At 64.4% G+C, this 68400-nt stretch overlaps 2 protein-coding genes across 2 annotated transcripts; one reads left to right on the top strand and one right to left on the bottom strand.

The window, feature by feature from the left end:
• Positions 1-20292: 20292 nt before the first annotated feature.
• C1QTNF8 (C1q and TNF related 8) lies at positions 20293-23109 on the top strand. The gene is made up of 3 exons (XM_035266400.3): positions 20293-20351; positions 21529-21732; positions 22427-23109. The coding sequence occupies exons 2-3, from the start codon at positions 21540-21542 to the stop codon at positions 22975-22977; spliced, it is 744 nt and encodes a 247-aa protein (XP_035122291.2). The 5' UTR covers positions 20293-20351; positions 21529-21539; the 3' UTR covers positions 22978-23109.
• An 8314-nt stretch (positions 23110-31423) lies between these two features.
• Positions 31424-39291, bottom strand: SSTR5 (somatostatin receptor 5). Its single transcript, XM_035266398.3, has 2 exons — positions 39234-39291; positions 31424-33892 (listed from the first exon to the last, which is right to left on the bottom strand). Exon 2 carries the CDS (start codon positions 33864-33866, stop codon positions 32793-32795), a length of 1074 nt encoding a protein of 357 aa, XP_035122289.1. The 5' UTR covers positions 33867-33892; positions 39234-39291; the 3' UTR covers positions 31424-32792.
• Between the last annotated feature and the right edge of the window lie 29109 nt (positions 39292-68400).

The following is a 68400-nucleotide window of genomic DNA, read 5'->3' as shown; positions in this document are numbered from 1 at the left end:
CTCAGAACCCAAGATGGGGGCTCCCAAGGCCTCCCCACAGACTCGGCTCCTGGCCCCAGTGTCTAGACGCTGCTCTGTCCTTTCCCCACCCAACCCGGGGGAGGTGGGGCCTCACCAGGACTTGTGCTGGGAAGGACATCTGCACGCAGGCGCTACGGTCACACCTGAGCCCACTCAGAGGTACCTAAGCAGGAGCATGGACAGCACCTGGGACAGCTGACCTTTCAGATTGAAAACAAGGCCAGCCTGGGGCAGGAGCGGAGCCTCCATCCTTCCGCCTCTCTTAGGCTCCAGGCCCCCCAGCCAGCCATGCCTTCCCGGCCCTCCCCTGCGGCCCCACACTTGCCCTGACCTGAACCCCTGGCAGGAGCCCATCTGACCCCTCCTGGTCCCCTCCCGACAGACCCACGTGGATCTGTGGAGCTGGGCACGTGGCCTGGCCAGCTCTGGGGGTCTGGGTGCAGGTCAGGGGGCGCAGCTGAGTCCACAGCCCTGGCCCGAGGCCCTCCCGACCCTGCAGCCCCAGCCCCGGGGTCTCGACACCCTTCCATGTCTCTGCACTGGCCCCTGCCCAGCTGGAAGACCCTCCCCGGCTTCCCTGGGTGGTGGCCGTGTGCAGCGTGTCGGGGCTGCTCCACCGGGTCATCTGAGACACCCCGGGCTCCCTTCCTCCCTTCCTCTTGGCCTTGGGAACAACTTGACCTGATTCTCAAAAGTAGTCATCAGACTGTCCCGTCCGTGTTTTTATTACCAAGTAATATATGAACGGGGGAATATGGTTGCCGACACTCCCGGCTCCGGAGCTGGGGGCGCTTCTCCAGATTCCAGCTTTGGTGTTTTCATCTGTGGGGGCCGATGGTGACCACATGGAGCTGTAGGGGGTGGGGGACAGGGCCTCAGCTGTCCCGGGCCTGTGGGGATGGGGTGAGGGGTTACCCAGCCCCCCGGCAGGGGAGAGGTGAGGGTGTGGGCGCTCCCTGTCAAGGCCACCCCTGTGGAAAGGAAGGTGGGGGCAGGGAGGGCCCCCTGGACCACAGGTCATGGGCTGAAGGTTGGGGAGGGCATCCTGGGGGCTGAGGACCCTGAGTCGGGAAGGGTGGGAGGGGGAGTGAATGGGAGGCAGACGAGGGCCCCACTTGGCTCTGGCCGGTCGCAGTGACCTTGCTCCCACAGTACCCCGGGCACAGCTCTCAATGCCCCTTCCATTAGCTAAGTGGCTGCAGGCTGCGTCCTGCTCCCGGGAGGACCTCTGGGGCCTGGAGTGGTGCGGCCAGGTTGCTCTGCATCTATTTTCAGGGCACTTTGGTGTAAGTGCTGGGTGGAGCCCGGCCCCTCCATTTCCAGGCTGGCGCCGGGCACATGAGGGCCTGGCCAGGCTCTCCGCCTCCCGCCCACAGACCCTCGGGGCTTCGGAGCACAGGGAGTGCCCGGTTCCAGGGAGCACAGGCCCCTTGTGGCTGTTTCCTCAGGGTTTCCAGCAGGAAAGGGGCCTGCCCCTGGGGTGGCATCCCCGCCTTGGCCCTGTGGTGCTGGGCTGCTCACCCCTGCTGTGGGGGTCCTGGGCCCGGGGGCAGCTGAGCAGCGTGACCTGCTCCTACACACCAGGCACCAGGAGCGCCTCTTCCCCGCCCGCATCGTGACAACAGAGATCCTCTGCTGACCTCCCCACGTGTCCCTTGGTGGGGCAGTCACCCCCAGTTGTAGGGAGAAGGATGAGGTGTGGGTGGCCCCTGGGGCTTGGGAAACCAGAGACTACGGGGTGGGATGTGTTTGGGGCGTAGGGACCCCTGCCTGGTCACGCTGCACAGGGGATGACAGTGCTTCCTTTTTTTTTTTTTTTTTTTGAGGTGGAGTCTCACTCTGCTGCAGCCTGGAGTGCAGTGGTGCACTCTCTGCTCACTGCAGCCTTAACCTCCTGGGCTCAAGTCATCCTCCCGCCTCAGCCTCCAGAGTAGCTGGGACCCCAGTTGTGCGCCACCATGTCAGGCTAAATTTTTTAATTTAAAAAACTTTTCTGTAGAGATGGGGTCTCCCTATGTTGCCCAGGCAGGTCTCAAAGAAAAAGTCATGGGATCAAGCCTCGGCCTCCTATCCTCTTGCCCAGCCCTGTGGGCGTCAGGCCCCCCAGCACCCCAAGAGAAGAAAGAACCCCTCATGCATCCCCGGTACCCTGGGGCCCCGCCCCCACCACCAGCCTGTGGGGAAGAGCGTGTCTCCTCCCCAGTTCTGCTGGGCAAGTCTCATGCGTCCCTAGAACAAGAGGCCAGTGGCAGGAGGACAGGAGCCACGTAGGCTCCGCATGGCCACAGCCTGCGACGTGGCATGGGGCTCCTGGCGTGCAGTCCAGGCGCAGAGGGACCCAGCGTGTGTTGGAAGTCACACAGCGTGTAGGGGGAGGGGCTCGCCGAGGCACTGGCTCCAGCTCTGCACCATTGACCACCGGCTTCCCTCCCGTGTACGTGTGCGGGGTGGTTGGGGACCTGGCGGTGGGGTGGGGAGAACACTCAGTCTCCCGCTCCTCGGTGCCTGCTCTGCAAACCCCCCCCCCGCCCGCAGGCCTTATCTCTCGAAGCAGCTGATGGGCTCTGCCTGCCCGGAGCATCTTCAGAAGCTGAGCTGGAGCCTCTTAACCCCAGGAGCGCTAGAGCTCTGAGGCGGCCCCCCCGCCCCACGCCTTCACCCACCCAGCCCACAGGTGCCTGGGCCACCCACAAGCCAGGGAGTGCCAGAGAACAGGGACCAGGGAAAGTGGCCGCCCCCAGAGGCCGCCTTGCAGACCCGCTGCCTGCTGGAGCCTCAGGGAGGAAGCCCTGGCCTCCTGGAGCCGAGGGGAGGGGCACATCTCGGAGCCTGGGGACCCCCGTGTATGGGCTGCCTGCCTAGTGCCTGGGCACCTGGGGGTCGTCCTTGCTGCTGGCCTCTGAGACTCTGGGACTGGGTGGGGCTGGGGCCGACGGCGCCTCTGCCACAGCAGTTTGTCCCCGGCCCTGCTGCGGCAGGCGACAAATCTCTGCTAAATCCTCTCTAATTTTGTTCTCTGGAAAATGGTAGGAGGTTTTGGAGATAAAGCCGAGCTGATAAATCGGGGATTTGACTGTTTTCCTAAAAACTCCTCAACCAGGAGGGAGGCCAAGCCGGGCCTCAGAGCCCCCGAAACAGTGTACCCCACCCCGCCCGGTGTGAGGGTCAGTGTCCCCTGCCAGCCAGGACAGCATCCGCCACTGCTGCCAGCACACGTGGCCTTTCTGGCCAGTAGCAGCAGCATGGACGGGAAAGTGAGATCCTCGAAAGGGGCTTGGACCCCACGGGCACCCCGAGACCCATCGAAGGCGGGTCCAGGCACGGCACACGCTTGCCGGGCTGGACGGCATGGGTTGTTGCCTGAGGCTCAGCTACCCTGGTCCCCCTTCCTGAGGCCCCCGAGGCCATTCTCGGAGCACGGTACATCCCTGCCCTTCTGGGGGGCTCCGCCCTGGGGCGACCCCTCTGCAGCGTCCTCCTCCCGTTCCTCGGGGTCTCCCAGGCACTGGCCTGAGGGTCACACCCTGGGCGGCTCCAGTGTCCTCTGCAGGTTCTAGAGGCTGCGCGTCTAAGATGGCGGTCCGGCTGATTCTGTCTGCAGTCTCTGCCCTCCTGACCTCATGTCACCCCCATCTCCTCCCTGAGCCCCGCCTCCAAGTCCCCTAATACCGGGGTTAGGGCTGCAACAGAGGCATTGGGGGACGCAGCTCCATCCACAGCCTGGGACCACCCTCCACCCCCCCCGGAAGCACAGACCCTCCTTCCACACCCTGGATCGCCCGGGTCTGTGGTTCAGGACCTGCTGGCCGACGCCAGGGTTCTGAGGATGCCCCGTGGGAGGGGAGTTCTCTCCCCACCTGCTCACCGAGCTGGGTTTGTCCCCAATGCAGGAGCTTGCACCCAGCCCCGCCTCCCTCATCCCAGCTTTGCTGCCTGCGGCCGGGTAGGCAGTGGACACCTGGGGCCAGCCGGGGGGTGACACTGTCTCAGGATCCCCACCAGCCCTGGGCCTTGGGCCCCCGTCTCTGAGGAAGACCCAGGCGGGACCTCCCCCAGCGCTGCTCCCTCCCCAGGACGACCAAGACTTTCCTGGCGGCCGGGCCTCTGGCCAGCGTCCGAGGGTCCAGTGAGGCCCGGCCTCGCTGCTGGTGGGTGCCGGCCTCCTCAGGCTCTCAGGCGTCCCTCCTCTCCCTGCAACCTGACGGCAGCTGCTTGAACTCTGCCAGCGTCGGAGGGCTCACTCCCTGCAGACACGCAGCCCTGAGCTGTGGCTGTGTGATTAGAGTGCCTGGCAGCCTCACACCCCACCTCCCGGCATAAGCCGCGTGGCCGGCAGGCCAGGCCTCTCTGCTCTCGGGTTCTAGTCCCCTCTGGCCTCTTTCCACTGTTTTCATGTGATGTTTTCACTGTGATGTAGCTTGGGACAAGAGGCCTTTTCCTTTTATTTAAAAAGCTTCCCCCTCATTTGCAATTTGCAGGCATTTCCTAGGGCTGTGTTTGAAGGCTGGCATTGCCCCCTCAGGTGTGGGAACGGCTTATGTCTCTGGAGAGGAGAGCACACTCCCGTTTTTCCTAAAAGCAGATCCGGCCAGGCGTGGAGGCTCACACCTGTCCTCACAGCACTTTGGGAGGCCGAGGCGGGTGGACCGCCTGAGGTCAGGAGTTCGAGACCAGCCCGACCAACTCGGTGAAATCCCGTCTCTACTAAAAATACAAAAATTAGCCAGGCGTGGCGGTGGCAGGTGCCGGTAATCCCAGCTACCCAGGAGGCTGAGGCAGGAGAATCGCTTGAACTCGGGAGGCGGAGGTTGCAGTGAGCAGAGATGACGCCATTGAACTCCACCCTGGGCCACAGAGCAAGACTCTGTCTCAGAAAATAAAATAAATAAATAAATAGGCCGGGCACGGTGGCTCACACCTGTAATCCCAGCACTTTGGGAGGCCGAGGCGGGTGGATCACGAGGTCAAGAGATCGAGACCATCCTGGTCAACATGGTGAAACCCCGTCTCTACTAAAGATACAAAAATTAGCTGGGCACGGTGGCGCGTGCCTGTAATCCCAGCTACTCAGGAGGCTGAGGCAGGAGAATTGCCTGAACCCAGGAGGCGGAGGTTGCGGTGAGCCGAGATCACGCCATTGCACCCCAGCCTGGGTAACAAGAGCGAAACTCTGTCTCAAAAAAAAAAAAAAAAATCAGCTGGGTGTGGTGGCGGCGCCTGTAGTTCCAGCTACTCGGGAGGCTGAGATGGGAGACTCACCTGAGCCTGCAAGTGTGAGGCTGCAGGGAGCCGCCATCTGGCCACAGAGTGAGACCCTGTCTCAAAAATAATAATCACGATGTGCCCACGTGGGCTGAAAACGGCTGTTCAGACAAAAACGAGCTCAGAAACGATCACCAGAGCACGGCCCAGTCCCCGCACGGCACACACGGCTCAGCCCCGAGAGGGGACGGGCCTTCAGTCACCACGTCAGGGGAGAGTCGGACACAGAGGACGTCGTGCTTGACACTCCGTTTCCGCGCTGTGCTCGGCCGGGCGACGCCAGAGAGGCGGGAGGCAGTGGCAGTTCCCAGTGTCCCGGGAGGCGGGAGATGGGGGTGACCACACATGGCCGAGGGCCTGCTTTTGGGATGACGAAAGATTCTGGAAGCAGATGACAGCGGTGGCTGCACAGTGCTATGAATGTGCCGAACGCCACCAAACTGGACACTTCACAGCAGCTGATGACGTTTTCCTGTTCTGTGATTTACAATAAAAACACAGTGACAGCTGGCCCCGGGGGGCTCACGCCTGAAACCCCAGCACTCTGGGAGGCCGAGGCCGGCGGATCACCTGAGGTCAGGAGTTCAAGACCAGCCTGACTAACATGGTGGAACCCCGTCTCCACTAAAAATACAAAAATAGCCGGGCGTGGTGGTGGCGCCTGTAATCCCAGCCACTCGGGAGGCCGAGGCAGGAGAACCGCTCGAACACGTGGGAGGCGGAGGCTGCAGTGAGCTGAGGTCGTGCCGCTGTATTCCAGCCGGGGTGACTACATCTCAAAAAAACCAAACCAGGGATGTCAGTGACCATGGTAAAGAATGCTTCTCCGGCACCTGCCGCCTGCCGTGTGTCCACCTTCCCTCCCGGTGATCCCCTCACTGTCACCGACTGATGCATGGAGGGCCTGGCACGGCCGGGTAGGGAGAGCTGGGCTTCCCTGCACCTGCCTGGCCCTCAGCCCGGACCCTTTCCTCTCTGCCCTGCTCCGTTCCACTGGGCAGAAGTTTCTCTGAGAAGCCGCTTTCCTATCTACGAGCCCATTCATCTTGCTCCGGACAATTCCTCCCAACCCTTCAACACTCGGGCGTTCATCTCCCCGCCGCGGCCGGGATGTACCGGCGACCTCGCCTCTCCCTGGAGTGTTAGGGCTTCTTTACCTCAGCCGTATCTGGAAGATACGGTTCCAGGGGTGGTGGAGGTCGATGGGACGGGGTCACGCTTGTCCCTGCTGCCTGGGACCTCCCTGGGTAGGGACCCGGCATGGCCCAGGGCGACCTCAGGCGGGGAGCCTGTGGGACCGTCACCCCGCCTGGCCCTGCGTGCCCAGCTTTTCTCCCTCCACCGGGCACGCTCAGGACTTTTCCCAGAGGGAGCTGCACGGCTTCCTGCTTTACCCGCAGACACCCAGGAGGGAGGCACTGTCCTGGCCTCCATGCTGCAGCGGGGAACTTAGGCACAGTCCGTGATGGCTCCAGGCCCTGCAGCCTGGGGTGCTGGGGTCCGGACCCCGCCCACACCTCGGACCTCAGACGCTTTACTCAGCAGCTCTAGGCCATGGTGGGTGGGGGCATCCTCGTACCCGGCCAGGCCACCAACTGCTGCTGAGGGCTGGCAGAGGCCCTGAATCCTGGAGCAGTGCCCAGCTGCCTGATGGCCCCCCCAGCCCCAGGCCTCCAGGCAGGTAAACTGAGTCACATGTGCCATGTTGGAGCCCTGCCTCCCTGGGCCAGGGGTAGATGGAAGACTGTCCCTGGTTGTGGGTCCCCACCTCCGCCCGCTGGCTGGGAGCAGAGGATGAGCTACGCAGGAGGGAGCCGTCAGCCTCTGTTGGCTGCTCTGCCTGCTTTGCCAAGTGCAGACACCCAGGCACGGTGCCCACCTCGGCCACAGGCCAGGACTTTGGGCCGCAGCCTCCCTGCCCGGCTGCCTGACCGCACTCACATGCTCGCCTCATCCACGCCACCGTGTCCCTGTCTCTGCGGGGCCCCACTCCTCCTCAGTAAGGGTGAGTTTCAGCTGTCTCTGTGGCCAGAAAGGCGCCACCCACTGAGCCCAGAGGGGCTCCCGCTCTGAGGCCGAAGCTCCTCAAGCTGTCATTCCAGGCAGGACCCAGCAAGGGGGTGCGGCTGGGGGTCAGAGGACGCTGGATGGTCCGAGTCTCAGCTCTGCCATCCCCCATGGCGTCCTGGGGACCTTGGCTCATTTTGGCTGCCTTGGCTGTGCTTGGCGGTGGCCGGAGGGTCGAGGCTGCACAGAAGTGACAGGTGCCAGCCTCCTCACTGGCCACTCCAAGGAAGGGGCCTCGGGCCACTGAGGTCGGGGGGCTGGACCCAGCATGAGGGGCTTCTCATCAGGCCCACCCTGTTCATGCTGCTTGCCGTGGGTCCTGGGGATGGGACGTGTCGTGGGTTACAGCCATTCCAGGGTGACCACTGGACCCGCCGTGCATGGGGAAGAACGCCAAGGGGGGGCCACACCATTTCCAGGGAGGAACCTAAGGTCCGGGCTGGGCCAGGCTCACCACTCTCCAAATTGGAATGGAGTTCAGGGGCCTCCTGGGGGCCACCCCATGTCTAAGGTGTCCTTTTGTGGCCTCCAGCTTGTCCCCCAGCCCTTTCCCAACCGTCCCAGACACAGGGATGCTTATCACACAGCTGTCCCCTGCCTCCTGGGCTAGCAACTGCCTGGCTGGCCTCAGCCCTGCCCTCCCCACCTCTGGGCCCCGACCATGGTGCTCTAATGCACACCCCGACCCTGGGGTCTGTAGGCTGAGGCCCTGCTCTCTGGCCGGCGGACGCAGAGGTGAGCACTCTGGGCTGCCTTGAGGTGGGACACCAGTTCCTCCAGCTGTCCTGACCCCACCCCAGGCTCTGAAGGCTACTGGGAGGAGGGCACTGGGGACGCCGCCCTGGGAGCCTCCATGTGTCCCTGGACTGAGTTTCCCTTTGCAAATGCATTTCAGAGACCAGCATATCCAGTGACGAGAAACCCGGCAGGCTCAGCCCTTCGCCCACCCGAGGGGATGAGGCCACCTCGTGCAGAAGCCACGAGGCGGGGCGGGGGCCTGTGGGGACTTCGGGGGGTTTCCACCACTCTCTGTCCTTCCCTCACAGGTGCTGCCTCATTCCCTACACGGGGAAACCGGCTGGGAGGGACTGCCTGTCCAGCCACACAGTGGACACGGGGGCGGCTCTGACCCAGGACCTCTTTCTGGGGCGTCTTCACTCTATGACCTGGCCGAGGGCTTCGGGGGTCTATGGCTGCAGGGGTCAAGGGCCCAGACCCCCGCTTCGGATAGGCGCTTGGTCAAGCCACAGGTGAGTCTGTGTCCTGTCAGCCTGGGAGCCCCACGTGGCAGCAGCCCCACTGCACCCCAGGGCCCCTGGAAGCAGAGGTAGAGAGGTCACCTGAGGTGGCAGAGCTGGGCTCTGGCCCAGATTCAGCCTCCTCCTCTGCCCAGGGGAGGGGGGCGGGGGGTCCCTGGGGTTCCCAGGTCTGCAGGTCCACAGACAAACATGGGCAACTCTAGTCTGCTCGGCCCAGGGGGAGGCGCCAAGTGACAGCAGGTTCAAGACCAAACGTTGAGCGGGTGTCCCCTCTGCATGGCTCAAGGCTGCAGCCATCTGGGGAAACCAAGTCTCAGCAAAGCTTGAGGACGGCCCTCAGGCTATGTCAGTCCCGGAAGGTTCCCTGACCTCCCACCCTGGAAGGGCAGTGAGGGGGGGCCCAGGCCACCCGCCGTGGGTTCTGGCTCAGCCTGGGCAAGGGGAAGTCCTGGGCCTGCTGTCCCCAAAGCCCACCTTTCACGACGAGCCTCCCCTGTGCCTGGAAGTGAGCCCGCAGGCCTTTCCTCTGGAAAGCTGCGCACGAGCCCCACTCCCTCACTCGGGGTACTCCCGGCTTCTGGATGTTCTGCCTGGTGGGTTGGAAGTGGGGCACTTCCCTTCTGGAGCTTCTCTGGGCACCGCCTCCACCTCGGCCATCGGGAGGCATCAGGCTGGCCACGCCATGGTCACTGCAGTGTGTGTGGGAGGTTCTGGCCACTCATCAGTCAGGGCAGGGGAGGGCACCCAGGGTTGGGGGGTCAGTCAGGGCAGGGGAGGGCACCCAGGGTTGGGGGGTCTGTCAGGGTGGGGGGAGGGCACCCAGGGTTACGGGGTCAGTCAGGGCGGGGGAGGGCACCCAGGGTTGGGGGGTCAGTCAGGGCCGGGGGAGGGCACCCAGGGTTGGGGGGTCAGTCAGGGCGGGGGGAGGGCACCCAGGGTTACGGGGTCAGTCAGGGCGGGGGAGGGCACCCAGGGTTGGGGGGTCAGGGCGGGGGGAGGGCACCCAGGGTTACGGGGTCAGTCAGGGCCGGGGGAGGGCACCCAGGGTTGGGGAGGTCAGTCAGGGCTGGGGGGAGGCACCGAAGGTACAGGGGGCAGGGCAGGGGAAAACAGGTGGGGAGGGGAGTGGCCCAAGGGGAGCCTGGACTCCTGTGGCCAGAGTGAGGACAGGAGAGGAGGTGGAGGTGGAGGGGTCCGGGGCCAAAGGGCCTGTGCTGGGGAGGGCCTGGACCTGGGCTGGGGGGTCCCCAGGATAGGGTGGGCCATGCCATCCAAGGGGAATCCGGGAGCTGCCGGCATCTCACGGCCAACACCGCCCTCTGCTGGCCATGGGGGGCATCCCGTCTGGGCTGCGCTCCCCTGGCCAGGGATGGGGTCCCATCATGTGAGGGGCACCCCCTGCCCACCAGCCTCTGCCAGGCAGCCTGGCACAGGGGTCGGGGACATTGGGGGCGGCCTCCACAGCATAGGACCTGCCTCCGCCCTGTGGGTCCGATTTGGGCGTTTGACTCAGTATACCTTCCCAGAGGCTGAATCGAATTCCCTTCGCACCGTCCTGGGGGAGTCTGGCTGGGACCTGGAGGGAGGAGGGGAGCAGCGGGGCCTGGCTCTCGGGTAGTGGTCCCAGGAGCAGAGTGGGCAGAGTCCCAGCAGGGACTGCCTCAAGGCTGGGTCCCCTGGGACTGTGTGAGGGGCCAGGCTGCCCCTCAGGGCTTGGCCAGCAGGTCCAGTGGCATCGGGCTGGTGTTGGGGCTCCAGGGGCGGGGAGAGGAGTCACTTACAGAGCAGTGGATATCGGGAATCACTGTCACCACCAGCAGCCCCAACACCCACCCCCAGTGGAGTCCCCCAAGGCCACAGCCCATCCTGGAGGTGGGCGGAGCCTCCCATTCACGCCGAGTCTGGAGCTCCTCACAGAATGGATCAAAGAACAGAATACCAGCAACAGTGGTGAACCAAGGGCGGGACAGCAGGCTGCCTGCCACCCGCTGCCTGTCCCCCAAGCCTGGGACACGGAGGCCGGGCACCAGCTAGCCCCAGGATCCTCTAGGTGACGGAACATTTGCCCACTGCTGCTCCAGCCGTGGCGGGGTGAGGGCTGGGCCTGCCTGGCCCTTTAAGAAGGCAGCTGTGGCCAGGCATGGTGGCTCATGCCTGTGATCTCAGCACTTTGGGAGGCCAAGGCAGGTGGGTCACAAGGTCAGGAGTTTGAGACCAGCCTGGCCAACATGGAGAAACCCCGTTTCTACTAAAAATACAGAAATTAGCTGGGTGTGGTGGTGCGTGCGTATAATCCCAGCTACTCTGGAAGCTGAGGCAGGAGAACTGCTTGAACCTGGGAGGTGGAGGTTGCAGTGAGCTAAGACCACGCCACTGCACTCCAGCCTGGGGGACAGAGTGAAACTCCGTCTCAAGAAAAAAAAAAAAGAGGGCAGCTCTGCCCATCCCAAATGCCACCTCCCCCAGGAACTCGGGGGGATCTCCGGTGCCCAGCCCTGGAGGCCGTCTGTGTGCACAGTGTTATGTGCACTGGGGGCTGAGTCCTGCTCTGGGACTGAGTGGCTGGAGCTTCCCTGCTGACCTCGCTGGGCTGACCCCGCCCCTCACTACCCCGGCCCTGGCGGGCAACGTGGCACAGATGGACTTGCTCCTGACCCAGCTGCCGGCCCCCCAGACAGTGCCCCCCATTGTATGCAATGTGGCCCGAAACATGGGTGCCTGCATACCCTCCAGCCTGGCTACCGCCGGCTCCCAATGGCCCAGGATCTGCGGGACAAGTGGCTCCAGAACTGGGACGCCTGCCACCACCACCTTTGAACCGCCGGCACCCAAGTCAGCAGCTGGCAGTGGAGGTGTTGACATTGGCACACACAGAGGGACTCCATGCAGATGCAGAGTCGGTGGGTGCGCAGCTGCAGGACACGCACAGCCGGAAGCTGGAGCTGGAGCACGAGGTGATGGCGCCGGCCACCAAGACCCGCCTGCTGCTGGCCCAGAAGCCACAGCTGCATTCCTCCCAGGACGCCACGCCCTGTCCTTCTCCATCACCACCGGTGGCCTGCAGTGTCAGGAGTGCTGACAGCACCCTGACCTCGGGCACAGAGAGGACCACTGAGTCCCAAAATCTCGCCCCTTAGCCTCAGGAGCCGGCTTTGCCCCAGGGGACCCCTGGCTTCCAAGCGGTTGTGTCTCTCTGGGACCGTCCCTCCTCCAGCCCCGAGTCCAGGCACATTCAGCCTTGAGCTCCCATGGCTGAACCAGAAGGCACATCCCCAAAGGCGACCTTTGCTGGGACGGTTGCTCCCGAGCTGGGGACCCATGCCAGTGCTGCTGGTGTGGACGGGCAGTGTGGGCCGGGAGCCACTGGCATTGCTCCTCCCGCAGGCAGCCCTGGTCTCAAGGATCTGCCCCCACCCAGGGCCCTTTCCTCCGGACGCCCCATGCCTTCCGAATCCAGCACAACCCATCCATGGGGCAGCCCCCACGGGGTGAGGCAGTTACCCAGCCTGGCCCCAGTGCTGGCTCTGGAGAACGCTGTCACCTCTCAGGGCCTGGGGCTTCCCTGTGAACACACTGTTAGGTTTGTGGACATGCGCGAAATATGTGGGTGGGGGCAGCTGGTCCAGGGGCCTCAGGGGGCCCCCTTCTGCACCCCCAACCTAAGGCCAGTCCCTCGCACCCCCCTTTCCTCCCCATGCCTTCCCATCCCCAGGACCCTTCTCTGCACCCCCTCAGTGGTTCAAGAACTTCCACTCCTATGCAAACCGCTCTGCCCTGAGCCCAGGGCCCGAGGTCCTCCCTGGCCAGGAATGAATGAAGTCAGACAGTGCAGGGACAGGGAGGCAAACCCGCGGTGAGCAGCGGTGATGACCTCGAATCCTGGGACGTGGAAACTGTCATTGGGCGTGGGAGCAGCCCAGGGAAGCCCCTGGAGGAAAGCACCCCACTTCCAACCCACCAAGAAGAACATCAGAAAACCCAAAAGAACCCAAGGGAGGGCGTGGGGCTCGTGTGCCACTTTCCAGGGGAAAGGCCTGAGGGCAAACAGGTGGGGCCTGGCCCTGCACACCCAGCCAGGAATCAGGCTGCACACTCTGCTCCTCCTGAGTGCGCTGGCGCTGACTGAGGCCTGCAGCCACTGGGCCTCCTGGGACCCTCAGCAGAGACCTCTGGTGCTCAGGACGCCTCCTCCCCCAGGAAGCCGAATGCATCCGGAGCTCCCGCCTCCGGAGTAGCTGGGATTACAGGCACGCGCCACCACGCCCGGCTAAGCTTTGTATGTTTAGTGGAGAAGGAGTTCCCTGTCGGCCAGGTTAGTCTTGAACTCCTGACCTCAGGTGTTCCGCCTGCCTCAGCCTCCTGAAGCGCTGGGATGACAGGCAAGAGAATCGCTTGAACCCAGGTGGAGGCTGCAGTGAGTCGAGATGGTGGCACTGCACTCCAGCCAGGGGAACAGAGGGAGACTCGATCAATCATCAATCAATCAATCAATCAATGTGCAGATATGCCATTTCTTGTAAGATCACGCCCTGAGACTCTGGGTGGATGGCCCCTGACCGTCACCCACGGCTGGACCCCGGGCAGGACACAGAAGGCAGGAGCCTGAGGTTCGGGGACAGCAGAGACAGCAGGAGCTGCTGCCCAGGTCACAGCAGAGTGCAGGGAGGGCTGGGGGGCGCAGGTTCGGCTAAGCCTGGGGTCCTGAGCGGCCCCAGCCCAGCCCCTACCCAGACCTGCAGCCTCCCAGCCTGGGCAGCGCTCCTGGGCGCTGCTAACAGGCAGGCCCGCCCGGGACAGGCTCAGAGCTGCCTACTGAAGCGGGCACTGGGGCCCAGCCTGTGGCGGGGAGAGGGTGCAGCACTGTCCCCAACCCCAGGCTGAACCTGCACGAGGAGACCTGAAGGCGGGGCTGGCCAGACAGGGTGGAGGCTGCAGCCTGGAGGAGCTCTGCGCGCGCCCACAGCCACAGCACGCGGCGCGGGCCCCACTCCACCGCCTTCCCGGAGACGTGGGCCCGCCCCGCCCCGCCCCGCCCTCCCCTCCCCGGGCAGCCCCGCCCCGCCCCGCCCCGCCCCGCCCCGCCCCGGGCTGTGGTCGCACCTTACCCGCTGGGCGTGCTCCGCAAAACTGCCTCCTCCAGCTCAGCCGGAGGCCCCGGACCTAGAGGCCACCAGTGCAGCTGTCTGCCGGGGACGGGCGGGCGAGCACCACCCGGAAGTGCCCAACACCCACACAGCCCACCTGCGGAGCTGCCCGGGGCGGGGCTGGGCGGGGCTGCCGGGGGAGAGGAGGGGCGGGGCGGTGCTGCCTGGGGCGGGGTGCTGCCCGGGGCGGGGCGGACGAGGAGGGGCGGGGCTCCCCGTGGAGGGGCGGGGCTGCCCGTGGCGGGGTGGGGCGGTGCTGCCCGGGGTGGGGCGGGCGAGGAGGGGCGGGGCTCCCCGTGGCGGGGCGGGGCTGCCCGTGGCGGGGTGGGGCAGGGCTGGGCGGGGCGGGCGAGGAGGGGCGGGGCTCCCCGTGGAGGGGCGGGGCTACCCGTGGCGGTGTGGGGCGGTGCTGCCAGGGGCGGGGCGGTGCTGCCAGGGGCGGGGCGGGCGAGGAGGGGCGGGGCTCCCCGTGGCGGGGCGGGGCTCCCCGTGGCGGGGCGGGGCTGCCCGTGGCGGGGTGGGGCTGCCCGTGGCGGGGTGGGGCAGTGCTGCCCGGGGCGGGGCGGGCGAGGAGAGGCGGTGCTGCTCGGGGGCGGGGCGGGCGAGGAGGGGCGGGACTCCCCGTGGCGGGGCGGGGTTGCCCAGGGCGGGGGGCTGCCCGGGGCGGGGCGGGCGAGGAGGGGCGGGGCTCCCCGTGGCGGGGCGGGGCTGCCCGGGGCGAGGCGGGGCTGCCCGTGGCGGGGCGGGGCTGCCCGTGGCGGGCGGGGCTGCCCGTTGCGGTGTGGGGCGGTGCTGCCCGGGGCGGGGCGGGCGAGGAGGGGCAGGGCTGCCCGGGGAGGGGCGGGCGAGGAGGGGCGGGGCTCCCCGTGGCGGGGCGGGGCTGCCCGGGGCGGGGCGGGGCTGCCCGTGGCGGTGCGGGGCGGTGCTGCCCGGGGCGGGGCGGGCGAGGAGGGGCAGGGCTGCCCGGGGCGGGGCGGGCGAGGAGGGGCAGGGCTCCCCGTGGCGGGGCGGGGCTGCCCGGGGCGAGGCGGGGCTGCCCGTGGCGGGGCGTGGCTGCCCGTGGCGGGGCGGGGCTGCCCGTGGCGGTGCGGGGCGGTGCTGCCCGGGGCGGGGCGGGCGAGGAGGGGCAGGGCTCCCCGTGGCGGGGCGGGGCTGCCCGCGGGGGGCGGTTGCCCGGGGCGGGGCGGGCGAGGAGGGGCGGGGCTCCCCGTGGCGGGGCGCGGCTGCCCGTGGCGGTGTGGGGCGGGGCTGCCCGTGGCGGTGTGGGGCGGGGCTGCCCGGGGCGGGGCGGGCGAGGAGGGGCTGCCCGGGGCGGGGCGGGGCTGCCGTGGCGGTGTGGGCGGTGCTGCCCGGGGCGGGGCGGGCGAGGAGGGGCGGGGCTCCCCGTGGCGGGGCGGGGCTGCCCGGGGAGGGGCGGGGCTGCCCGTGGCGGTGTGGGCGGTGCTGCCCGGGGCGGGGCGGGCGAGGAGGGGCAGGGCTGCCCGGGGCGGGGCGGGCGAGGAGGGGCGGGGCTCCCCGTGGCGGGGCGGGGCTGCCCGTGGCGGGGCGGGGCTGCCCGTGGCGGTGTGGGCGGTGCTGCCCGGGGCGGGGCGGGCGAGGAGGGGCGGGGCTCCCCGTGGCGGGGCGGGGCTGCCCGGGGAGGGGAGGGGTCAGCCCCAGGCGCCGCGAGACCGCATTTCCTCGCGTAGCCGGCAGAGGGCAGGCGACCATCGTCTAGGACAGGGCCGCAAACCGGGGCCGGAAGAAGGCCATGGCGGGGGTCTGGGGGGCGGCGCCGCTACCCCTCGGTCCTGTAGCTGCCTGGGTGCCAGTGAGTGGCTGGCACTGCGCTGACGCCGTCCTGCATTTTCTGTCCCTCGTCTCCCAAATAAAGAGCACGTTCGCTTTGCGCACGAGGGGTGTATCTGTCTGGGCTGGAGTCTGGGTCCTCTGTGCAGCGGGTCTACCCATGGACTCGTGCCAACCGTGGGAGACGGGATTGGGGTCAGAGCCCGGCAGCAGGAGCCCCTGTGCCTCAGAGGGCAGGACAAGCCCGGGCGAGGGCTGGGGGGGGGCTCCACCACACAGCCCAGCGTGTCCACGGACGGCATGTCCAGCCCACAGTCCGGCCATCTCGCTCCCCTCCCCGCGCCTCTCCCCGTGCCCCACCAGGGCCAGCTCCTCCATCCTTTCGCCAGGGTCCTGGGGCCTTGGGACATCCTTTGAGGCCACTGCATCTCCCCACCTTCTCCCCCTGCACCTGCAGGACCCCAGCCTCAACTCGCATACCCTTCTAGACGGGGCGCTCGCTCCGCCCAAAGCTCCTCCCACTGCTGGTGCACCAGCTGGGGTGAGTCTCCAGGTGGGCCCCACTGTCCCCAACATCCGAGCCCAGGACCCCCAGACTCAGCTGGGCAGATCTGCAGGGGTCCCTCCTGCACCCCCCCGCCCCCGGGCTGTGGCCCCCCCAGGGAGCATGTCGGTGGCGGTGCCGTCTCCAAGATCCAGGCCCACAGGGCTCTGGTCCCAGCCTGGAGGGGTGAGGGAGGTAACGGGTACAAGCCCCTCCACCCCAAACACCCACTTGGACAAAACCTGGGCAGCTCTGTGAGCTGGGTGGGGTCAGCAGGTGGAAGTTGCTGCTGGGGGTGCTGAGAGGAGAGTGGGGCTAAGACCTGTCTCCCCCACCTGCTGACACCTCCTGCAGAGGCCACTGCTGGAGAGGAAAAATACCTCCCAAGTGCCCTGCCGTTCTCGGTGGGGAGGGGACGGTGCTGACTGCAGGCATGGCCACCTGGTGGGCAGAGCCTGCAAGGAGAGAAATCTGGGTGAAGCTGTGAGCAGTCAGGGAGGGCTTCCTGGAGGAGGGGGGGGACGTGACTTCCACAGCATAGGCCAAGGCACAGGGTCTGGGAACAGGGCTGGAGGTGTCGGGGCTGGGTCCCTCGCCTCATCTGGAGCTCACTGAGGCCTCGCCCCTCAGGTCCCGGACACTCTCACCCTGGTGCCTGCCCAGGCAGCCCCTCTCCCTTGGCCCTGAGTCCTGTGGGAGGAAGAGGTGCATGTGGCAGGGCATGTCGGTGAGGGCACCCCTGGTGGGTGGATAGACTCAGGCAGTCCCTCCCTGCTTTCTGGTTTGGGGGGAGCTGTAGGCAGTGGCCAGGGCCTGGCCCATGCCAGTGACCCCTGGAGAGATGGTGCTGATCCCCATTTTGCAGATAGGACGCTGAGGCCCGGGAACACCTGGGCCCTGCCAGTGATTCACCCTGAAGCCTTGGCACAGCTGGGTCTTCCTGGCCTTTCTCCTGCGGCCCCGTGACCGCCGGGGAGCAGGCAGCCGCTCTGAAGTGGGAGGGCAGACCCTGGCCCTGCAAGGTGGGCCCAAAAGCTTCCAGGCCCTTCTCTCCAGCACAGCCTGTTCCAGAGAAAACATCCCGTCACCACGGCGACGACTGGGGCCCGGCTCTTATTCTTTGGGGTGCCATTACATTTCGCCCTGGGTCCTGTTGCCACTGGGTCCTGGCAGCCAGGAGCAGAGGAGAGGACCCAGCGTAAAGCCTCACCCGGGGGCAGCGGGCAACTCCTGTCCTGTGCACGAAGCTCCTCAAAGGCACCAGACGGGGCCTGGGGCAGTGACCAGCCAGGCAACAATGAGGAACGACCTGGAGCCAGTTAGATGCTGGTCCCTGGCACGGTGGGGTGGGGGGTGGCCTGGAGCTGGGCAGACACTGGTGAACTCAAAGACTCCTGAGGTGTCTTCACTCCCCGCTCCCTTGGACACCATGGCCAGGGAGGGGTGGGGTGTGGGTGGGCGTCGGTCTGCTGCAGGAGGGTTGGCCTGGCACTGCCCCATCCTGCGTCCGGGGCTATGGGCGGAACCCCGTGCCAGCCTCTGTGGGTGTGGGTGTGGGTGTGGGTGAGGTTCCCGCTGTGCCCGCTCCAGCCCCACCGGGAGCTGCCGGCTGTCATCCCCTCCGGATCGGCGGCTTCTCACGTGGACTCTCAGGAAGTGGCCATTCAGAGGCTTGGGAGATAATGGTCCCTCGGCGCCGGCCGACACTCAGGCTTCATTATCGCCCGTGCCCAGGCAGCGTTCCAGCCCTCAGGTCCTCATCAGGCTGAGGGCCCCCTCATCCCCTCCGGGAGGGGCTGGCGGAGAGAGAGCCAAGGGCGGGGGCACAGAGGAGGGGGTCTACAGGGAGTGCCAGGCAGCACCGAGCCAGCCACTGTTGTGAGCACGAGGTGGGTTTCAATGCCGTCAGGCCTCACACACACTTCACGGCTGGGGAAACGGAGCCCGGAGGCCCTGAACCCGCTGCGCTCCCATGCCAGGGCGGGGCGGATGCAGGGGAGGCTGATAGCTGCGGTGACGCAGGTGACGCCCCGGCTGAAGAGGGGCCGACACCCCCACCCTGTTTCCTGAGCCCCCACTCCGCCATGTGCAGACCAACCACCAGTCTAGTAGAATCCTGAACCCCATGGACCGAGTCCCCGCTGTTTGCTGGGTGCCCCCCAAACGCCTTACTTTAGAAAGATCGGCTACTCCTCTTGGGAGCATCCAGGAGCCCCCGTCTGCACCGCAGGTAGCTGAACTCTGGGGGGGTGAAGTTGGGGGTCTTGCCAAGGCCCCTTCCCCAGGGCCTGGCACCCCCGCCTGCCCCTCACTGGCACAGGCGCCCCTCAGCACGGGGAGGGGCAGCCCTCCTGGCCCCGCCTGGGTCACTGCTGGGTGTCCGTGGGGGCCGGCCCCAGGGCGCCCAGCAGTAGCGCTCCCCTGTCGCCACGGTGATGCAGTGGCTGTGTGTGGCCAGGGCTATTTCTGTCCAGGAGACACGCTGTCCTGCCCCACTGAGTCACCCTCCACGCTCCCCGCCCACCCCGCTCACGCCTGGCCTGCAGCTTCTGTGCCACAGAGGTTCGGGCATCCGTCCCACCAGCTGCCTGCCCAGGCGGACCCTCCCCAGGCCGGTCCCCTAGGGCCACCAAACCCCGGGGACCCGAAGGCAGTGTTCCGGGCTGTTCACCTACCCCTTGGCCTCCCTCCACCCTGCTCTGTGCTTGGGGAGGCTCTGGGACCTGCCCCACACATGGGGGACTGTCAGGAACACCCCTCTCTTTTTGGGGGCAGCTCTGCTGGCATTGGGGGCACTGAGGGGCACAGGAAGGGGACTTGGGTCCCCTGTGGTTGTGCCTTAGCAGCCCCCCACCCCGCCACAGGGGTGTTCTGGACACTTCTGAGCTCCAGGGAAGCCCATTTCACGGGCGAGGCTGAGGCTCAGACCCAGGGAGCAGTGGAGTGTGGGCGTCTGCCTGTCTTTCTCCACAAGCCCTGGGAGCCCCGGGGCTATGGGGGGTGGCCGCACGGGAGTCCCCACTCTGTCTCAGTGAGACACAAAATCTGCAGAGCTGTGTTCTCACTGCCCAGGTCAGAGCGGCTCAGAGCTGGCTGGGGCAGCTGCAGGCACCACAGTCCCAGGGCCCCCAGTCTTCACACCCCGTCTGTGCCTCCACAGCCAACAGGGTGAGGGTGGTTGTCCCCAGAGGGGCCTGCGGGGCTTGCTGGATGCTGCGGCCAAGGGTGAGCTGTCACCACCCAGGGCCAGCTGGAGTGGGGAGCCTGGAACCGGCTGCAGCTGGTGTGGCCCCTACCACAGCCCTCCCCAGCCCTGCTGCCTGCAGCCTGGCACGTGAAACCCCCACAGGTGGACCCCTTGGTCTCCCCTCACTCCGTGCTCCTCTCCTCTCACTCTTCGCATGGGGCGGGGAGGGGGCTGAGGGCCAGGCCTAGCTGAGGGGCTGGACGGAGCACAGGACCCCAGGTGGCACATGAATCAGCCGAGGGGACTGAGCCAGCCCGGGGCCTCTCCCCGCCCCCAGCCTGCTTTTGGGCAAGGCCACCACCATTCTCTTGCCAGCCCAGTGCCTCCGACAACAGGGACAGGGCCTGTGGGAATGGCCGCCTGTCTGTGTCCAGAGGCCCAGGGTTGGAGCCGGGCTCCGTCCAGTCCGGCTTCCCTGCCAGTGGCATGAGGGCATGACTCTCATGCTGAGAACAGCAGGGCACTTGGGAGGTATTTTTCCTCTCCAGCAGTGGCCTCTGCAGGAGGCGTCAGCAGGTGGGGGAGAGAGGTCTGTTAGCCCCACGTGAAAGGTGCCCCACTCTCCTCTCCGCACCCAGGACTCTGCATCCCTGGGTGGTGCAGCATGGCGGCCTTGGCCTCCAGCGTCCTCGCCAACCCACCCAGACACAGCTTCCTCCTTGGGGCACTGCGTCCCAGGCAGGCAGCAGGCTGGGTTTCCCCATGGAGGAGAGCAGTGCCCACCACGCCATCCCCACCCCAGCCGGCCGAGACGCCAGGCCCCCAGCCCTGCTCATGGATGTGGGGCTGCCAGGAGGACCTGGGGGCCTCAAAGCCGGCTGCGCGGTGGACTCGAGGGCCCTGCCAGCATCCTGTCCGGAGCCCAGCGGCGCTGGCCCTTGGCCTGTTGGTCTTGGCCGGCCCAGAGGAAGCCACAGGCGCCCGGGCAGGCATGAAAGGGCTCTTTGACGCTGGGCTGCCGGGACAGGAACACAGACGGCCGGCCAGGCAGGGAGGACGCAGGGAGCGTCCCTGAGACGGTAACGGGAGCGCGGAGCCTGGGGGTGGTTGTGGGGGTCCTCACAGCCGCCCTGGGCAGGCCGGGCTGAACCCCAGAGGAGCAGGATCCAGCCCCGACCATCTGCCAGGTGGGGCCGGGTCTGGGATGCTGGAGAACTCCGTGGGCACTCCTGGAGGCCTCCGTGTGGGGCGAGTGCTGCGGACACGCCCACTCCTCCCTCCGCCGGAGGAGTCCAAGGGGGTCTTCTGGTGTCCAGTGGGGCCAGGGGTTGAGTCAGGGTATGCTGAGCTGGTGAGGAGGCAGGCAGAGGGGGGGTCTCAACCGCCAGAGGCATTCCACCCATCTGGAATGACCCACTGCAAGAGGAAGGACCTTGCCCTGCGCTGCAATCCCAAAGGGCTTCCTGAAGGAGGCAGCCTAAATCTTTGTCCAGCAGAGCCGGTGTTCAGAGAAGATGGAGGACCCCGACCCCAAGCACTTGCCCTCGCAGGAGATACTCCTGGCCAAGCCTCCAGATGTGGCTGTGAGGGGAGTGGGGTAGGCAAGTCCTACCTGCCAGAGAGGGAAACTGAGACCAGGCTTGTCCGGGCAGGTGCTGGTTGAGCCAGGAGGGGGTCTATCTTGCTCAGGAGGACCCAGGCTGGCTCTGGCTCCCCCTGGGCACCAAGGCTGGGGGCAGCCTCCCGAGGCCCCTGTAGGCCCTGTCCCGGGGCGTCCAGCTATAAGCTCGCTGGGTCCGGTGAGGCAGGCCTGGGTGTGACGGGGCCTCCTTGCACTGTGCAGGGCCCCTTGCACCAGGCCAGCTTTGGGGGCCTTTCCCTGGAGCAGTGCAGCTGTCTGTGCCCAGGGCTCTGCCCAGCCACAGCAGGTGGGGCCTTGGGTGGCCACTGCTCCTGACTGTGGAAGGTGGTCTCGGACACCCCTGTGCCCATGACAGCTTCCCCTCCACCTGCCGGGTGCAGGGACCCGGACTTTGGGGACCAGGATTCCCCGACTCCAGGTGTCTAGGGTGCCTGGTGCAGCCCAAAACCTCAGCCTCGGCCTCACCCGCTGGGCCAGGACCGGCCATGCCCAGGCAGGAGCTCCCGCCCCCACTGCTGTCTCCCTGATGGGGGCACGGCCGGGCAGCTGCAGGGTCTGGGGGGCTCCAGCTGGGATACCTCCGCCTCAGTTCCTCCCTTTCCCCTCTCCCCCAGCCCTGGCCAAGATGGCAGCTCCCGCCCTGCTGCTCCTGGCACTGCTGCTGCCTGCGGGGGCCTGGCCTGGGCTGCCCAGGAGGCCCTGTGTGAGCTGCTGCCGCCCAGCCTGGCCCCCTGGCCCCTACACCAGGGCGAGTGACAGGGACCCGTGGTGGGGGCTGCCCCGAGTGCGGCCCACCATAGACATCGAAATCCTCAAAGGTGAGGCCTGTGGGGGTGCTGCCTGCGTGGCTCCCCACCAGGGCCCAGCGACCCAGAGGCAGCGGGGCGGGGACCTGGGGCTCAGGAGGAGGAGCCGGGAGGGGCTCACTGAGCATGGGTCTCTGCCCTGGCCATGCTCCCTGCCCAGGGACCCCCCCAGTTCCCCCCTGAAGCAGGAAGAAGCCTGGCTTGGGGAGGGACACATGAGCCAAAGTGGGGTGCTGAGGACCCTGAGGAAGGAGGCCAGGGTCCCTGAGATCCCCAAAGTGGCAGCAACTTGGGAAGGGAGAGTGGGTGACCCTGCTGGCCTGAGACCCCGCAACAGAGGCTGAACTGTCCTGAGGGCTGGACAGCAGGCTGTGCTGAGGTTAGACTTGGGTAAGAACTTCCCAGCTTCTCATTCTTTATTTAACACCCAACCCAGACCCTCTTCTGAAACTGGCCCCGAGCACCCACATCCCCGCCCTCCCCGTGGGGACAGCCCCGCGGCAGGCCTTGGTCCAGCCGCACCTTTAGAGCATGGCTTCCCGCTGTGTGTGTGACGGCACCCATTGTGCAGATGGGGACGTGGAGGTTGGGAGAGGGATTGTGTCCTTACAGTGACCCTGGAGGCCCAGCCCCTGGCCTGGGTGCCAGGAATGAGGGCGGCCGCCCAGCCCGGCCCTGACCCGTGGCTTCCCCTTGTCTCCTGCAGGTGAGAAGGGCGAGGCCGGGGTCCGAGGGCGTCCCGGCAGGAGCGGGAAAGAGGGACCGCCGGGCTCCCGGGGCCCGCAGGGCCGCAAAGGCCAGAAGGGGCAGCTGGGGCCACCGGGCACCCCGTGCCAGCGTGCCTACGCGGCTTTCTCCGTGGGCCGGCGCGAGGGCCTGCACAGCTCCGACACCTTCCAGGCGGTGCCCTTCGACACGGAGCTGGTGAACCTGGACGGCGCCTTCGACCTGGCCGCGGGCCGCTTCCTCTGCGCGGTGCCCGGCGTCTACTTCCTCAGCCTCAACGTGCACACCTGGAACCACAAGGAGACCTACCTGCACGTCATGCGGAACCGGCGGCCCGAGGCGGTGCTGTACGCGCAGCCCAGCGAGCGCAGCCTCATGCAGGCCCAGAGCCTGCTGCTGCCGCTGGCCGCGGGCGACGCCGTCTGGGTGCGCATGTTCCAGCGCAACCAGGACAACGCCGTGTACGGCGAGCGCGGGGACCTCTACATCACCTTCAGCGGCCACCTGGTCAAGCCGGCCGCCGAGCTGTAGCCGGGAGAGCGCCCGCGGCTCAGCACGCGCCCGTGTGCGGCGGAGGCAGCAGAGCTTAAGCGCCGACTGTGTGCAGGGATGGAGTGGTTGTGTGCCGACTGTGTGCAGGGATTGCTTGAGTGCCGACTGTGTGCAGGGATTGCTTGAGTGCTGACTGTATACGGAGATTGAGTGGTTGAGCACTGACTGTATACAGGGATTGAGTGGTTGAGCACTGACTGTGTGCAGGGATTGCTTGAGTGCTGACTGTATACAGGGATTGAGTGGTTGAGCACTAACTGTGTGCAGAGATGGAGTGGTTGTGTGCCGACTGTGTGCAGGGATTGCTTGAGTGCTGACTGTATACAGGGATGGAGTGGTTGAGCGCCGACTGTGTGCAGTGATTCTTTGAGTGCCGAATGTGTGCAGAGATTAGTTGAGCACCCGCCAAGTGCAAGGATTGATTGAATGCTGACTGTGTGCAGGGATTGGTTGAGCGCCCACTGTGTGCAGGCACTGAGCCATGTGGAGCACTGGGTGTGGTGGGAGCAAGTCTGACCTGCACCTGCCCTCACAGGGGCTGGCACACAGGAAGGCACCACACGAAGCCGCATGGACAGAGGCCTGTGTGCTGGACGTGCGGTGGGTGGGGCCGGGTGCCTCCGCATGGGTTGGCTGGAGGCTGGTTGCTCACTCAGGTACTCGCCCTCACGGCTGAGGGGCCATTCTGCTTATAAAGCTGTGCCAGGCGTCCTGCTATGGAGACTTTCATTATTTGCCGAGCACCCGGCTGGTGTGGCTGGGCTCGGGAGGCTGAGAGGGCGGAAGGCAGACGGGACTCCAGGCGGCGTTGGGGACAGCCAGCACTCACGGTGGACGGGCGGGTGAGGCTGAACCACCCTCCAGGTGGAGGCTTGTCCTTGGCAGGAAACACACAGCTGAGTGCATGGGGGCCGGTTTTTGGGGCTCACGGGGTTCCCTAGTCTGTCTGAAGTGGGCAGGGGCTTGAACCCTGGTGAGCACCAGAGCCTGGGGAGCCTCCGCCCCCCCATGGAGCCGCCTCATGCTTAGACAGGGCTGAAAGGTGGGTCCCCGTGGCCACGCCGTGGTGGTGAGGGCCCCATTTTGGAGTGTGGGTGGGTGGGTCCCTCCAGGCAAGAGGCTGGCCCAGATCCCGCCACTGGAAGCTTCTGCAACCCTCACCAGCTGGAGCAACTGCGGCCACTCCCAGGAGCTCTCCCAGCCACGTGCCTACGTGTGTCCAGAACCACCTGGACCAGGCCTGGCCTCCCGCCTCTTCCTTAGTCTGCTGTCTGTGGCAGCGTGGACCCTGGTCCTGGCTGAGCAGCATCCAGAGTCAACGGGGCTCAGCCACGCTGGCTGAAACCCTTGAAAGGCCCTCCATAAAGCCCCCCGGGTGGGGGCAGGAGAACCCCCCCAGATGCACCCAGAGTGGGCTTGCAGGGGACTGGTGGGCACTGAACAGAAGCAGGGCCCAAGGTGCCCCCACAGCCCCTCAGTCCTTATCTACCCGGGGACGTCCTGAACCATGGAGTGCCCGGCTCATCCATCCCCCTTGACAGCCTGTCCTGCCCCCGCTCCCTCCCCACAGGGGCCCCCACCTGTCCAGACCAATCCCTGACCAGCTGGACCCACAGCCTGGCCCAGGAGGGTCTGGGAGGAGATAGCCCCGCACATCAGGGTGCACCCTGCGGGGTGGGGCCAGCCGAGGAGGGAGGGAGGCTGGCAGGGGCTGCAGGCCCCAGGCAGGGGGGGCTTGTCTGTCAGTCTGTATGCAGTGCCTGGGCTAGGAGGAAGCCGCCGGGAACAGCTGGGAACCGTGACCCTCCGGGTCACCATGGGCCCCAGCCTGAGGGCCTGCTCAGTCATCCCCATCAGCCACTGCTGGACCAGGCCCGGGGGTGACAGGCAGTGGGGGTTGGGCAGAGGAACCTGGGGAGGAGGGGGAAGGGTGGCAGAAGTTGGGGGTCAGAGCCATCCCCCAACACGGCCGGCCCTTCCCTAGGGTGGGGCTGGGAGGCCCGGTGTTTTCCTGTGAAGGGTTAGGGTTAGGGTTAGGATTTGAGTTTTCTTATGAAGACTACAGACTCCCAGCCCCAGCCTTGGGAAGGGCCATTCCTTCCTTACAGACAGACGTCCACCCGTGGGGACCCTGGGAGCCCCGGCTGGCTCCCCCGCCCCTCAACCTCACCTCACTTCTGCCCTTGGGAGGTGGTGCAGAACCCATGCACGTGTGCCAGGAACCACTCCCAGGCAGGCAGGGACCAAGCATGGCCCCCAATAGTACAGGACAGCAGGAGGGGCGACCTGGGCGGGTACGGGGACCCCCACTTCCTGTGCACGTAGGGCCCTCTGCAGGGGGAGGGGCTCTCTCCCAGTCACCCACCCCTACCCACTGCCCAAGCCTGCCATCTGTCAGGTGCCATGGGCCTGCACCCACCTCTCTCCCAGAGGCTGTCGCTGGGCCAGGCTTCCCCGAAGCACCCCCAAGTGGCCCGTATCAAGTCCCACCTTGTGTGTCTGCAGGGGGCGGCTGCAGGTCTCCTGGGGGCTGGTGGTGGGGCTGGTGGACCCTGGACCTGCTAGAGACAGGAGGGGCACTGGAGTTGGGGCGGGACCCTCTGCCCTCCCCTCACCCCACACGAGGTGGGCGGGGCCTCAGGCTGCACTTTGGCCTCAGGCTGAGTCCCCTCCTGGCTGGGAGAGCGGGACACACCCAGGGCACCCAGCAACCATCAGGGGTGGGCACCGTCTCTCGGTGCTCCTGGGGCCTTGGCACAGAGGCTTCTGCCCTAGAGATAAAGGTGCCAGAACAGGAAGGGGCGGGCTGAGGGGAGGTGGGCAGACCCCAGGCCTCAAATCACGACTGGGACGCCCCCCAGACCTCCCCCATGTGCTGACGGCCAGCGGCATTGGTCCTGGCTGCAGCTGCAGGGCGTCCTCAGCACTCCAGAGAGCCCGCTGGCCCTGTGCTCACTCAGCCCCTTCTCAAGTGAGGACGCCCAGAGCCGGGCTGCAGCCACGTCCTGCCTACCCCACACAGAGCCCATGTCCCTGCCAGCTCTGCCTGTGGCCTCAGCTTCCCGTTCAGCAGGGGGGTGCAAAAGCCTCTGTTGGAGACCCCGGAGCAGCTGTGAGGGGCCCTGGGCTCGCAGGTTCAAAGCGGCGCTGGCCGGAGCCAGCCCCGGCATCCGTGCCCTGGAGGATGGTGGCACAGCACTGGTTGTTCTTGCTCGGGGGCATGTGATCCACAAGGTCTGTTGGGGTCGAGTGTGGCAGGTGAAGAACCAGAGGCGGAGGGTATGGGCTGCTGGGGGTGGGGGTCCCGGCTGGCCATGCAGAGGTTCTTGGCCCCGGTGAGAGAGCACGGCTGAGTGGGAGCCGGGTGTCCCGACCACCCCAGGGCCGGGAGGACATCGGCTCTTGCAGGCAGCCTGTCTGCACCGGGGAAGCCCCCAGAATCCCAGACAACAGTTTCCTTCCGTGGCCCTGGCCTGGCTGCCCTGGGGTCTGCAGCCTCTGTGATTCCAGAGAGACTGTGCTGCTAGGGGGGCAGGTGGCCTGAAGAAGACAGTCCCGAGAAGACTCCTGCCCCTGCTCCAGGCTGCCCAGAAAGTGTCCAGCAGGCGCAGCCAAGGACCCCGACGTGACCACACCAGGCCCAAGGCCAGGAGCCCACTCTGAGGGCATGGCTGGGCCTCCCAGAACAGACATCACCATGGGCCATGGGCAATGGCAGGCGCGGATATCAATGCCTCCCGCAGGGGCCTAGCATGGGGGGTGCAAGGTCTCTGGCAGCCGGCAGTCGGGGGGCTGCTAACGAATGCCAGTGGAGACCCATATTCTCAGAGAGCCGGGTGGGGAGATGCCCGCGAGAGCTTCAGATGGCAGAACCTGCATCTCCGCAACCGTCCAGCTTATTTCTTTATAAAACAATGACACAGAACTGAAGTGAGACAAGATCAGGTCAGGATTCTCTGCCAAGTGATAAAAGCCAGAGGGACGCTGCCAGTACCGGGCGGGAGCAATAAGAGGGATGCTTGGTAGAGGCCAGAGACACGAAAAGCAGCAACAGCCTCGTGCTGCCCGGGCCACGTGGAGGATAGGAGGGAGCCAGCCCATGGAGCCCCCGTGGCTGCCTGCACCGGCTTCCATCGTGAGTCAGCTGCACAGGAAGGACCTGGGGGACATGGCTTCCCGAGAGGACACCGCTGTGACATTCTGGGCCAGCGTCTGGCTGGGGAGGCGACTTAGCCGATGTGAGTTTATCCATTTAGTGGAATTCCAGTAAAAGTCCAATTGTAAATATTCGGTGAAACTCATGTAACGTAGAATTTAGCACTGGAGAGCGAACAGTCCCCAGCGTGACACATTCCCGGCGCTCCGCAGCCACCACCTCCGTCTAGCTCCAGCCCCCAAAAGGAATGTGCACCCTCAGCAGTCGCTCCCCTCTCCTGTCCACCTCCTGGCAGCGCTGTTCCTCTCTGGGTCTGCGAACTCCTGTGTTCCGGGCGTTTCATGGAAACGGAATCACACAGACTCTTCGGTGGGCTGGACGGACCCCAATTCTTTATCCACTGTCTGTTGATGGACACCTGGGTCATGGCTACCTTTTGGCCATTATGGATTATAGATAATGCTATTATGAACATTTCTATAAAAATCCTTTTTTTTTTTTTTTTTTTTTGAGACGGGGTCTTGCCCCGTTGCCCAGGCTGATGTGCTGTGATAAAATCACTCACTGCGGGCTTGAACTCCCAGCTCGAGCCATCCTCCCACCTCAGCCTCTCGAGTACCTGGGAATACAGGTGCATGCCACCATGCTCAACCAATCTTTAAATTTTATTTTGTAGAGATGGGGTTTCACCATGTTGCCCAGGCTGGTCTTGAATCCCTGCACTCAAGCGATCCTCCACCTTCGGCCTCCCAAAGTGCTGGGATTGTAGGCATGAGCCACCATGCCTGGCCCAATTCCACTATTTAAATTTTGTAAAAGCAGTGTTGGAGGGAATCTGGAAGAATGGATTCTAAAGAATTTCAACTCAGCTCAGCGCTGGGCAGAGACTCGCCCTATTAGATACCATGACACAATGCCCACACAGCAGAGACAGAGCTGCCAGAGCCCCTCGCCCCTAGAGAAGAAGAGGCCACCCCATATACCAGCAAGGCAGAGGCAGTGACAAGGAAGGCATATTTTTCCTTTAAAATTCATGTCAGGTGATAAGACAAATTTCGGTTGAATGAAAGAATTTTCAGCCATATAATCATGAGAAACATGTGGGACCAGCTGGGCACGGTGGCTCAGGCCTGTAATCCCAGCACATTGTGAGGCCAGGGTGGGCGGATCACCTGAGGTCAGGAGTTCAAGACCAGCCTGGCCAACATGGTTAAACCCCTTCTCTACTAAAAATACAAAATTAGCCGAGTGTGGTGGCGGGCGCCTGTAATCCCAGCTACTTGGGAGGCTGAGGCAGGAGAATGGCTTGAATTGCTTGAACCCAGGAGGCAGAGATGGCAGTGAGCCGAGATTGCACCACTGCACTCCAGCCTGGGTGACAGAGTGCCACACACACACACGCACACACACACACACAAAACCACCAGCAGCAGCAACAAAAAGCATGTGGCATGTGCACCACCCTCACAGCACCACTCACTGTAGCAAGAAGGGAGGTGCTGTGGTCTGAACGTGCCCCGTGGATTCTTGTGCTGATGCGGATGGTCACTGTGACGGCATCCAGAGGCAGCGGGAGTGCACTCAGACGGTGGACACAGCCCAGGGTCTGCTGATGATGCATGGAAAACCGAATGTGGTCCCTCCATACCAGGGGGACAGTGCTCAGCCTCAAACAGGAAGGAAACGTGGCACTTGCTACGTGGATGAGCTGCAACGGCAGCGCCGGGTAAAGGGAACCGGTCACACAAGGACAAATGCTGCCTGATTCCACTTGCGAGAGGTACCTAGAGGACTCGGATTCATCCAGGCAAGGTAGAAGGGTGGGTGCTGGGGCTGGGGGTTCCCTCCGACCGAGGAAACGTGGGCGGGGAGTGGGGAACCACAGAGGGCCTGTGAGCAGCAGACACGAGTGGATTTCTGTTGGGGATAAAATGGGGTTGGAAGTGGAGGTCGGGTGTGAGTTGAGGAGGGAGACGTAGCCAGAGGTGGGGCTGCTGTGGCCGGGCTGGGATGGGGATAGAGGAGAAAGAACCCCAGAGATGGACGCCACCTAACAGCCTGCCAGGGGCCCAGGGCAGCTCCTGCCCCCTACAGAAGTGCAGAGCCCGACGTGGGCTCCAGGCCTCCAAGGGGCAGTGTGGCCAGCACCAGCCTCTGCTGCACCCATGGGGGTTTTCCGTGCTGCCAAGACCTGGCCTTGGATGGGCAGAGGGGCCTGTCCTAGGGGCAGCCTTCCCCCAGCCTGGCTCCCCGAGACCCCACAGCTGGCCCCACACCCCCACCCCACCCATGCTTTGGGGTCTCGTCCAGTGGGAGGAAACAGCATTCTGAGGGCCCTGGGCTGGTGGCTGCTTGTGGGGGCCCCATGGCTGCCGGTCATCTCTGTGCCCTTCTCTCCCCAGGAGGCCTTCCGGGTCCCTCTGAAGACCCCCACATCCCGCCTGGGCACCCCTGCTGATGGGGCGGGGCTGGGACTTGTTTCCTGAGCAAAGTCACTTGAGTTGCTGGAGCCCAGAGCCAATAAAACCCACTGATGCGTGCGGGAAACCCATGGGAGCCACCCCGCCCAGGATGTTTGCTCCCACCATGCCCCCCACTAGACTCTCACGTGGCCTGCAAGGGGTCTTGGCTCTGCAGCCCCTGAAGAAGTTCCGGACACCCACAGACCCTCACTTCCCCGAGGGGTGAGGATTCAGGGTCCAGGGCCCGAGCTCCTCCCACACACACCCCTGACCCCTCCAGGCCTATCATGCTGCTGCCCTGGGGGTATCTGGGCCTTGACCCCTTCCCCGTGGCCCCTTCCCTGTGGCTCTGCTATCCACACCTGCCCAGCGTGGTCCTGGAACATCCTCAGCCTCCTCAGCCCACCGAGGCCATCAGACCCCGGGGTCTTGTTCTCCCATGTGCCCCAAGCAGGAGCCAGCTGGGTGCCACTGCCCCTTCTCCAGGCCTAGCCAGGGGCTGCCTCTACCTTGTGAACACCCCTGGGGCCCCGCCCAGGGCCAGGCCACTGCGTGTTCTCCTGGACGCCTCACAGCCTCCTCACACCCCCTGCATCTGCCTCCTCCCGCCTCCGGTCCAGTCTCCACTCTCCAGCTGCAGTGAGTGTGGCTTCACCTTCCTTGGGGCAGCGTGGGTCAGAACGTGGGGGGACCTGCATTTGCTCCTTTCTCTGACTTGACCCCCACAGCTCACCCCCTGTGCCCTGTTGCTTCTGAGCCCTCACAGAGGCTGTTCCTTCAGCCTGGAATGCTCCTCCAGCTCAATCTTGATCCCACGACCCAGCCCCACGCTGGCGTGTGGCAGGTGCGTTTGTCCAACGAGGACATGTGTTCAGCCAGCACAAGGGCCCAAGGGCAGGAAGTCCCAGGCCCAGCTGTGGGGCCGCCATGGCCAGCCCACTGCCTGCAGAGAGTCAGCATGGGAGGGTCCTGGGTACTCGGGAGGAGGAGGCCGGGCACAGCAGGTTTGCTTTGTGGGGAGGGTGTGCGCCTGGCGGGGGCAAGGCTTTGACCGAAGGCACAGACGGGGTTTGCATGTGGCTGGGACCAGACTGGGGAGGCCAGCGGGGCCGTGAAGCTGGGGCCTGGGACTGACAGGAACCGGGGTCCCAGGGGCTTTAGGATGCTTGAGGCGGGGAGCAGGGTACCTGAGGCTTGCAGCTGGGCCAAATGGGGTGGGGCTCGAGGTGGGGCCAGAGAGCGAGGGCGCTGGCGCCTCTGTTTGCCCCACATGGCTGCCAGCCCCTCGGGGAGAGGGCAGTGTCAAATCAATTGGAGAAATTGATCTCAGCAGGGATTTCCGAGCCATCTGCTAGGTCCCCAGAGCCTTCCAAGCAGATGAACATGTCACCCAAATCCCCAGGGAGGCAGGTGAGGGGGTGCTGTGGTGTGAACGAACCTCAGTTTCCCCCAGGGCACCCTGGATCCACCCCTCCTTGGTCACTCAGAGGCAGAGCCTTGTGGACCCGCTGGAGAAGCCCCCTAACTCCCCCTATAGCTATTGAGAAGCCTGGGCAGCCCGCTCAGGGGCGGCTGTGAGAGGCAGCTCCAGCCTCAGACCTCAGGCAGTGTCTGTCATTTTTCACCCTGTCCATGAATTCCACGTTTCCCGGCTTCCTGCTGGGCATTCAGCCGCCCCCCTCCTGGCCCTGTCTGGCTCAGCAGAGCTGGGGTGGGGGGTCTCGCCCTGTGTTGGGCCTCAGGGGAGCCTGGGCTCCACTCACTCTGGTCTGTGCTGGCTGCACTCAGCTCCAGAGACAATATTTGCTCGGGGAAAGAATCAAACATTTATCCTTGAGTTTATACAGGGGAGCAATTGTCAAACACACGTGTCCTCATCGCTCGGACGTTTCCCAGGCCTGACCTCGGTCTGGGCCTTTCCCCTGCCTAGCTCTGTACCCACTCAGCCCACTCCTTGCACCCTCCCGGGAGGACGGGGACCTGCTCTGAGCGACGGGAGCATGGGTCAGGGCCAGTGCTGGGCAGGGCAGAGGGGTCTCTGGTCCTGCTCCTTCCAGCCTCAGAGTAAGGCTCTGGGTCCAGGGTGCCAGGAGAAGTTGGCGTTTGGGGTGGGAGAGGTGGGACAATTCTAGGTGGGGTTCAGCAGGATTCCCAGGACCTGGCATTCCCATCACCCATGCGACCACTGCCTCCCAGCAGTGCTGTCTCCCCACTGCTGCCTGAATGACTGTCCGCTGTTCTTGTTCCCTCTCCCAGGCCCGGAGCCCCTGCCCCAAAGCAGAAGAGACAGCCGTAGGTTCCCCATCCTTTCCAGTCCCTGACCCTCAGGTCCTCCTCCATCAGGAGCCCTTCCTCCAGGGCCCCCAGGCACACCCCGTTCCCGGCCCTCCAGACAGAGCCAGTCAGCGTAGCACAGACGCCTGAGCCCCAGAAGCCAGGAGGGCAGGAGCCTCCACCCCAACCTCAGCCCCTGGCTCTCCTCTGCGCCAGCTGCCTCCACACCTCTCCCACAGGGAGCCCCCTGCTTCCCTCTCTGGGACAGCGTCCCATGGAGGGTGGCGGGCAGCAGGGTGGGGCCCCAGGGCAGGCGTGACCCTGGCTGACCGAGGGCTGCCCAGTCACACTCCCTCACACCTGTGTCCAGATTCCACACAATGTGGGGAAGGGCTGGGCTGGGGCCCTGGGCAGGGACTCCAGGGGACCTGATCAAGCCCTTTCAGGTGTCTTTAATTTATGAGAGCAGCAGGTAGCTCAGAGCTGACCCAAGGCACATGCAGCTGGGGGGCCGGGCAGGGCAGGCCCCTGCCATCAGGAAGACCCTCTCATCTGGCTGGCCTTTTGGAAACGTCGCTCCCCGGCAGGGAGGCTGGCACGGGCTGGGGCAGGATGGAGGGTGAGGGGGCCCTGAGGACTTACAAGAGCCCCTCACCAGCCTGGGTACCTCTCCCACCTCCCAGGAGCCCCCACGCAGTAAACAGGCGGGAGAGGGTGATCTGTCACTATGGGGTGCCTTCTGCCCTGTGTCCACCCCAGCCTGGCCTCGGCAGTTCCAGCCTCGCCCCACCGCCGTCGGGAAGCATCCTGACTGACAGGCAGGTGAGGGGTCGGGGGCACTGCAGTGCAACCCCTGCCCCTGGGGGTGACAGGGGCCGCCCGTCCCCTGCCCTCGGCGCCCCTCACAGCTGGCTGGTCTGCATGAGCCCGTTGACCTCGGCGCCATGCGTGGGCGGCGTGGCCTCCTGCTGCTGCCGGCTCCTGTCTGGCCGCGGCTCCGTGGCGTCAGCGTCCTTGGCGCCGGAGCCCTGGCAGAGGCACAGAACCTTCCGGAAGCTCTGGCGGAAGTTGTCGGAGAGGAAGCCGTAGAGGACCGGGTTGGCACAGCTGTTGGCGTAGGAGAGGACGACCACGAAGAAGTAGAGGCCGGTGGAGGCGGGCTCCTGGGGCAGCGCCACCGCCAGGTTGACGATGTTGACCGTGAAGAAGGGCAGCCAGCAGCCCACGAACACCAGCACCAGCACCACCACCATGCGCGTCACCTTGCGCTCCGAGCGCCGCCGCGCGCAGCCCACGCGCAAGCCCGCGGTCCTCACCTTCACCACGATGAGCAGGTAGCACAGGCAGATGACCAGCAGCGGCCCGAAGAAGCCCAGCACGGCCGCGTAGACCACGAACACGGCACTCCACAGCGCCACCGGCTCCGGCCAGCTCACGTTACAGGTGCCGCCGTCCTGCACGTCCGCGAAGACCAGGACGGGCAGCGACATGCACAGCGACAGGGCCCAGGCCGCGGCGCTGGCCATCTTGGCCACGCGCGGGCGGCGCCAGCGGGCGGAGCTCAGCGGGTGCACCACGGCCAGGTAGCGGTCCACGCTCATGACTGTCAGGCAGAAGACGCTGGTGAACTGGTTGATGCCATCCAGCGTCATGACCAGCCGGCACAGGACGCGGCCGAAGGGCCAGAAGGACGCGGCGTTCTGCGTGGCCAGGAAGGGCAGCCCCAGCATGAGGAGGACGTCGGCCACCGCCAGGTTGAGGATGTAGATGTTGGTGACCGTCTTCGTCCTGGTGCAGCACAGAACCACGTAGATGACCAGCGCGTTTCCGCCCAGCCCGACCGCGCACACCAGCAGGTACAGCACAAGCACCAGCACCGCCCGGGCCCCCGGCGACGGCGCCGGCCCCACCAAGGACCTGTTACCCGAGGAGGAGGCGTTCCAGCCCGGCACGGACGCCGGGAAGAGGGGCTCCATTGCGGCAGCCCGAGGGCGCGTCGGCTCTGCAAGAGAAGAGGGGAGGACGCCGGGGCGGTGAGGCTGTGAGTGGGCACGTCCAGGTATTCCTCCTCCCTGCCCGGTCAGGCCCCACCTGCCGGGAGGCTGGGATCACCGAGTAAACACGATTAGTCATGTTCAGCTTGGCCAGGAATCACATTAAGCAAATTGTTTGGAAAACAAGCCAGGAGAGGAAGGAGCGGCGGGCAGGTGGCCCCGGGAGCCCAGGCCGGCCGGCCGCTGTCAATACCATGACGGCTGCCCGGTGGTGCCTGGCCTGGCTGTGGCATCATGAGGCCAGCACCTGCATCTCCCCAGAGCCCCTCAGAGCCTGCCCTGCGGTGCTGCTGTCTGCGTCTCCCAAGGGGAGACCTGGTGGGCAGCACCTCCCAGGGTGCACAGGGAGAGGCGGCAGCGGAGAGAGATGAGGCCGGTGGTTGGCCCCCGCCCTGCCCAGGATGCACGACTGGAGAATCCGCTGGACAGCGTGTCACTGCCGCAGCCTCGAGGGACTCTCGCCGGGCTGCACCTGCCCCTTGGACCCTGCACCTCTCGCCAGACCATTGCGGGGACCTGTTCCCCCCATGGCAATGACAGACATCTACAAACCCAGGCAGGGGCACAGCACAGGGGCTGGGCAGACACCGCCCCTCCCCACGGGGCGGCTGCAGAGAAGCAAATACACAAACCGCACAGAGCAGCCACGTGGAGCCCAGGGGTCGCACAGGGCGAAGGACGAGGAACTGTGGGGTGGGCAGCTACTTGTCCTGCAGCCCGAGGGAGAAGCTGCAGTGTGGGGCACCGGCAGGTCACAGGCACAGGGGTGGGGGCTCCAGCTGCCTGACACTGCCTGTCCCATAGGAGCTCGGAGCCCCCTCCTAGGACCTGGAACCCCCCACAATGGCCCAGAGAGAGAAAAGGGGAGACATGGGGGAGGGTGGGCTGAGAATAGTAACATCTGTGGGTTCAAGGCTCGTATATTGTTTCTGTGTTTTTCTGTGTGTTTGAAATCAGTTGTAAAAACGATTCTCTGGCCAGGCGTGGTGGCTCACGCCTGTCATCCCAGTGCCGTGGGAGGCTGAGACGGGGGGATCACCTGAGGTCAGGAGTTGGAGACCAGCCTGGGCAACATGGTGAGACCCCATCTCTACAAAAAATACAAATATTAGCCAGGTGTGGTGGCGGGCGCCTGTAGTCCCAGCTACTCAGGAGGCTGAGTAGGGAGGACCATTTGAGCCCAGGAGGTCGAGGCTGCAGAGAGCTGTGACTGCACCACTGTGCTCCAGGCTGGGTCACAGAGCAAGACCCTGTCTCAAAAAGAACATCAGGCCAGATGCGGTGGCTCACACCTGTAATCCCAGCACTCTGGGAGGCCAAGGCTGGAGGATCACCTGAGGTCAGGAGTTCAAGTCCAGCCTGGCCAACATAGTGAAACCCCGTCACTACAAAAAATGCAAAATTAGCTGGGTGGGTGTGGTGCGTGCCTGTAGTCCCAGCGACTTGGGAGGCTAAGGCAGGAGAATCGCTTGAACCCAGGAGGTGGAGGTTGCGGTGAGCTGAGATCAGGCCAGTCCAGTCCAGCCTGGGCAACAGAGTGAGACTCCGTCTCAAAAATAAATGAATAAATAAAAAGACCAGTGCCTCCCCTGACAAGTGGGGTGGAGGAAGGTCAGACGTTCGGGTTGACCCTGGGACTCTGTGACTCTGGGGGTGGCCAGCAGAGAATCAAAGCGCCCCTCAGGATCCAGACCAGGGACAGGTCCCTCCCTGGGGGGACCCTGGCCTGAGTGGGGGTGGAACTGGCCGTAGTGACCCCAGCATGTGCTGTCTGGAGCCCTGGGCCTGCTCAGCTGACCAGCTGTGACCCCTGAGGCACCTCAGAGCACAGGACGCCCCCAGCAGCTACCAGGGAAGGCCACAGTCCTGGCAGGGGGCTGCGGGGTTGGGCCGAGGCCACTGACATCTGGTAGACAAGGAAAGGAGAGCCGGGGCGGGGGGGGGGTGCAGAACACAAGGCTGACAGCCCCGAAGAGGAAGCCGTGTGTCCCCAGCAAGCCCAGAAACCAGCGTTCCCAGGTGCACGTGGCCCAAACACGCTGAGAAATACAACTCAAAATGAACAGGGCCGTGCAGCCGTGGATTCATCTCAGGGGAAATAAAAATAACCAGCTCACGAACGCTTAGATTGTTTAAACACGTGGAGGATCCACAGAGAAGGCACGGAAAAATGCTGGGGAATAAATTTGGCTTCTGTCTAAGAAGTAAAATGAACAGGCACCTATTTTTAAAAATCACACATCTTGGATGTAAAAAAAATACAATCATTTGTGGGGGAAAAGAACTACAGAAGTGGTCAGAACCAGCTCCAGTCTGCACAGCGCGGAAGAGAGAATCGGTGACTGGAAGAGGGTTGACGGATGGGTGGGAACAGGGCGCCAGCAGAAGGTCAGGAGAGGGCTGTGTGGGGTCCCAGGGGGAGAGCGTGCCTGGGCTCCGCCAGAACTGGTGACAGGGTCCCGTCTGGGAGCCCCTGTCCTGTGCGGCGTAAAGGAATGAAAGAGCATCCCCATCAAGCTATGGCATCCGGGGCAAAGAGAGGCAGCCAGGGAGACAGGACGGAAACACCCGGGCAGGACCTGGACAGCTGCGGCAGTGGCCTCCATACAAACCCTGGGGGTGGGAGAAGCAGAAGCAGGGGGTGGGGAGGGAGAGAAAAAGGGTGGGGGCAGACAGAGAGAGAGGGCGCTGTCACCCTAGAACCCCTACCCAGTAGAGCGCTGCCCAGCCAGGAGGGAAGAGACATTTCCGTTTTTGCTGGAGCTGCTGCCTAAGGAGCTCCTGGGCTGGGGTCGGGCTGGAGCCTCCAGCCGCATCTGCTCCTGGCAGGGAACAAGGCCTCTCCTAGGAGGACTCAGACAGGGGCCTCCAGGAAGTGAGTTCCCACGGCAGCAGTGGACCAGCGATTCTCCACTCCCCAGGGGCCGGCACAGAAATCCAACGCATCATTTACGGCTCCCCCCGGCTGCCTGTGGGGCGTGCATTCCGGAAGGACTGTGGTCTGCAGACAGCCCGTGGGCTGCATGGGAGTCCGGGTGGACGGGACAGCGTCCTGGCTGCTGAGGCCTCTGAGCTTCAGCCCTCCCTGGGGAGGCGCTTTCGGCCCACTCCTCGGTACCAAGGAGGCCAGGTGGAGGAGCCATGGATGGTGGGGCAGGGAGAGGGAGACTGTGGGGTTCCGGTCCATCTCCAGAACAGGCCCTGGGTCCCCAGCACCTCTGGTTCCTGAGTGCTTGAGTTTTTGCTTTTGAGATGGGGTCTCGCTCTGTTGCCCAGGCTGGAGTGCAGTGATGCGATCACAGCTCACTGCAGCCTCCACCTCCTGTGCTCAGGTGATCCTCCTGTGCTCAGGTGATCCTCCTGCCTCAGCCTCCCAAGCAGCTAAAACCAAATTCCCGTGTTTGTAGCTTCAGAGCTTCAGAGGAGCTACTCAGGGCTCCTCTGCCGCCACTCCCATGCCCAGAGCCCAGCGAGAGGCTCCACGGGTTCCCAGGTCCCAGCTCTGCGGCCGCCAGGGCTCCAACCCCAGAGGTAGACTTCAGAGCAGCCAAGAACAAAAATAGGCCGTTACTGCTGTACCTAACTCTTGGAACATAATTCCGCAGGAGCCATTATTTGGAAGCAGTCATCTTCTGAGTCATAAAATTACACACTCACAGGGAAATTGTCCCCATGGCCCTGTGCCTTGTGGGTGGGGGGATTCACTGGAGGCGGTCAGCACGGGGGACTTCAGATCTCCAGCCCTCAACCGGGAAGGGACCTGCTCAGCCAGCGGTAGCTTGACGGCACTGGGAGCAGATCCCGGCCCCGCCCCACCACCCCACACGGGCCTCCTGGTCCTGGGTCAGTCCTAGGCTTCTCCGAGCCCAGCTGCTGGCAGAGGCCACTCCTTCAAACCAGAGCAGATGAAACCGAGCGAGCTTCTGTGTGCAAGGCGCTGGGTGCTGTGTCGGCATACACGGGGCGCTCAGCGATTGCCCCCACAGCTGCCCTCAGCAGCCCAGCCTCTCCCCAGCATCCAGAAAGCCATGGGGCTCCCCAGAGAAGCACAGCACCCACGGTTCCTGATTGCCTGATTTTTTGTTTTTGAGATGGGGTCTCGCTCTGCTGCCCAGGCTAGAATGCGGTGGTGGGATCAGAGCTCACTGCAGCCTCGACCTCCTGTGCTCAGGAGATCCTCCTGTCTCAGCCTCCCAAGCAGCTAAAACCAAACTCCTGTCATTGTAGCTTGAACCACGTGGCTAGACCTGTGCCCTGCCAACCCCTTCCAGGTTAGCCCAGCACGAGGTCGGGGAGCCGGGTCCTTCACAGGGGCAGTGACGCAGCTGCAGCTTGGAGGGGCTGCATATACATGTTCCCTACACACACGCCATCTGTCCCTATGTCAGGCAGCCTGTGGTCAGGGCACACGCCCTCCCCAAGAGGGGGAAACTGAGGCAGGTGGGGGCCAGCCTGAAGCAGTAGCAGCAGCAGGGGGCCAGGCCGGCACTACCCCTCCTCTGCGCTCTGCGAATGCTTCCTAGGCCACCCTCCACTCCCAGGGCTCCTCCTGGAAGCCCCGCCCGGTCTCGCCCTGGAAATCCAAGCTAGGCCCCTGTCCTTGGTACTATTGACCAGTTTCCACCCCCAGGCTCTGGCAGTCCCCACCCACATCCCCGGATCGCTGCCTTCAGAAAGGGCTCAGCCCGGCTGGAACCGTCCCAAACTCCCCTCTCACCTCGAGGGGGTCCCAGCAGGCTGGCAGGCCGGGGAGAGCGGGCGGGCAGGTGGGCAGGCCTGGGGTCCGGAAGGAGCGCCCAGGGCACACACCCCAGGGGCGTGTTCTCTATTCTGGGGAGGGCGGAGACGCCTGGAGGGGTCCGGACACACGCGGTGCCTTGTACAGGAGGCGGCTCTGTTCCGGCGGGCAGGGGTGACACCCCAGCCTCCCAGTGCTGGGTCCCAGGGAACCCATCTGTGGGTGCCAGCTCCCAGGACTCCAGTGCTGGCCTCTCTGCCTGCTGCCTTCCAGGAGCTCACCGCCCCGGCGGGGCGCAGCCAGGAGATGGCAGGGATGGAGAGTCTGGGAGCGGAGGGACCCCCGGCGGCGGCAGGAGAGCCCCGCGGGTGTGCAGAGGGCGCGTGGGGGGACAGCGAGCGCAGCAGGCGGGGGCGCAGGGCGGGACCCCGGGCCGGGGCTGCGCACACGAGGTGGGCGCCCCAGCGGGGATATCAGAGCTGCGCGGGACCCCGTGCTGCCGAGGGCAGGGGTCGCCCGCGCAGGAGGGGGACGGGGCGGGCGGCACTCACCTGGGTGGAGGCGCCCTCTGGCTGGAGAGCCCCGGCGTCCGCGCTCGGAGCTGGCTCTGGGCTCTCGGGGCGGGCGCCGGCTGGGAGTGGGCGGGGCAGGGCGGGGCCACTGTCTGGTGGGGGCGGGGAAGGGCGGGGCCAGTGTCTGGTGGGGGCGGGGAGGGGCGGGGCCAGTGTCTAATGGGGCGGGGCCGGTGTCGGGTGGGGGCGGGGCGGGGCGGGGCCAGTGTCTGATGGGGCGGGGCCGGTGTCGGGTGGGCGCGGGCGGGGCGGGGCCAGTGTCGGGTGGGGGCGGGGCGGGCCGGGGCGCTTCATCTGCGGGGCTCCCAAGTCGGGGCTCCCACATCGAGGCTCCCCGTAACCCTTGCGCGCTTGCCCACATTCCTGGTCCCACTGGCAGTGACCCCATGATCGCCTGCGCCCCCGCCCCATTTTCTTGCTGTCCGCTCTGCAGCAGACCCCAGCTTGGGGTGCGGGTCCCTCCTCCAAAGTCTGAAGAGGGTGGAGGGGTCCTTGTTTAAAGGGAGAGAGGCAGGGGCTCCGCAGGCCTCTCCGGAGGTGGGCTGTGGTCGTGGAGAGAAGGGGTGCGGGGAGGACCGCAGGCAGCCCCGCTGTGACATGGTCGTGGTCCGGGATTTCCAGGACGCTCCATTCGGGGTTTCCAGGCCTTCTTTGCGGATCCTACACGAATTTAAATGCGGCCGAAACGTACCTGCTGAGCGGTTATTTCTATTTCCCCTGAAATAAATCCATGGGTCCACCTCAGTCCCTCACCTAAGGCGGGGTTCTGAAGTCACCTGGGGCCTCCGCGCAGATTCCCAGGCCTCGCTCGGGTGGGTCCCCAAGTCCGCAGGTCACAGAGCCTGGGAATCTGCACTCCTGACAAGATCCCGCGTGCTGATGGCAAGTCTGTGGGGTCCACCCTGAGCACCCGCTGGGCATGAAGCCTGGGGGTCACCGGACACTTCCCCACCAGGAGGCCCCCCGACCCCCTCCCCTGCCCCTGCCCCTGCCCAGACTCAGGGAGCCCTGTCACTGGCTGAATGAAGTGAGGTGCCCCCAGGTGACAGCAGAACCCTGAAGGCCCTGGGCCCCTCGTCGAAGGGACATGGGAGCAGCCACGTGCCGTCTGTCCACAGATGGGTAGGCTCATGCTGGCTCGGCTCTGTTGAAAGCTCCAGCGGCTCCCTCGGGAGGCCGGGTACCAGGACTGAGTTCTCTCCTTTAAGCTTTTCAGCGTTTCCACATGTTCTTCAGGAGCACAGATTGTTTCTCATCCAGCAATACTGCTTGGAGGACCACAGCGCGAGCCCCACGGGGAGAGCCCGGGTTCACGGGACCACAGCGCCAGCCCCACGGGGAGAGCACGGGTTCACGGGACCACAGCACCCAGCCCCAAGGGGAGAGCCCGGGTTCACGGGACCACAGCACCCAGCCCCAAGGGGAGAGCACGGGTTCACGGGACCACAGCACCCAGCCCCAAGGGGAGAGCCCGGGTTCACGGGACCACAGCGCCCAGCCCCAAGGGGAGAGCACGGGTTCACGGGACCACAGCGCCCAGCCCCAAAGGGAGAGCATGGGTTCACGGGACCACAGCGCCCAGCCCCAAGGGGAGAGCCCAGGTTCACGGGACCACAGCACGAGCCCCATGGGGAGAGCCCGGGTTCACGGGACCACAGCGCCCAGCCCCACGGGGAGAGCCCGGGTTCACGGGACCACAGCACCCAGCCCCATGGGGAGAGCCCGGGTTCACAGAGGGTCTCTGGGGAGGCTGCAGCTGGCCCTGGGGCACACGACGCTCCCTCCCTATACAGGCTTGGACCCATGGGCTCAGAAAGTCATCTGGCCTCCCTCCCACCCCCAGGCCCTGTCTTGCAGGTGTCTGCCAGCTCCTCCACCTGTAACACCTCCCCAGCCCTAACATGAGGCCAGACACACAGCTGGGTCAGATGGAGGTGGGAAGGGGCACCCACCCCCTGGGCTGTGGCATCCCTGGAGAAGCTCACACCAGTGGCTCTGCAGGCCGAGGCGCTTGAGGCTCCTGTGTAGAAAGTAAGAAGTTCCTAGGGCCGGGCGCAGTGGCTCACGCCCGTAATCCCAGCACTTTGGGAGGCCGAGGCAGGTGTATCTCAAGGTCAGGAGTTTGAGACCAGCCTGGCCAACTGGCCAATATGGTGAAACCACAACTCTACTTAAAAAAATACAAAAAACTTAACTGAGCATGTGGTGACGGGCGCCTGTCATTCCAGCCACTTGAGAGGCTGAGGCAGAGGCTGCAGTGAGCTGAGATCGCACCACTGCACTCCAGCCTGTGAGACTCAGTCTCAAAAAAAAAAAAAAAAAAGGAGGTAAAAAGCTTCCTCTTCAAAGTTTCCCTTTTTGTTAAACAATAATAATAAATGTTAGAAATGATAAGTTGTTTGGAAAATTCCTGCTTTTTGCTAGTAACTCTTTTTTTTTGCATTTTAGGTTTTGGGGTACATGTGCAGAATATGCAAGATAGTTGCATAGGTACACACGTGGCAGTGTGATTTGCTGCCTTCCTCCCCTTCACCCACGTCTGGCATTTCTCCCCATGCTGTCCCTCCCGTAACTCTGCTAAACCTTAGCCTGTGTAGCTGTTAGATATAGAAGAGGTACATGGTACGTCCCTGTGCTTTCACCGGGATATCTGCGCTGGCCGTGCTCACAGGCGTGTCCCAGCTCGCGGCCTCTGCCCCTTCTTTCTTTGTCCTTCCTCTCTCCCCTTGTTCTCCATTGCCTTCACCTACTTGGAAAAGTTTTAAGTTGTCAGCCCATCGGGTTTTAGTTTAGATTGTGAGGTCTGACTCCAGCCAGGGGAGGTCAGACATAGCAGTAACGGCCCAATGCATAAGGAATAAATATGCCTGGCTTTCCTCTGTGTACTCTCGAGGCAAGATGGCTAACGAGACCACCCTTTCTGCAGAAAGTAAAATTGCCTTGCTGAGACAACTTTTCGTCTGAATGCTTATTTTTTCTTGCAACACCTGGGAACAAGCATTCTGTCTCTAACTGCCTGCAGAGGGCTGCAGGTGGCCCACCTGCTGATGGAGGCCACCCTGGAGGTGGCGGGTGTCATTCTTCTCAGAGACTCTGGGGTAACAGTGGCTGGCAGGCTGGCTGACCAAGTCATCCTCACCTCCCAGCACCCATGCTGAGGCAGGCACAGTCCATGCTGAGGTCCAGATGTCCCCAGGGGTGGTGCAGGAGCCCTTCTGGACCGGGTGGGAGGTTCTGGGGGACAGGCCAGCTATGGCCCAGCTGCACATCCCATTGGGCCTGTGGGCAGAGAAGCCACCTGCCTGGACACTTGAGTGTGGCATCATTCCCCAGCAGGTCAGACAAGCCCTGTCCACGCATGGGATGGGGGCGGGGGAAGACACGGTTTCTGAGCATTTCCAGCTGCCAAGCCCACACTCAAAGGTGCAGATGCCCAGCTCTGTGAGAGTGTGGCAGAGGCAAGGACCAAACCCGCAGCATTTCCACAGAGGCGCTCTCAGACCCTCATGAAGACAGCTGCGGGGAGGAGCAGGTGGCAAGGGGGAGACTAGGGCACCAAGGGCGGGCAGGGAACAGTCCACGCTGAGGAGGGGACAAGAGAGTAGACTCAGACAGCAGGGGGCAAAGGCCCTGACAGAGGGTGGCTGGGAGGGGAGCGAGGGGGTGGCCACAGTGGAGCCGAAAGGGGCAGCACTTCCTTCCACTCACCTCCTTCCCGGATCACCTCCTAAATGACGCCCCTTGCCGTCCTGTCTCAGGACTCCCAGTGAGGAAGCGGTGACTTCACATACACTGACACACGGCGGGAGGGGGCCTGGAGCCCAGCTCCTGCGTGGGCTCTCTGTGCTGCTGCCCCTGAGCCCGGACCAGCTTCTCTCCTGTGCCCCACTCAGAGCCATCCATGCCCACGGGGTCCCTTGGGGCACCCCCTGGGAGCCAAGTGCTTCATCTGCCCTGATGCCTGGGAGGGCCCATGCTGCTGCACCTGCTGCTACTGTCCACGCCCTCAGTCTCCCTGTCTGCCAACTTTGTCACCTCCAGCCCCAGAGCCAAGCAGGTCCCTTTCCCTCCTGCCCAGCTTGGGACATAAGCCTTTTCATCCTCTCTGGAAGTGCCTGGGATAATTCCCGCACCCCCACCACACACACACCAGTAGCTTCCCAAGACAGATCCTCTGAGGATCCCTGGGGCCCCAACTCCTCCCCATCTCCATCTGCTGCCCCCCACCCCGGAACCCTCGAAGTTCTCACCTCAGCCCCAGCTGTTTCTCCACCTCCCACCGCCCCTGGCTGTGTTCCTCCAGCTCCTGCTGGGGGGCCCCCATCCTTCATATTCTGGGGCTCCCTGAGAAGCCTCTGGGCTCCCACTGTTCTGGAATTGCTGGGTGCCCCAGGGGTGCAGGGTCCAATGTGAGTCAGGGCCCAGCACCCAGTGGAAGTTCAGCCCTGCGGGTGGAGGGGCGCTCCCACTCCCAGCATCAAACTGGGACACTCCCACCTCTGAGCACCTGGGCCCTCCTGGGGGCCTGATGGCCAGAGAGGGGGCCTGTCGGCCCTGCACCGCTCCTCCCACCGTCAGCCACCCTGAGTTCTGGACAGGAGTCCCCTGGCCTCAGTCCACCCAGCCCAGGAGGATCAAACAAGGTGACACCCGCCTGGGACGCTGCAGAGGTCCAGCCCGGTACCGTGGGGATTAGTGTCTGCCGGGAGCCATGGCAACTGGAGGGTGGCTGGACACCTCTGCAGGGACTGTCCTCGGACCCCTCTCCAGGGACCCCACCCCTGGCTGTGACCTGTACCACGAACCGTGAGACCCCTCTCCGGAGGCTGAGGCCAGCACCTCCTGGACGAGAAGCCCCTGCCCCTCCACCCGCAGGCGGAGGCTCGGTCACTGCGCTCACGCTCCCCTGTGATTATTCAGAAGGGACAGAGGCTGACTCCAGCTCACCTGGAACACCCCGGAGGCCTCTCATCTTAGTCTCTGGACTGGGCCGGGCCCCAGGGGTGGTGCCTGGCGGCCGAGGGGGCCCTCCCTCCACTCGTCCGAAGGGCCCTGCTGTCCCCGTCACCCTCTGAGCACCCGGCCTTTGCCCTGGCCTCCCCCGCCCCGTGCACCCCACCTCCCTTTCTGCATAGCTCCCCCGGCAGCTCAAGTGACCCTTCTTCCCGGAAGCCCGACAGCCCCACACTTGTTCCACTGACCGCCACCCCCCGCAGCCTGCGGATGCTCACTGGAGGCCACAGGCCTGGTGGGCCTTGACTTCTCCCCTCATCTGGTGCACAGCAGGGTCCCAGTAAACATGGTGCACGTGCCCCTCCAGGCCCTGGCTGGCGTGGCAGGCAGCACCGCACTGCACTGGGAGGGGAGGTCAGAGGTCAGCCCCCCACAGCGCAGCACAGCGGGTCACCAGCCTCCCAACAGGAGAAGAAAGTCACACGGGCACAGGGACAGCAGGCCTGTGTCACTGGGACCCGGCTGGGGGTGTCCTGGTGTCTGAGCTCCTCAGGGGGCTCCCACAGAGCGTCCCCAAGAGGATAGAGTGCCCTGAAGTCATGCGGATTGCAGCCTGGGGACCCCGCAGCAGGGGCTTCCCAGCGAGACATCCGGAGTGAGGTGCACACTGCAGAGCCAAGGGCACAGCGTGGCCCGGGGGCCGAGAGCAACGGGAGACCCTGGAAGGTTTAAAGGGTGGGACCTTCTACAGGGGCCTGAGCCCCGCTCTGGGGCCCGGGGCGTGGCTGACCCTCCTGGCTGTGGTCTCGGCTCCAGTGGGCACACTGTTAACATGGAGTACTCCTTAAAATGCAGCTTCCCAGGCCACCCAGCCTTCAGGATGGGAAGCAGGGGCCGTGCTGATGGCCTCACTCCACACAGGATCACAGGCATTGCTCGGCGTTGGGGACTGGCCCAGGTGCCGGGGACACAGCGTCCTGCCTGTGTGCAGGACACCAGCCCCTCGGCTGGGGCCAAACCCAGCATCTGGTACAGCCGTGGGTGCTGTGAAGGACCGTGGCGGGAGGAGGAAGGGGGCGAGATTCCAAAATTAACAGCCACGTGACGCAGACTATTCCCAACCACAGTACAGGCAGCGCAGAGGCGGGCCAGGCGGGCCAGGGGAGCCCAGTGCTGACCTAGGGCTGGGCTTTGGGAACGGACCTGCAAAGGGCAGCCCTCGTGGCCACACAGTGAGTGAAGAGGGTGTCACAGTACAGCGGGCATGTTACAGGTCACAAGCAGGGTGGGGTCCCTGCAGAGCCCGTCCAGCCACCATCCAATTCCCGTGGCTGCCCGCAGCCACTAAGCCTCCCAGTCCACGCTTGATCTCAGCAGCAGCCCAGGTGGGTGACGCCTCATTGGATGCTCTGGGGGTGGGTGGGCTGCGGCCAGGAGACTCCTGCCCAGAACTCGGGGTGGCTGATGGCGGGAGCGGTGCTGCGGGGCTGGCAGGCCCCCCTCTGGCCATCAGTCCCGCAGGAGCTCACTGGGGGAGGGGGCACAGCCAGGATCCAGACCATGTGAGATGCCAAAGGCCGTGGGCCTTCCTGCCTAGGACCAGCAGCCAACTCATCTAGAGACAGAGGGAGCTGGGGGGTTGTGCTGAATCCCTGTTGGCTCCAGCGGGGACAGTGCCAGGCTCATGAGGTTGAAGAGGCCCAGAGCCAGGATCCAGACATGGGGTCCTAGAATGGGCTACACACAGGGGAGAGGAGCCAGCGGCAGCAGGCGGGCAGGAGAACCTCAACCACCGAAAAACTCCCGCCCTTCCTACAGCATTTCAGTTAGCTCTGTCCCCCAACCACCTCACCCCGCAGCCTCCATTAACCCAAAACAAAGGGTCTCAATCCCTGGAGGCTCAGATGCTCCTTATAGATAAGCCCTGGAGCCCTGTCTGGCCCCTCCCGGATTCCCGAGCTGGGAACCCCAACCCCGTCAGGTGCGTCTGCGTTCCCAGGTGTGCTGCTGTCTGCCGTGCTCACCAGGGGGCAATAGTTGGTCCTCACCCTGCTATCAAACACCCAAGACCGGGACAGGTGACTTGCTCTGTAACTCCAGCATTTTTGGGAGGCCGAGGCAGGCAGATCACATGAGGTCAGGAGTTCAAGACCAGCCTGGCCAACGTGGCAAAACCCGTCTCTCCTAAAAATTCCATGTCGCTGGAGTGCAACGGCACGATCATAGCTCACTGCAGCCTCTAACACCTGGGATCAAGCGATCCTCCCACCTCAGCCTCCCGAGTAACTGGGACTACAGGTGCCACCAGGCCTGGCTAAGTTTTTAAAATCTTTCTAGAGATGGGGGTCTCCTTGTGTGGCCTTGGCTGGCCTTGGACTCTTAGGCTCAAGCGATCCTCCTGCCTTGGCCTCCCAAAGTGCCAGGATGGCCGGCATGAGCCACCGCGCCCGGCAGCTCCATATCTATTGAGCCCCAAAGCTCTTCGCCCTGGCTGATCTGGACAGGCTTTCTGGGGACCCCAACTTCCCTTGGAGACTTCGGGATACGGCCGGATGTCCACGTGGCCAGGCCAGGGTCCTCCACGGCACCCAGCTTCCCAGGGTGGGAGGGCTGTGTCCTCCGTGGGTGTTGAGAACCAGGATGGCACTTTTCACGTTTCCACACTGAGTTGCATTTTGTTCTTGAGTCATTCGAAATTCTTAAGTCGCTAATTTGCGGCTCCGAGGGAATGAAAAGTTTCGTTCAACTCGATCAACTTTTAACTCAGTAAAAAAGTGCACTTTGCTCGTCAGATGCAAACAGGTGCCTTTTTCCTAAAATGTGGAAATTTAGTGATTCATGAGCCATTTCATTTCATTCGGAATCTGAAAGCCTCGCGGCGTTTGGAGAGAATTCCTCGTTCCAGAAGAGTCTTGTCAGCAGGACGCGCAGGTGGGGCGTGGCTGTGCTTTGGTGGAGAAGTGGGACTGAGAACTGTGGCCCCGGCTCACCTGTGACCAGTGCCCACCGGGTCTGCTGACCTCCGGAGGCCACGCCCCCCACACAAACTCGGGGCCCTGCCAGGCTGGGCCCAGATGCCCCGCCAGGGGTCCAGGCAGGGGACTTAAATGAGGTGCAGGCTCCTCATCGAAGGACAAGCAGGTCCCCACCCAGGCAGCCGCCGCCTGGTATGAGGGGTCACATTCCGCACCGAGAGCCTTGGGGGTCCAAAGCCTGCTGGCCCCAAGGATGGCAAAATGCCCCCCAGGCGTCCAGGCCAGCGACGGGCAACCCGACCACCCCATCCACCTCGCTGGGCTCCCTTCCCCGAAGACTCACCCAGTGTGTGCGCTTGGCTGGGGTGGGGTCTCTGCTCTTGGCCATCCCATGAGCCCGAATGCACCCCCTTCCCCCTCGGACTTCCGTTCAAACACTCAGCCCTTCCCTTCTGTGGCATCAGGCAGGGAGGACCCAGTGGGGCCCCAGGCAGGCCCTGCCACAGCTGAGCTGGGGGATCTGAGGCCCCGGAGCCCAGGGCTACTCACGGAATCGGGAGCCAGTTTCCTGAGACCTACATGACAGAGCCTGGCAGGGGCAGGAAAGCCACACTCTGGCCCATGAAGGGGCAGAAAAACCACACTCTGCTCCTGATCATGCTGTGGCCACTTCTTGCCACCCCTGTGACCACAGGAGGCCTGGCCTGGACGTGGGACCAGCCAGAAGTGTGGGGAGTTGGCTCCCTGGGGTGCAGCCACCCCAGCCCGACCACTTCCATAGGGTGGGGACAGCTCTGGGTGCTGCCTCCCAGGGGCCCCAGGGGACTGAGCATGTGGCCCACAGCAGTGACCTGCTCACTACGGCCCAGTGGGATCCACCTTTTCTTCACAGCACCCCTCAGTGACAGGTGTGTCCTGAGGCCACCCCTAAACTCTCTCTCTGAAGATCCTTGCCTCTGAGCCCGCACGGGCACCCAACAAACACCCAGTCCCCTCACCACCTCCTCAGGAGGACACACTGGCTGCAGGCTGGGGTGGGCAACAGAGGTGCTCAGGTGCCACACCACTGGGTGTGGACCTCCAGAACCACTGGTGGGGGCCCGAAGGGGTTTCCTGGGTGACTGGGGTGGGGCCCCCAAGCCATCTCTGAGGGGGGCTCCCAGGCAGGTTGGGGTGGACAGGACAGGGGAGGGGAGCCAGCAGCTCCCTCTCTTGGGCTGGGGCTGTGACCCCCTTCCCTTCACATGGGGCAGTCAGGACGTGGCAGCTGTGGGCTCAGGGCCTTCTCTGGACAAGTTCAAGGCCAGCCTCCCTGGGACCCTGCACAGCTCCTGTTATAATCATGTCACAGGGACAGGGGCTCTGGCCGAAGAGACAAATGGTGGCACTGGGCAGAGGCAGGTAGAGGCTGGACAGTGGGGCTGATGGAAGCCGAGACTCCAGGTGGGGGAAGGGTCTGCTGGCCAGGCTCCCCCGCCTCCTCACTCCCAACCAGTCCCCCAGGGGTCCTCACCCTGGGCCCCCCACGTCCCCTGTGAACCGAATCTGCCTGGACCCCACGCCAGTGACGCCCCACCCCCTCCTCCCAGCTCCGGCGTGGGGGGACCCTGCTCCGTCCCTGCCTGGACCCCACCCGGGCAGTGAAACGGGGGATGGGGCGTGGGGCAGAAGAGATGGCCATGGGAGCTCAGGGCCACCTCAGAAAGCAGGGGCTCCCGGAGGGGACCGGCCTCCCTGCCCACCTGGTGGGGTGCCCCCGGGGTCTCCAGGCACAGGCTGTCCACTGCCCAGCGCTGGACGCCCCAGCTCCGCCACACCTGGGTCTCTCCCCACCAGGCCCCAACCCTGGGGGCCCTCGAGGAGGGGCCGGACACGCAGGGAGGGCTCTTCCTTGGAACTGCGGCCCGGGGACTGCCGGCCTCTGGCGCCATCTGGTGGGCACAGCAGTCCCTGCGTGAGGTCCGGCTTGGGCAGCTCTGAGGCCTGGTCCTGAACTGGCGTGGGGGGCAGAGGAAGCGAGAGCCGGGGTCCCAGAGACCCCACGGCCTGGCAGGGACCCACTCCCAGCAGCTCTGCTGTGCGGCCTCGGCTGGTCGGTCAACCGATCTGAGCCTGGTGTCCTCAGCAATACGTGGTCACAATGACGTCCCCCTCCCCACCCTGTCTGCCAGGGGCTTCCAGGAAAGCCCTCCTGCCCCGCCCCTGGTGCCCTGACAGCCCTGCCCAGGCCCTCAGTGATAGGGACAGGAGGCAGGGAAAATCTAGGCAGGGAAAGCTGGGGTTCCCAGTGAAGCCCCCCTCAAGCCTGGAACCCCAGCCTCCAGTGAGAACATGCCTTCCTGTTTTCCTGCTCCAGTGCTGCCTTTTCCAAACCACCCCTGCCCTGCCCACACCCATCCTGTACCCATAAAACCCCTGGCCTGACTGGCAGACAGCACAGAAGGGGAGAAGAGGAGAAGCAGCTGCACCTGGGAGGCGGCAGTGTGACATCAGAGGGGAGCAGTGTGACATCAGAGGGGAGCAGTGTGACATCAGAGGGGAGCAGTGTGACTTCAGAGGGGAGCAGTGTGACTTCAGAGACGAGCAGTGTGACTTCAGAGGGGAACAGTGTGACATCAGAGAGGAGCAGTGTGACATCAGAGAGGAGCAGTGTGACATCAGAGACGAGCAGTGTGACTTCAGAGGGGAGCAGTGTGACTTCAGAGAGGAGCAGTGTGACTTCAGAGGGGAGCAGTGTGACATCAGAGAGGAGCAGTGTGACATCAGAGAGGAGCAGTGTGACATCAGAGGGGAACAGTGTGACATCAGAGGGGAGCACTGTGACATCAGAGGGGAGCAGTGTGACATCAGAGAGGAGCAGTGTGACTTCAGAGGGGAGCAGTGTGACTTCAGAGAGGAGCAGTGTGACATCAGAGGGGAGCAGTGTGACATCAGAGGGGAGCAGTGTGACTTCAGAGGGGAGCAGAGTGACATCAGAGGGGAACAGTGTGACTTCAGACGGGAACAGTGTGACATCAGAGGGGAGCAGTGTGACATCAGAGGGGAGCAGTGTGACTTCAGGGGGAGCAGTGTGGCTTCAGAGGGGAACAGTGTGACATCAGAGGGGAGCAGTGTGGCATCAGAGAGGAGCAGTGTGACTTCAGAGGGCAGCAGTGTGACTTCAGAGGGCAGCAGTGTGACATCAGAGGGGAACAGTGTGGCATCAGAGAGGAGCAGTGTGACTTCAGAGGGGAACAGTGTGACATCAGAGAGGAGCAGTGTGACTTCAGAGAGGAGCAGTGTGACATCAGAGAGGAGCAGTGTGACTTCAGAGGGCAGCAGTGTGACATCAGAGAGGAGCAGTGTGACATCAGAGGGGAGCAGTGTGACTTCAGAGGGGAACAGTGTGACTTCAGAGGGGAGCAGTGTGACATCAGAGAGGAGCAGTGTGACATCAGAGGGGAACAGTGTGACATCAGAGAGGAGCAGTGTGACATCAGAGGGCAGCAGTGTGACTTCAGAGAGGAGCAGTGTGACATCAGAGGGCAGCAGTGTGACATCAGAGGGGAGCAGTGTGACATCAGATAGGAGCAGTGTGACTTCAGAGGGGAGCAGTGTGACTTCAGAGGGGAGCAGTGTGACATCAGATAGGAACAGTGTGACATCAGAGGGGAGCAGTGTGACTTCAGAGGGGAGCAGTGTGGCTTCAGAGGGGAGCAGTGTGACATCAAAGGGGAACAGTGTGACATCAGAGAGGAGCAGTGTGACATCAGAGGGGAACAGTGTGACATCAGAGAGGAGCAGTGTGACATCAGAGAGGAGCAGTGTGACTTCAGAGGGGAGCAGTGTGACATCAGAGGGGAGCAGTGTGACATCAGAGAGGAGCAGTGTGACATCAGAGGGGAACAGTGTGACATCAGAGAGGAGCAGTGTGTCTTCAGAGGGGAGCAGTGTGGCTTCAGAGAGGAGCAGTGTGACATCAGAGGGGAACAGTGTGACATCAGAGGGGAACAGTGTGACATCAAAGAGGAGCAGTGTGACATCAGAGGGGAACAGTGTGACATCAGAGAGGAGCAGTGTGACATCAGAGGGGAACAGTGTGACATCAGAGAGGAGCAGTGTGACATCAGAGAGGAGCAGTGTGACTTCAGAGGGGAGCAGTGTGACATCAGAGGGGAGCAGTGTGACATCAGAGGGGAGCAGTGTGACATCAGAGGGGAACAGTGTGACATCAGAGAGGAGCAGTGTGTCTTCAGAGGGGAGCAGTGTGGCTTCAGAGAGGAGCAGTGTGACATCAGAGGGGAACAGTGTGACATCAGAGGGGAACAGTGTGACATCAAAGAGGAGCAGTGTGACATCAGAGGGGAACAGTGTGACATCAGAGAGGAGCAGTGTGACTTCAGAGGGGAGCAGTGTGGCTTCAGAGAGGAGCAGTGTGACATCAGAGAGGAGCAGTGTGACTTCAGAGGGGAGCAGTGTGACATCAGAGGGGAGCAGTGTGACATCAGAGAGGAGCAGTGTGACATCAGAGGGGAACAGTGTGACATCAGAGAGGAGCAGTGTGACATCAGAGGGGAGCAGTGTGGCTTCAGAGAGGAGCAGTGTGACATCAGAGAGGAGCAGTGTGACTTCAGAGGGCAGCAGTGTGACATCAGAGGGGAACAGTGTGACATCAGAGAGAAGCAGTGTGACTTCAGAGGGGAGCAGTGTGACTTCAGAGGGGAGCGGTGTGACATCAGAGGGACAGCTTGACGGTGGGATTCGGAGAAGAATCTGGTTGGAGGCCGCAGGACTTGAGGGGCCCATCACTTTCCGTTCCATCCCCTCTCCAGCCCCCCCCCGCCCCTGAGAGCTGCTTCCATCGGCTCTGAAACCCCCTGAATTTAGTGTCCTTCAATTCCTTCTCGCAACCCGGCATTTCCTGGTGTTGAATAAGCACGTGGGGTACAGAAAGCTGTCACACCGGCCGGGCGCCCTTGGGAAAAGGCAGAGGGTCCACTGTGCGGACAGCGCACTGCAGCCGCCCTCAGACAGCAAAGCTAAAAGCACCGTCACACTCGCCCTCTGGGGCTTCGGGGGTCGCAGGCGGTCCCCTAGACGCTGCCACACACTGCTCAGTTTTGCTCCTGCTGTGCCCAAGAGTTGGCTCCGGCTCCAGCTCCCGCTCACCCGCATCCTCCTGCTGCCTCGAGGGGTTGACAGCTGTGGGTGAGCGAGCGAGGCACCCCTGTCACGGGGTCCACACAGGGGTCAAGGAAAATGTCCTGTTTCTTCAGGGTGTGGGCAGCACGGACAGCAGAGGAGGGGTGACACAGGACCACCTTTACCAGGTCACTCCTCTGTCTGCCCTTGGGGACCTGCCCCAGTGCTGCCCCCCGGTGGATGGGTTTGAGACCAGGGCCCCGCCGAGGCAGGCAGCCCTCAGTCTGGCTACCCTCTGGCCTTGCCCGTCCCCCAACAGCAGCCCCAGCACCACCGACGGACCCTCACCCCACAAGGCCACATCCCCTGCAGCAGCCCTGGCCCCCCATTCCCGGCCTGACATTAGTTTCCCTGCCACAGGCCAGGGCCAGTGGAGAGCACTTGCACCTGATGTGCTGGGCATGGCTGTTAACACCCGGGCACCACCTCACCAGAGCCGGGGTGGGCACAGCAGCTCTCACACCACCACCGGGTGGGCATCCCTGACGCCCCTCCACTCCGTCTCCGTCCCCAGAAAGGCTGGGCCCCAGGTGCCCGGGAACCGTCTCTGAACACCTGTGTGGGCTCCTTCCCTCCCCCACCGGCCCTCAGACCCTTGGCAGAGATTGATTTGGGAACCACTGCCACAAGCAACCTCCTGGCCCCTCGTCCCCTCCAGCTCTGCAAACCAGCTCCCTGACCGAGGAGACGTTCAGAGCTGCCCTCTGATCCCATGTTCTGAGTGGACCACACCACCGTGCAGCGCCCACCCTGGGCCTCAGCTCCCTAAGCCCCAGGACCCCCATCAGGTTCTGCAGAATCGGGCGGCGCACGGCTGGCACTGACCACTGGGGGGCGCACGTGCAGTTCCCAAGGCTCCTGGCTGTGCCTGGCGTGGGTCCCAGCGTTCAGTCTGGCGGGGCTCAGGCCGGAGCACGGGGGAGTGGGGGGCGTGCCATGCCGCTGCGCCCCCGAGCGGTGGTGAGGGCCTTCCCAGGCTGAGATTGAAATCCCTGGTTTCCAGGCTGAGACCCAGGGCCCAGAACCGGCCGGCTGACCTTCCTGGCCTGGTGGCAGGGCCCGGGGATGCCAGACCCTGGAGGTGGAACAGGGACCCTCCCGCCTTCCCTGGCCCCGCTCACCCTCTGCTGGCTTTGCTGCCCGGCGAGTGGCCAGGCCAGCTGCCCCACACCCTCCAGCAGCTGGTGGATGACCCTCCCGGTGGCGGGACTCTCCTGGCCAGGCCAGCCACACCTGCCACAGCAGCTGGCTCCAAATCCCCAGATCCTGGCAAGCCAGCCTCCTGGCCCCGCACCGGCCAGGCCAGAGTGTCCCTGGCCTGCAGGGTCTGCCCGTCCTTTGCTGAACGGGCTGTTGGGGACCACGGCCAGGTGGGCAGGCGGACAGCACCCCTGCCTGGAGACACCAGGCCTGCCCACATGTCAGGCTGCGCCTTCTTGGCCCGTTGTGTGTCAGGGGTGTGCCCCGCCTGGCACCGCTGGAGGGACTCGGATGAGGGTCTGCAGGCTTTTCGGGGAAACGAGAAATAAGACACGGTGCGGGCATCTGACCCTCACCCCACCAGGCAGGGAGAAAGCCGATGTCATCCTTCCCAGGGTGGGTGTCCTGGCCAGCCTGCCCCAGGCCCGTCAGCCCCCTCAGTATCCACCTCCAGCCTGTCCTCATTGGGTCCCTCAGGGACTGGTGGCCGCCTCGGCAGACCAGGAGTGCAGGAAGGACTGGGAGGGCAGGACTCAGCTGTCGCAGGGGCTTCCAAGCTGCACCCAACCCAGGCCTGAGCCTGCCTCACCTGGCAGCTGGCCACTCCCAGGCCTTGGGGGAGGCCGGGCTCCCAGCTGCTGGATGCGATGCTGGGAGTCAGAGCCCCAGAAATGGAGAGGTGGTGGCCGAGGCTGGCCCAGGGCCCAGGCAGGGGTGCTGCCCCAACTTCCTGAACCCAAGGCAGGTGGCAAACTGCGGTCTGGGCTTCCCCACGTGGGTGCTCGATAGCCCACCCCGGCATTTGCTAAGCACCTACTGAGGCAAACCCATCGAGGGGCCTGCGGTGACTGTGCCGTGCCTGGCAGGCCAGCTCCTCCCTACCCCCTCAACTGTCTGGGTGCTGGGGCCCCCCAAGCGTGAACCTTCCTGGGACCCTGCCCAGCCCAGTCTGTACCTGCCGGGTGGTGGGGCCCCTTGCTCTGCCCGGCGTCAGTGGGAGGGGCACGGGTGATCCTGGTCACTAAGCGGGGATTCTGAGGGGAGGGCCTGGGCAGTGGCAGATGGTGACATCCCGGGGTCAGTGTCCTGTGCTCAGCAAGACAGCAGCCCTTTGGGAGAGCTGAGCGGACAGAGGCAGGGCTGGCTCATCCTTTGCCCAGGCCTGGGTTGGGACGCTGCACCCCCTGCCCACCCCAGCCTGGCACTTGACCCCTCAAGTCCCCCCAAGTGGCATCTGCAGCCAAGGTGACCGATCCCTGGTGGGGGCCGGGCCGGCCTGGGCTCTGGTCTGTCCTGGCTTCTGCCCACCCCAGCCTGGCGCTCACCCCCTCAAGTCCCCCCGGCTGGCATCTGCAGCCAAGGTAACTGATCCCTGGTGGGGGCCGGGCCGGCCTGGGCTCTGGTCTCTCCTGGCTCCCAAGCCTCCGGCCCAGCTGTTGTCGGGGAGGCTGCGTCTGTTCTCAGGGCCAACAGCTGCAGGCCCGGAAGCGCCCCCCCACCTCCCCCAGAGCAGGTGTGCCCCACAGCCCAGCCAGCCTGCCAAGGATGGGTCCCAGGGATACGGGGCTCCTGTCCTCATCTGCCCTGTCTTTCTCCTGGGCTGGGACTGGTGTTGGGGTCCTCAGGCCCCTGGATAGCAGACGCGAGGTCCCTGGTGACCGGCCTGTGGCACTCACTGCAGCCCATGTTGACAGCACTGTGCCCCTTAGCCACACTCACCAGACCCACAGTGCACGGCCGCGCACACACCGTTCCCTGCCCTTCCACCTGTGCCATCGCCCAGGCTCAGCCTCCTGGAAGCTCCAACACCCACTGTCCTCACTGACCCGAGAGCCTGTGTCCACTGTGTCCGCAGCTTGGCAGGAGAGGGACGCCTGAGCCACAGCAGCCATTGGTGAACCTGCGTCAGCCAGGCAACGGCTGCACCCCTGGCTAGATCCTGGGGACCTACTCTGAAGTTGGGGTGCCCCTGGAGGGTGTCCAGCCCTGCCTGGCCAAACTCCATGCCCTGATGTGAGGCTGACCAATCTTCCAGCAGTCTGTGGCCACAGTGGAGGGCACCTGACGCTCCACACCAGGGACCTACCTTGTGGACCCCCTCCCCACCCCCCCAGCTGGGAGTATCATGTCTTCCCTCCTGCTTCCTCCAGCTTCCAGCCTTGTCGCCCCTCCCCTGCCCTGCCCTCCCTGCTGCCTGCTGGACCCATCACCGCCTTCACTCCCTAACCCTCCTCTGGCCAGGAGCCCTCTCCAGCCTGTGCCAGGCCCCCCGCCAGGGCCTAGTGAATGTGCTCCAGGGACGGGGTGCAGCCCCCATCCTGACTAGACCCCGGCACAGGAGAGCCAGGTCAGGGACTCCCCCAGGGACATGGCTGCAGCCCCCAATGCATGGTGGAGGGGCCAGGGCCCTGGGGGACCTGCCGGGGTGGGCGCAAGTCAGGCTGGGCGCCCGGCAGCTGTGCTGCCACAGTTGGTGCCCGTCCTGGGCTTGACTGCGTCCTCCAGATTCACACCCACCCAGAGCCTCAGCGAGTGACCTCACGCGGAGATGGCGTCTTAACACATTTATTTATTTATTTATTATTTGGAAATGGTGCCTTCCTCTGTCGCCCAGGCTGGAGTGCAATGGCGCGATCTCGGCTCACTGCAACCTCCGCCTCCTGGGTTCAAGCGATTCTCCTGCCTCAGTCTCCCAAGTAGCTGGCATTACAGGCGCCCGCCACCACGCCCAACTAATTTGTGTATTTTTAGCAGAGACGGGGTTCCTCCATGTTGGCCAGGATGGTCTCGAACTCCTGACCTCAGGTGATCCGCCCGCCTCAGCCTCCCAAAGTGCTGGGATGACAGGTGTGAGCCACCGCGCCCGGCCATCTTTGCAAATTTAATCAGTTAAGATGGGGTCATGCAGGGTTGGCGTGAAAGGGTCCTCATGAGAAAGGAAAAGGGGAGACTGTGTGGGGCCCCCGGGGAGGTGTTGGCCCAGCCAGAGGTGTCAGGATCCAGGGGGCGGACAGGCCCTGCTCATGCTCTTATCCTAGAGCGAGAGAGGCTGACAAGGCGGTGGCTTTGTCTGCACCCGCCACATCCAAATCCCCGCTCCTGCATCCAGACCCAGGGGTGCAGGGGGGACGGGGGAATCCCTGGTGCACAGAAGCGTCTCCCAAGGCGAGCGTGGAGCAGGTCGGAGCAGGTCGGGATGGCTCCCAGCAGTGGGGAGGGCATACCCGAGGGGGAGCTCTGGGGAAGCAGGAAGCCCTCCGTTCTTCCTGGGGCCGGGCTGCCCAGCAGCCGTGGTGGTCTGGGCACAGAAGGGGGTGGGTCTGCGGGTCTCTCAGGCCTGAGCCACCAGATCACCCACAGCTGCCTGGAGGGCCCTGCTGCTAAGGGTGGGGGGAGTGCAGGGCTCGATTACTGATGTCTGCCCTGGGCACGTGAAGCAGTAGGGTCCTGTGTGCCATGGGCACCGGAAAGAGAGAAGGACGTGCCAGGCGACCCCGAAGGGTCCTCCCCAGCCAGCCAGCTGCACAGGGGCCTCAGAGCCAGCACCAGGGCAGTCTCAGACGACGCCATCCAAAGGGGTTGCAGGGCCTGGTCCCCAAGACCTGTGTCTCCCACTGACAGCCTGGCAGCCAGGAGAGAGAAGGGATGGACGAACCTCCTCCCAACTCCCCCTGCCTGGTCCCCTCCTGACCCCGGGGACAGAGCCCTGGGCCAGACGTGAATAAAGCCCCCCACATCAGAGTCTGCGGCTCCTCCCACCCGCCCCGCACCCGATCCATCAGCCGCCCCTGCTCCAGCGGCCGACAGCTGTGGACACCGGGCTTCGGGCCCCCCGAGAGGTGCGAAGCGGCTTTGAGCAGGCGATTCATCTGAGCCGGTTTCTCCCGGGCCTTCAAGCTTCTGACAATTTTATGTGGACAAAGCGCTCTCCAAGCCGCCTGCATTTCCCATCTCGGGAACCTTTCACTTCTGAGAGCCGGGAGAGGGGGATGTTTATGTTACCGCTTTTCCCTGCGCAGGAGTTTAACGACTCAGCGGCCGGGCGAGGCGGCCACGCGAGACCGTCGTCTCCGGAACCCTTTCCCAGGCCCCGCGTGTACGTCGGCCGGCTCGGATCATGTTTTCCCTCGAAAGAAGTGGTTTTGTTATTAAGATCAGCATTTCGCCCAGATCGTTCTACCAGCCTCTCCTCGGGGTGCAGCTGCTGGGGATAACGGCCGCTCCCTCCGGGACCCCTGAAACGCCCGTCTGAGGCTCAGCTCAGTCCAGGCCCGGGTTCCAGGCTCTGAGCCTACGCCAGCCCCTCAAGGGTCCCACCCACCTGGGGGGCAGACCCCGGCTGGCTGCCGCAGCTCCCCAGTCAGCCAGGCCCACTCTGGCCAGCACTGGCACCCTAAGGCTCTGACTGTGCGGCTGGAACAGCCATTATCTCTAAACGGGAGTTCCTGCCTGGCCTTCTCCTTGCAGAGTGCGGGGCGCTGAGAGCTGGTGTCGATTTATGGAGTTCTGGTGCCTTCCAGTCCCCAGACTGCGTTGATGGCGCCGCAGGAGGCACCGTCCTGTTCTCTATACCAGCGCCCCCCGTAGCTGTGTGCGCCCCATTCTTTAGGTGAGGAAGCTGGGCCCTGGGCAGCCGGGCACCTGTCCGCAGGCCCAGAGGAGGCAGGGGTTCCACCCACAGCAGCCCGGCCCTGCTTGCCCTGCATTCCCTCTGAGAGTCCTTGGCCTCCCTGGCACTGGGCAGGCCTGACACTCTTCAGCAGCTGCTTCCACAGGGAGAAGCGGCGCCCCCATGGGGCCTCCCCTACAGCCGCCTCCAGGGGCAGGATCTGAGCTCCCAGGAGCCTGGGGGGACCACAACCCCAGCGGGGCTTCCTCGTCACAGGATGGGGACAGGGGCCAGCACAGCACCCAGGGGAAGGCTGCTCGACACCTCAGGGCATGGCAGGGCCCCCACACACAGGCTGCAGGGTGGTCGCTCCCAGAGCTGGTGTTCGGGGCGGCGGCCCCAGGCCAGCCCTTGAGGGTGAGGGCAGCCACTGGTCACGTCCTCACTGAACCCCCATCCTGCCCCCTGAGGTGGCCGGAGCCCTGGGGACCAGTGCCGGAGCCCCCCGCCCGGCTGACCACAGTGCCTCCCAGGGCCCCGGGATGGACCCAGCCCAAGGCCACAGGGCAGGTCTGTGGGGGTCGAAAGCCATGCAGGGGAGGAGGGGCAGTGAGGGAGTCTGCCTCATGGGTCCGAGGAGCCCAGGGTGGGACCATCCCCGCCTCAGGGTCCCCTACCTGCCAGCCTAGGTCCATGCTGGTCCAAGCAGGTCCTAAGACCCGCAGCCCAGCAGGGCCACCCCCAGCCTGGCTCTTAACTTCCTGTAGCCTGGGGGTGAGCCTGCGAGCCACACTCAGGACACTGGGCCCTGTGCTGACCCTGGGACACTCGGCGTCACGATCCCCCTGCCCTGAGCAGCCCTGGGTCGGCCGGCCTTGCCCTGCCCAGGTCCCAGGTCTGAGTAGATGGCGGGATTTCTGGGACCCGGCACTTCGGGAGGACCCACCCTGGCAGTAGAGGAGGGTGGGGGTGGCCCCGGCGTCTCTGGCCCTGTTGGCTCTCCCAGGGGTGGGGGTTCATTGGGGGACACAATGCGGCTGCCCCCTTTGCCCCGTAAGACAGCAGCGGCTACAGCCTGCCGCAAGAACTTGACCTCACTGAGCCCTGGGCTGTGTGGACGGAGGGTGACTGCCCTGGAGGGGCCTGGGCTGCTGATTCCAGGGGTGGGGGTGGACTCCCAGCTCCTCAGCCCCCATGCGGCTGTGGAAGCCCCTTCTGACCTGGCCCCATGGTCCAGGCCCAGATGCAGGAGTTCAGGAAGAGTCCACGTGCAGGCCCCGCCCACCCCTGGCACTGCCTGAAGCCCTCGGTCCACCCTGGCCCCTGGGGCACCAGCCCTGTGCCCCGAAGTGCCGCCCCCCAGATGCGGGGTCCGAGGTAGGGGGCAGGAGGAGGACCGCGTGGCGACAGCCTGCCTCCCCTGCCCAGCCACGCCCATCCCACCCCTGAGTGCAGGACGCGGCCTCCTCGCCCCCCCCCCCCCCCCCCCCCCCCCCCCCCCCCCCCCGGTGCCTGCAGCTGCTCCAGCTCCGGCTGGCTTCCCGGCTTGGAGGAAATCCTTGGCTCTGCACAGGCCCTGGGGACTGAGGGCGCCTGGAACAGCCGGAGGGAGTGCAGCTGGGGAGGCCGGGCCGGGCTGCCCTCCCACCCTGGATGGGACCTGGCCTTGGGCACCGTTTTTAAGGAGGACAGGGCGGGAGTTGCTTCCTAGGGAACCCCAATAGGAGACCTGCACCCCTGAGCTTAGGGATCTGCTCCCCATCCACCAAAGGGAACTGGATCATGAGACCTGTGTCACCATCCACAGGTGGGGGTTCCCCCGTGCACAGGGCCCCAGCCCCCCCAACTTAGGGGCTTGTGTTCCCACCTTCTCCTTGTAGGAAATGCCCCCAACTGAACCCCAGGAATTATCACTGGGCCACCTCTGCTACTCAGGATTCAGGCAAAGCCAGGGACATAGGGAGTGGGGTGGGGTGGCCCTTCCCCCGCTGCCCTGGAGCCATCTCTGGGGCCCACAGAGCTGGATGTGGGGGAAGCCCCTGCCCAGCCACCCCAGCGGCCCCCTGCGTGCGGGTGTCTTTGAAGAGTCCCGGTCCGTGGCGCAGGCCTCCCTTTCGGTCATGCTGCTGGGACAGGGAGGCCTTGTCTTTGTTCCCTGTGGGAGCTGGCTGCTTGGGTGGCCCCGAAGTGGGCAGGGACTCCACCAGGCCAGAGGGGACTGCCACTGGACCCGTACCACACAAGCCTGGGTGCCCCGGGAGCAGGGGCGGGAAGGAGGTCACCTGTGAGCTCTCCCTGGGTGCCCCCACCCAGGACCCACACAAAGCCTCGGGAACCTCTGAGGCAAACCACAGAAACACCAGTCTCCCCGATTCAAGCGAAACCCATGGGCCAGGTGGTGGCCCACGCCTGCCATCCCAGCACTTTGGGAGGATGACCTGGGAGGATCCTTGGAGCCCAGGAGTTCAAGATCAGCCTGGGCAGCATAGAGAGACCCTGTGTCTGCCAAAAAAAAAAAAAAAAAGCTAGGATCAGGGGTATGTGCCTCAACTCCCCTCTACTTGGAAAGCTGAGGCGGGAAGATGGCTTGAGCCTGGGAGTCTGAGGCTGCAGTGAGCTGTGATCGGACCACGGCACTGAAGCCTGGGTGACAGAGTGAGGCCCCAGCTCAAAATACAATACAATACAATAAAGTTTAAAAATCAAATCAAGAGTCATGAATTTGAGGGATGGCTTCAGGCAGGGCTGGATCCAGGCACTTAATGCTCCCCTGTCCCACGGCTCAGTTCAGCTTCTCTGTGCCCTCAGTGTCCCAGGGAGAGGGCCTCCCTCAGGCACTGAGCTCCCCGGAAGGAGGCCCCATCTCTCCGGTCCAGCTCTGGGCAGCTCAGTTCTCCCTGGACCAGGACAATGTCTGGGGCGGCTTATTTGCAATGCACCTCCTGCCACACCCCTGCCACGTGGAGGCCTGGAGGGGACAGTGGCTCCAGGGGCCCCCCAGACCCAGCCACTACTCAGCCTCAGGCTGCCAGAGTCACCCTGGGGAGGTGGCTCCTGGCACGGAGCTCCTACCCTGGAAAGCCCCCACCCTCAGGCAAGCAGACCACCCCCTCCCAAGGGGAGGCTGAGCAGGAACCGCAGAGGGTGGGGGCAGCAGCCAGCATCCCTGTGGCCGAGGATGGGTGGAGCCAGCCTGGCCCGCTCCATGCTCCCCAGCCAGGACAGCCACCCCACACAGCGGGACTCTGAGCCTGGGGTGGGCCGAGAGGCGCTGCCCGCCGCCCGCTGCCTGCCGCCCGCTGCCCGCCGCCAGCTCACAAGGGCCCATTGTGCGGCTGTGGCTGTGGGCAGCAGGTGGCTGCCTGGTCCCACACGGGGAGGCCCTGCCACCAGCCGCGCGGGCAGAGGAGGGCACCGCGGGCACGGTGGGGGGAGCAAGGGGCCAGGGTGGGGCCCAAGCGCAGCCCAGAAAGAGGGGCTGCTGCATGAAGGCGCCTATTCTCCCGGCCTGGCCCCGCCTACTCGGCTGTGGCTGGGGGCTGTGGCCTGGACAGCTGTGGTGAGGCAGCCTCCGCCCATCATGGGCCCCAGGCCAGGGCCTGGCCGCACCGGGATGTGGCATCGCCGTGGCCTGAGCAGTGGCTGGGCTGGGCACGGAGGGCTGGTTCAGAGCAGAGCAATCTGGGTGGGTGCCCGAAGCTGGAGGAATCAGGAAGAACCAGACCCTGGGGCCCAGGAGTTGGGCGGGAGCAGGATGGAGAGCCCACGGCGGGGCAGCCTGAGTGCGGGCACAGGACCTGCCTCCCCGCTGTGGCAGAGGGTGGGTGGGGCCAGCCTGGCTGGCTCCGTGCTCCCCACACATCCCTCAAGCTGGGACTCGACACCCACACCCCTGGCCACCTGCAGCCTTGCGCTGTTGATGGCTCTGTGGTGTGCCTCAGTCTCCCCATCTGTGGCCGGAAGGTAGTGGCAGCTGAGACAATAACATGAGTGCCATTTGGACGGAGCCAGGACAGGCCACCCCTTCAGGGTCAGTCCTGTGAGTCCAGCTACAAGCCTGAACCGCACGTGGGACCAGCCCACCCTCCCTCCCGTCCACCTGAAGATGCCCAGCCCTCCCTGAGCCACCCTCCTCAGCTAGCTGGGCCCAAGTGGCTCCTATTCCAGCCCCTGCTTGGGACCCACCCCACCCTGAGTGGTGCAGGGCGGTCACCTGGGCCCTGGGCAGCCTGCTCCGGCGAAGGTGGGGACCAGCTTGGCTCCCACCCAGCCCCCGACCTGCTGCTGGCCACGAACACATGTAGGGGCGGATGCCAGGTCCCCAGGCCCCTCCCTGCGACAGCATTAGGTGCTGACAGCTGCCCGGACAAACCCCAGCAACCAGACGCTGGACCCCTTTCATTCTCAGAACACCCCGGCTCCAGCAGACTGGGAGCGCCTGGAGGCCTGCCATACCCCTCCCTCTCCACCCGGCCTGGGCCTGGGCCCTGGTGCAGCCGCTCCTGCTCCCTGGAGCAAGAGGGCCCAGGTAGGGCCGCGTCCCGTGCTGTGGACAGGAGGCGACAGACACTCGACCCCCACCTCAGGGTCTGTGTCACAGTGAAGCTTGGCTGGGCCGGCGCTCCCCAGGGACCCAAGAGCAGGGTGGACGTGAACTCAAGCCCTGGCGGCTGTGGCCCAGCCTCCAGCAGCCCAGTGCCAACGGGGACAAGGGTCCAGGGTGGAGTGAGGCCTGCGTCTGCGGAGGGCCCGCCGGCAGTGCTCTGGACCCAGTGCCAGCAGTGGCGGCTCCTCTTTGGCACTATGTGAGCTCCCAGCCACTCCCCAGGCTTTGGTGCTGCCATATCTGGGTGTGGAAGGGGCCCCTCAGCACAGCCATCCAGGCTGCAGCCCCAGCCACGGCCACATGGAGAGGGCTGAATGGGGAGCACAGGCGCTTTCAGGCTGCAGCCCCAGGCTCTGGGCTGTGGCCCTTACTTTCCATTCTGAGCAGAGCAATCCTGGCGGCTTCTCAGAGGTGGTGAGGAGCCTTAGGAGGCTGCCCAGAGCCCAGCGGGCCCCACTTAGCAGATGAGGAAGTCGAGGCCCAGCCCTAGCCTGCAGTGGGCACCCGGGTGTGCCCAGGCCCCTCTGTCCCTCTGTCCCTCCCTGCAGAGGCCTGTGTCTCCCAGCTGCCCTGCAGGCGGGATCTATGCAGAGCACCCCCAGCCCCAGCCTGGAGAGGCAGGAAGCTTTGCTTTGAAAGAGAACCATCCCCACCTCCCCAGGTCCCTCCTGGCTCCACCCACCCTGGGCCAGAGCTTGTGGCTCCGCTAGGGGTCATGAGCACTGCTAGCTGTGGGGCCCGGGGCTCAGGAAAGCTGGCATCAGGGATGGAGTTCTAGGTGACTGAGAACACTCAGCCCAGCAGGACCTGCGGACGCCCCTCAAGGAGCCAGAAGCAGTGCCTGATGAGAGACAGTGTGATTTACTGATGCCAGAGCCAGGCTCTGGGGCCTCATGATGGCTTCCTCCAGCACCGGCTCAGGGCCACCTCCTCCAGGAAGCCCTCCTGAGGCCTCTCCCTCTCCTCTCTAGTCTCACAGAGGAGCCTTGAGCCAGGAGGCCAAGGAAGAGGGAGGACTGGAGCTGTCCTGCGCCACCTTGGCTCCCCAGGCGGTCCCGTGGGTGTCCCTGTGCTCCGGACACTCTCTTTTCTGGGCTACATAAGGCAGGATAAGCCCCCACGTGAGAGTGCTGTCCAGGAGACCCGGCTGAGCTTCTGCCTGGGCAGTGCCCCGTGACTCCCGGCAAGCAGCACCCCCCTCTCCTCCTTCCCAGGCGCCAGCAGGACGGCCGAGGGGCATGGGGGCGGGAAGGGGGTGGGGAAAGGGAGCCAGGAGTCCGAGGGCCCCAGGAGTGGGGGGGACCAGTTGGGGCTCCCTGACTGTGGCTGCCTGGTGTCTGTCATGAGGCCTTGCTGCTAGAACGTGGCACAAATCGATTCGCCCCCAATTTCTTCCAGGGCCAATCTGGATTGGGATCAGACCAGGAATTCCACAGCCGGCAGAGTGGAGCCAGGCTTAATGCGGAGAAAAGCGGCTCCCCGCGGCCGCCAGCCAGGGCCCCACTCACAGCCAGCACTGCCTCCCAAACGCCCTGATGCCCCATTGGGGCCGTGAGGGTCCCCGCCTGCCTGAACTGCAGCAAAGCGGCTGAAGTGGCCAACTGCCCACTGCCCCCATGCCTGGGAGAGGCAGGAGCTGGGCCTGGCAGGGACCTCACTGTCCACTTACGACAGGGCTCCGTGGGTCTGTGGACAGCTGCCCAGAGCTCCCTGCCTGCCCACTTCAAGCCACCGAGGGCACCAAGCCATTGGCACCGAGCCAGCATCCGTCCACGACCGCCTCCCTGCACGGCTCCTAAGGATGGCCTGAGGAAGCCCCTGAGCTCCCGCAGGGCGACACCCCGACCCCGGTCCTCCCGCTGCTCTCAGCCGCTTGTGCCACTGTGCGGTTTTGGGAACTCCGCATCGAGCACGTCCGTTTTGTGCTGAGGCATCTCTGTGCGTCCCCGGAGGCCGTGAGCAGAGGCCCCTCTGGGCAACTCCCGGTCTCCTCAAATTCTGTGAAAGGCTCTGCTGGCTGACGGGCAAGCACAGGACTGGACTTCCTGGGAGGCAGGGGCTGGGCGTCCTGGAGCCTGGGGCAGCCGTGGCCTGGGCAGCTTTAGGTTCCCGGGCTGGAATGGTACCAGGAAGGGGCAGGATGGGAACGGGCCGGCCGTGAGTGGGCAGGGGGGTGGCAGAGAGGCTGGCCTGGACTTGCGTGGACAAACCTTCCTCCCACTGTGGCTCTGGCAGCGCAGAAGGGAGGGTCCTCCCCACAGAGCGCCGGCTCAAGGCAGCCGCGCGGGAGGTCCCTAGCTCACTTGCCACCCTCCCCAGCCTCCAAGCCTTTCTGCTTCGTGGGCCGGCCCTGCCCTCTTCTGCACAGCCCCGCCCCCTCCCAGCTCCGCCCCACTGGCAGCGTCCACGCAACACCCACTCCTGCTGTGGGGGCCGTCATAGTTGCTGCTCCTGGAATTTCTCCACCTCAGATCTCTACTCTTGAACTCCAGCTTGTCCATCAAAGACAACAAAACCACCTCCTCCGAGAAGCCCTCCCTGACAGCCACCTGTGCCTACATCATGTGGTTTTCCCAGTAGTACTGGCCCCTCACAGAAATGACCTGTTTTTTCCCAACTGTCAATGCCTCCCTGCCTTCTGGTGTGGACCGCTTCTAAGCTCCACCCGCCGTGTCCCATCCGACGTCTGACACGCCCGAGTCACGCAGTGGATGTCTGCCCCAGAAGCAGCCAATGAGTGATTATCAGAACCCCCACCCTGGCCAGAACTGAAAATAGAGAAGCAGCCCTCAGGTTACACAATCCGCCACATCTGGCACAAAATTCTTTTCAGGGAATTAACCAGCTGTTTCGGGGTCACGCATACCCAGGCTGATTACAACCATTTTTGTAAGTCAATCTGAGTTGATAGAACAGAACAGAGGTTGGTAACGGACCAGGCAGATGGGGTAGTGGGTGCACTGGACTCAGTGGAGGAGGGGACAGACCCCACAGTGACCACACCATGGGGGTGACTTTCTGTCCATGACGTACACAGAGAGCTAGATCCCTACCTCACACCAAGCACAGAAGTAAACTCCTCAGATGAAGCGAAGATTTTCACACAGAAAACCAAAACTTGTAGGAGCTTAAAGAAAATGCAAGATGACATTCTAATAAAATTGTGGTAGGGAAACATCTTCTTCCCTTTGTTTTTTTAGACGGAGTTTCCCTCAAAAACCTCAAACAAAGTTTGTACTCTGTTGCCCAGGCTGGAGTGCAATGGTGCCACCTTGGCTCACTGCAGCCTCCACTTCCCAGGTTCAAGGGATTTTTCTGCCCCAGTCTATTGAGTAGCTGGGACTACAGGTGCCTGCCACCAAGCCTAATTTTTTTTTTTTGGTAGAGATGGGGTGTCCGTATGTTGCCAGGCTGGCTTCAGAATCCTAGGCTGGTCAGTGAAGCAAGCATGCCCCAGGCACGGCACCTAGGGCAGGGGTACCCCAGGCTCTGCCCTTCCTTGCTGGAGCTCCCGGGCTGCCAAGGGGGTGGGGAGCAGAGAGAGAGCCCAAGAAAGAAGGCCTCAGAGGATGGGGAGCCAGTGGTAATGGGAGGGGGACCCTCCGGGAAAGGTGGGAGCTGGGAGGGGTCTCAGGGGAAGGTGGGAGCTAAGGGGGTTCTTGGGAGGAGGTGTGAGCTGGGGGTCTTGGGAAGAATTAGGAGCTGGGGGTCGTGGGGGAAGGTGGAAGCTTGGGGTCTCAGGAGGGAGGTAGGAGCTGGGGGTCTGGGGAGGAGGTAGGAGCTGGGGGTCTCTCAGGGGAAGGTGGGAGCTAGGGGTCTCAGGGAGGAGACCCTGTGTGAGTGGGCGAGTGGAACTCACAGGCGGAGCATGAGTCCCGAGTGGCCCTTCCCGCCCCAGACACCGAGCAAACTGCCTGTGTGGCGGGGCCGGACGCGGCGGGGTAGATGCTGACCAAGGATGCTTCCACACTCAGTGCCCCCAAGATGGGGTCCCAGGACAGCCCCCAATGTGGGCTGCAGAGCAACTCCCCGGAGAAGCCTCACGGCAGCACGCCTGGGCAGGGACATCCTCTTGCAGGGACAGGTGACTGCGCTCCCTGCCATTGGGGGCCGTGTGGGGCAGCCTTTTAGGGAAGACCCAGAACCGCCCTCGCACTTGGGTGAGTAAAGAAAAGAACGTTGGTGACTGTGGCGGGCAACGGGGTCACAGATGTGGGGCGTCCTGACAGGCTTCACAGAAAGACACCCCCAGGAGTCAGTGCCAGAGCAGGAGGCAGGCGGGAGGGAGCGTCAGCCACTGCTGCTGTGTCTCCCCAGAAGCTCTAGCCTCTGGCACCTCTTCCTGTGACTGTGCTTGAGGACAGGCTGAAAAAGACCCAATCCTGTTAAAAGGGGGCCTTGTGGGGGGCCTCGTGCAGCCTCACAGTGCCCCTCCAGGGAGTGGAGCTCACTGGCAGAGGAGAGCAGGAGAGACCTGAGGGGACAGACAGGAAAGGCTCCTCCTGTGAACCGGGGAGTGGTGGCGAGCCGGCGGCCTCGCACTTCCAGCCTCCAGCGAGGTGAGGGAGCAGAGTCCACCCTGTGAGCGGACCCGTCTGTGGTATTTTGTTTGGGTGCCCCCAAATATGGCTGCTTTACACAACCGAAGACTTCGCTGCCTCATATGGCTTCTGAGGTCTGAGGATGGGGATGTGGCGTAGGGAGATGGCGTCAAGCTCTCCACCAGGGACGAGGTCAGCTGAAGGCTGGACCGGGGCTGGGGAAGTGGCCTGGGGTCCGCCTTGCCCTCCCCCATCGGTGCTGGCAGTCAGGAGGCCTCGGCCCCTACATGTGGACCCTCCACGGTGCTGCTTGGGTTTCCTCCCGACATGGCTGCTGGCTTCCTCCGGAGTAGGAGGCAGGGGCCAGGGGCTGAACCCCCTGGCAGCAGGTACCTGTGTCATCGGCCCAGGTCTGACTGGGACCCTCCCGGCGCCACCGGTCAGGATCTGTCCCTGCCTCTGACTTCGGCTTCTTTCAGCCACAGGCCGCAACTGGCAATTACCAAAGAGAAACCACAAACAACTGTACATAATCCTCCGAATCCCCAAAGTGGCGCGGGAGGGCCGGCGGTCTCCGGGCGGATCCCAGCACAGCCGCAGGCCCTCCTGCCCGCCACGAGCAGGCCCCGCCCCCCTTCTGCCACACAGCGTCGGCCTGGCTCCCCCCTGGTTGGGTGACTCCAGGGTTCCGGGATCATCCGGGCTGGGAGGTAGCGGGTGCCTCCTTGGAGCTGGCAAGGAGAGAGTGAGCCTGCTAATCACCAGTGTGTGGGGGTGGGCAGGGGGCAGAGGTGAGGTGGGGGAGGCGGGGGTTAGCCGCTCAGGAGCTGCCAGCAGAGCGCTGGGATGAGTCACGGCCGCGGGACCACTTCCCCGCATGGCTCTGCCCGCTGCCGCCTCAGCTGCTAGACCCAGGCACACGCAGGCTCCTGGACCCTGAGGGGTGACAGCCCCATCCGGCTCGAGTGTCTCCCCCAAGCTTTGAGGCTCCTGGGTGGGGGCAGGGACTCCCTGAGGGAGCCCCAGGTAGGACACCCTGGGCAAAGCAGGCCACACTGACTCCTGGGCTGCCCACAGCACA

Source organism: Callithrix jacchus, chromosome 12 (assembly GCF_049354715.1).
Source record: "Callithrix jacchus isolate 240 chromosome 12, calJac240_pri, whole genome shotgun sequence".
Classification (NCBI taxonomy): domain Eukaryota; kingdom Metazoa; phylum Chordata; class Mammalia; order Primates; family Cebidae; genus Callithrix; species Callithrix jacchus.
This window is presented reverse-complemented; position numbering and strand designations above follow the sequence as displayed.

Coding starts and splice junctions, on each gene's coding strand:
- C1QTNF8 (XM_035266400.3), top strand. CDS start 21,540: ATGGCAGCTCCCGCCCTGCTGCTCCTGGCACTGCTGCTGCCTGCGGGG. Junction 21,733..22,426: donor AGACATCGAAATCCTCAAAG/GTGAGGCCTGTG, acceptor TGTCTCCTGCAG/GTGAGAAGGGCGAGGCCGGG.
- SSTR5 (XM_035266398.3), bottom strand. CDS start 33,866: ATGGAGCCCCTCTTCCCGGCGTCCGTGCCGGGCTGGAACGCCTCCTCC.